Raw genomic sequence first — 72,089 nt, 5'->3', positions numbered from 1 at the left:
CACATATTTTTTTCAGAACATCAGGATTCATAAGAGACAATGCGATTTTCAAAAAGAAGGACCTCTCAGGGGTGATATCATTCTGGTTCCAGCTTGCAATGGTGCTGCCTGCCCTTTTCTTACATCGTGTCTTTTTTTTTTTTTTTTTTTTTTTTTCTTGAAATGGAGTCTCCCTCTGTTGCTGAGCTTGCCCAGGCTGGTCTCCAACTCCAGAGAACCCACCTCGGCCTCCCAAAGTGCTAGCGAGAGGTGACAACGTGCTAGCAACCCTAGCTCACTCTCGGCGCCTCCTCGGTCTCGGCGTCCGCTCTGGCCCCCCTCTAGGAGCCCTTCAGCCCGCCGCTTCGCTGTGGGGGCCCCTCTCAGGGCCTGGCCGAGGCCAGAGCCGGCTCCCTCTGCTCACGGGGAGGTGTGGAGGGAGCCGCGCGGGCGGGAGCCCGGGCTGCGCGCGGCTCTCGCGGCCCAGCGCGGGTTCCCGGTGGGCGCCGGCTCCGCAAGACCCACACTCAGTGCGGCCAGCCAGCACCTGCTGGACTTGATCGAAGGCTGAATCCCATGCGTGGACCGCCGTTCCCTCTTTGCGGGATCCTTGGCCATGATACATACCAGGTCTCCCTCTCTTCCGCGGTTCCCTTGTTTTCCTCTTGATTGTCTGGGATGAGCTCCCTCTGGGCTGCTGGGGCTAGGTACTGCAAAGTCCCCAAGCAAGTGCCAGTGAGACGTGAAGCCGGCTGGGCTTCTCGGACAGGTGGGGACTTGGAGAACTTTTGTGACTTGCTAAAGGATTGTAAACACACCAATCAGAGCTCTGTGTGTAGCTAATCGGATGAGGGACTTGGAGAATTTTGTGTCTAGCTAAAGGATTGTAAACGCACCAATCAGCACTCTGTGTCTAGCTAAAGGTTTGTAAACACACCAATCAGCACTCTGTCAAAATGGACCAATCAGCTCTCTGCAAAATGGATCAATCAGTAGGATGTGGGTGGGGCCAGATAAAGGACTAAAAGCAGGTCTCCCAAGCCAGCTGTGGCAACCTGAGGAGGTACTCTTCTAAGCAGTGGTGGCTTTGTTCTTTTGCTCTTCACAGTAAATCTTGCTGTTGCTGACTCTGGGTCTGTGCCCCCTTTGAGAACTGTAACACTCACTGTGAAGATCTGCAGGTTCACTCCTGAAGCCAGCAAGACAAGGAACCCATCAGCAGGAAGGAACAACTCCAGACGGGAGGAACAAATAACTCCCGAAGCGCAACCTTTATGAACTGTAACACTCACGGTGAAGGTCTGCGGTTTCACTCCTGAAGTCAGTGAGACCACGAACCCACTAGAAGGAAGAAACTCTGGACACGTCTGAACATCTGAAAGAACAAACTCCGGACACACTATCTTTAAGAACTGTAACACTCATCTCGAGGGTCCTCGGCTTCATTCTTTAAGTCAGCGAGACTAAGAACCCACGAACTGTGGACACACTAGGATTCCAGACATGAGCCACTATACCTGTCCTGAGACCTCAGTGTTTTTTTTTTTTTAATACTTTAAGTTCTAGGGTACATGAGCACAATGTGCAGGTTTGTTACATATGTATACTTGTGCCATGTTGGTGTGCTGCACCCATCAACTCATCATTTACATTAGGTATATCTCCTAATGCTATCCCTCCCCTTACCCCCTCGCCACAATAGGTCCCAGTGTGTGATGGTCCCCTTCTTGTGTCCAAGTGATCTCATTGTTCAATTCTCACCTATGAGTGAGAACATGTGGTGTTTGGTTTTCTGTTCTTGACATAGTTTGCTGAGAATGATGGTTTCCAGCTGCATCCATGTCCCTACAAAGGACACGAACTCATCCTTTTTTATGGCTGCATAGTATTCCACGGTGTGTATGTGCCACATTTTCTTAATCTAGTCTGTCACTGATGGACATTTGGTTTGGTTCCAAGTCTTTGCTATTGTGAATAGTGCCACAATAAACATACGTGTGCATGTGTCTTTATAGCAGCATGATTTATAATCATTTGGGTATATACCCAGTAATGGGATGGCTGGGTCAAATGGTATTTCTAGTTCTAGATCCTTGAGGAATCGCCACACTGTTTTCCACAATTATTGAACTAGTTTACAGTCCCACCAACAGTGTAAAAGTGTTCCTATTTCTCCACATCCTCTGCAGCACCTGTTGTTTCCTGACTTTTTAATGATTGCCATTCTAACTGGTGTGAGATGGTATCTCATTGTGGTTTTGATTTGCATTCTCTGATGGCCAGTGATGATGAGCATTTTTTCATGTGTCTGTTGGCTGTATAAATCTTCTTTTGAGAAGTGTCTGTTCATATCCTTTGCCCACTTTTTGATGGGGTTGTTTTTTTCTTGTAAATTTGTTTGAGTTCTTTGTACATTCTGGATATTAGCCCTTTGTCAGATGAGTAGATTGCAAAAAATTTCTCCCATTCTGTAGGTTGGCTGTTCACTCTGATGGTAGTTCCTTTTGCAGTGCAGAAGCTCTTTAGTTTCATTAGATCCCATTTGTCAATTATGGCTTTTGTTGCCGTTGCTTTTGGTGTTTTAGACATGAAGTCCTTGTCCATGCCTATGTCCTGAATGGTATTACCTAGGTTTTCTTCTAGGGTTTTTATGGTTTTAGGTCTAACATTTAAGTCTCTAATACATCTTGAATTAATATTTGTATAAGGAGTAAGGAAAGAATCCAGTTTCAGCTTTCTACTTTCCCAGCACCATTTATTAAATAGGGAATCCTTTCCCCATTTCTTGTTTTTGTCAGGTTTGTCAAAGATGTAGATGTGTGGTATTATTTCGACCTCAGTATTTTTTAAGGAGCATATCTGAGTTCTTCCACACTGGCCACTTACACATGGCACAGGGTTAGAATCTGGGTTATAACATTCAATGCACTGAATAGCATTTAATCTGTAAATTTGGAGAAGTATGGCCATTTTAGCAATATTGATTTTTCCTATCTATGAGCATGGAATGTTCTCTTCATTTGATAGGGTGGAGGGTGGCAGAAGGGAGAGTAGCAGAAATCTCTTGCAATTGGGCATATGTTGCTATTTTTGGCTTTAGTGAGTGAGCTCCTGAGATCTTCCCATGGGAGGATCTGTTGACCCAGGGACCCAGAAGCAGTGCAACCCAAGACCAGTGGGTGAAGTCAAAGAAGTGTCCGCCTGATGGCATCTTATCTATCCTCAGCTTGTAGACTGTGGCCACCCCCTGCCCCCATTCTCTTTGTTCTCAGCCCCACCAACCAAAATGTACCTGTTCCAGAATCCTTTTTCTTGAGGTCCTGTTCTGTGCTAAGTGGAAGCTAGCTAACACGCTAATTCTTCAACCGTATATTTTTAAAAGGAACCACTGCAAGCGTGAGAACTTCAGAATGGTGGCAGGCTGTGGAGAAAATAAGACGGGGGAGTGTAAGTCTGTCACTTTGCAACTCCTAATTAGCCCATGTTCGCGGCTGATCCTGAAAAAGGTTTCTTTTGCTATTGATGATAGAATGTCTATCAAACAGAATTGATGTAATAGCAAAATATTATACATAGATTTTCAGTTGATGCACTCTCTCCTAAATAACTTGGTGTGTGTGTACATGTGAGTATGTGTGCAGGATGTTAGAGAAGATACACTAAGAAGTGCGATACTTAGGTACATGCATTCTTCTAGAACATCTCTTCTCTTTTTTTATGTTTTTATTTTTTAGAGATAGTGTCTTTATCACCCAGGCTGGAGTACAATGGCATGATCCTAGCTTTCTGTAACCTGAAACTCCTGGGCTCAAGCAAGCTTCCCAGATGGATGTGCACCACCATGCCTGGCTAATTTCCCCAGGCTGGACTCGATCTCCTGGGCTCAAGTGATCCTCGTTCCTTGGCCTCCCAAAGTATTGGAGTTACAGGCCACTGTGAGCCACTGTGCTTGGCCTTCTTAACTTTTCTTAAGTCACTGACTTTTTAAAATAATAGAGTGAAAACTACAACCCTGATCCGTAGAGAAGTGCATGTGATGGTTCTAATTTCAGCAGGCTTATGGATCCCATTGTGTTCATCCATGAGTTCTTTAGAGGTCCATGTAGCTCAGATTTAGAAATTCCAGAGTTGGGTAAAGATAACACTAATATGTTTGCAGGCAGTGTGAATATAGTGATGCAATTTTTTTTTTTTTTTTTTTTTTTTTTTTTTTTTTTGAGACAGGGTCTTACTCTGTCACCCAGGTTGGAAGGCAGTGGCACGATTTCGGCTTACTGCAATCTCCATCTCCCAGGTTCAAGCGATTCTTCTGCCTCAGCCTCCCTAGTAGCTGGGACTACAGACGTGCATCACCATTCCCAGCTAGTTTTTGTTTTTAGTAGAGATGGCTTTCACCATGTTGGCCAGGTTGGTCTTGAACTCCTGGACTCAAGCAATCTGTCTGCCTTGGTCTAGTGATGCTATTTCTTAAAGGAGATGCTTCTTGGAAATTTGTATGAAACTTTAGATGATTTTTAATGCATCACAGAACTCATTCTTGATGGCTTCTTTAAAAATGTAGCTAAGTGCCTCCTTATTAATCTGCTTAAATTTACATTTGGTTAAATAAGAATTTGTAATCCTGTAGCTCCCAGGCTTGAATGGAACATGGTGTGGGCACATGCAGATTTTTTTAAAGGGAATACCTTTCCCATTTCCATTTTTCGTTTTCTTCTTTAGCTTCGTAAGCCAAAACCACTTGAATACAATTGATAACCAGTTAACCAACTCATTGACCTTGCATTTTGCTGTTTTCAGTCTGAACCCTCTTTTGTCTAATTTTTTGCTATTTCTTTAGCTTTTTTTCCCCCTGCCTAAATATTCTTTGTTCTAGTCACCTGATTTTTTCTAAAATCTGAAGTTCCTACCTCTCTCTCTGAATTTTGCTCATCCTTCAGAAAGTTGAGATGAATGCTCATCTTTCTCTGTGAAGCCCTCCTTTTCATCCAACTGAACCAGCCCTGTGTGGAAAGAAATACAAGGCACCCCACAGCCTATGGGACCATCAAGAACAACACCTATGTAATAACTTCAGCAGGAGATGAAAGGGAAAGAGCAAATTTGTTGAACCCTCACTCTGTATCACGTGAAGGAAACAGGTGTAAAGTGGTTAAATGACCAGAAGGAGGGAAAGACAGAGCTTTCTGCACGGCTTCCAAGTGGCTGCTCCACCATGTCCCCTGCTGTCTCTGCAAGTGATGTGTGTGTGCACTTGAGATGTCCCATCAGGTCAAGCTAGGAGCACCATGGACGAAGTGTTCCTGTGGCTCTGGATCCTTACTCATTCCAATAGAAGAACAGGGACAGTTCCTAAGGTTAAAAGCCATAGTTGTGTTAGTTCAGAGGGAAAGATCAAAGCTCCCATGTGGATTTGGTGGATTTTCCTAGCCCTGGGACTCTTCCTTTCCCTCCCCTTCCTGCCCTCCTCATGCAGTGACCCTAAAGATAAGGTCCAGTAGGAAGAGAAGCAGTCCAGTTTTGTCCTCTTGCTGGATTAATTCCCTTTTGTTTGTTTTTGTTTTTGTTTTTGTTTTGAGACAGGGTCTTTCTTTGTTGCCCAGGCTGGTACAGTGGCACAATCTCAGCTCACTGCAGCCTTAACCTCCAGGTTCAAGTGATATTTCCACCTTAGACTCCTGAGTAGCTGGGACTACAGGCATGCACCACCATGCCAAGCTAATTTTTTGTAGAGGTGGTATTTTGCCCCATTGGCCAGGCTGTTCTGAAACTCCTGGGCTCAAGTAACCCACCCACTTCAGCTTCTTCCCAAAGTGCTGGGATTACAAGTGTGAGCCACTGCACCCAGCTAGATTAATTCTTAATTGTAAAAGGAGACAGAAACTAATGGCAAAACATGCTTTTTATGTGTGTGTGTAAGAGTGCAAGATAGAATGTGACTTGCTTACTGTCTACCACGTAATGCTAATAATCGAGGCTTACGTGTAGATATACATTCATACATATTATACATAATAAAGACATGTACTCACATAAAAGAGCCTAGATCACTCCTTTTATAACACTGAGCTTGTTTTTCTCCATTGATGGGTTGAAGTTTTTTTTCATATTCTCTTTCTCTCTCTTCCCAGTGTTTTGGAATTTCCTGGGCAATTTTCCTACTCTTCCTTTTCTTACGCTTCGCTGGGTGTCACTTCCTCCCCATGCCACTGAATGCCATTGAATGCCATTTCCTTTCCTCTCGGTGCTGCTTCTCCCTCCCAGCTCCCCAATTAAACCTCTTTATTCAAGTACAGCTTTGCTGGAGGGGTAGCGCATCAGAACTGGAGTCAATTTAGAAGCGGTGTTCCTGCAAGATTTCAGAGTTCATATATCCTCCTGAAGACGCTTTGGAAGTTAACACAAGATTCAGAAATTAATTTTTATATCCTCGGAGGAGAAGAAATCTATGCTTGTCAGTTTTTCAGGAGATTTGTTTGGTTATGCATACACACCTTTTATAGCTCAGGAGCATATATTTTTGCATGTTTGGCTTTATACTTTAAAATCTACCTTATTAATTGCTTATACTTTTTCCTCTAATTTTCATGTAATTGATTTTTCACATTGCTTCTGAAAGAGTAGGACCATTGTGTTGCAGTGAGTTAAGCCAGGGATTTTTTTTGTTTACTAAAGTGACTTAGGCTATAGAATCCTGAGGCGGCTCATACTAGGATAGAGTGAGCATGTGCTTTTGGGGCACAGGTTCTCAGTAAATACTTGTTGTTTATTAACTGAAAGCAGCATTACCTTTGTTATTTATAAAGCTAATAATATTTGGAGAACTTTGTTACTTATAAAGCTATTATTTGTTGGCCTTTTTGGGGTAGATGCTTAGATATTTTGATATTTTACGTTTACCTTGAGGAACATGTAGAACCTTCTAAATGAGAATTTCACTGTTTCATAAACTTTATGTTTAAACAACTTAGAACTACTGTAATTCACTCCTTTAATAGCTGCTTTGGGTGAAATCCCATAAAATCTGTGAAGCCAGTTATCATTAGTATACTTTTGGACTTCAAACTCTTATGGTAATATGTAATAAGTTCATTATCCACCTTGTGTTTTTGTCCAGAAAACAAACATAATTAATCACTGTAACTACAAATGACTTTTTTTTTTTTTTTTTTTTTTTGCATATAAAGTGCTTTCCAGAGGAAAAAAGCCTTGAATTCCCTAGCATACTGAATCAAGTCACTCAGTGGCAAATTCATAGTGACCAAGGGTGGTCATGCAAAGAAATGTCACCTGCTATACTTCAAAACACTGAGCCCTAATGGCAGGATGCTGGGTGGTAGTAATGGCACAGACAGACCAGCTTGGGTGCAGCTGATTGGGGTGCTTTTTGAGCAAAAGCATCTTGTGGCCCTTGAGGCAAAGACACAAAGCTGTAAGGAGTGGCAGACTCTGGGAGCAGCAGGCACCACACAAAAACATAAGGATGAGAGCTCTGCTTGGGTGCAGCCCACGGGAGGGTCAGGGGGTCACACTTTGGTCTTTAGAGTCATACGGTTACCAGCGACAGCCAGGTTCTCTTCAGCTCCAGAAGGGCAGCACTAGACCCTGCACCATGCTAACGCACACCCACGGCTGCCAGGAAGCCAGAAGCTGCTCTGAACACATGATGCTTTCCATCCACAGCACAGGCATGAAATCTGGAGTTATCCATCTTAAGCAATACTGATCTTAGCATAAAATCCTGTGTGGGGAAGCAGAAGTTGACTAGAAAGTGTTTGCTTGTGGCACCCACATTGAACGTGTTAGCTATCTAGAGTATCATGTGTTTCATTCTTGTCAATCCCCCAGCTCAATAGGCGTCTTCATTTGGATAAGATTGATTATTATACTCATCGCATTATTGCACAGGGTAAGGGACATATGTGTTGGATTGATTATCCTGATGCTGCCAATGAATTAAGTTTTCTGAACCAAAATATGGTTCCCAAAGCAGCAACATCAGCATCCCCTGAGAAGTTGCTGGAAATTCAGATTCTCAGGCTTTACCCCAAACTTACCAAATCAGAAACTCCGGGATACCCCTCCATCTGTGTTTCAGCAAGTCCTCTGGCGATTCTGATGTCTCTGTGGTTTGAGACCCACTGCCATAGAGCAGGGCTGTCTAATAGAACGTTCTGTGGTGATGGAAATGGTCAGTATCCCTGCCATGCAGTAGTGGAACCACTAGACACCACATGTGTCTGTTGAGCTCTTGAAATGTGGCTGCTGTGACCAAATAATAGCATTCATCGCTTAATTTAATTTTGATTAATCTGGGTTTAAATTCAAATAGCTGCATGTAGCTAGTGGCTGTCCATCAGATAGCCCAGCCCCAGAACACACCCTGTTAATTATTATTGTGTAACTCCTAAAATGCTTAAGCTATTGGTTGTGGAATTATTAATTTTAGATCATAGAACAGAATCTTCCTTACTCAATTCAACAGAATTGAAATGCAATTGTTATAAATTAAGTAGTTGATTTTGATTCTTCATGTGGAGGGGAGATAGTTTGTGGGCTGCTGGCCGGTTGAGGGAAACTGTTCTTGAGCTGATTGATTGTTGATTTTGTGAATGTGCATCAACTGCATTGCCGGGTGGCTCATGATTGTTGCAGATGTAACCAATGGCCATAGATACATGTCCTTTTAGGAGTAAAGCTGTTGCTCAGGGAGGGGCCGTGTCAGTCCAGAAATCAGATGGACTCTGGTTTCTCCAGCCTGTCCAGCAAAGTGGAGGTGCTTCCAGCCAAAAAGAAGTTAATGAGCCCTGCAGGCACTTTGGTCTGACTGCAGGCAAGCAGGTTGGTTTTCCAGCCTCCTGGGGCACCCCTGGAGGAAGCAGATGGGATGGGAAGTAAACCTGACTGATATGAGATATCACACTTTTTCTGGCTGGGCTCCAGGCCCCTGTTCATGTTTTTAGTTACCTGGATAGCCTTGGTATCGGAGTTTACATGAACCATGGCCAAGCTTATCGCCATACGAATGTTTGAAGAATGATTGAATAGCAAATGGGATAGATGAATTACAGCCTATGGAAAGTCCTTCTGCTGCCAATTTATAGTTTGTGCTTTATGAGATAAAGATGTCTTTGGCTTTTACATTTGTATTTTCAAGTATAAATATATATATATACACACACACACACACATACATACACACACTAAGGAAGGAGGAAACTTTCAGGTCCCCAGTGGTTGATTTTCACCTTTGATCTGCATACTAGTATTCATAGCATGCTGCTGAGTTGACTTTTTTATTTCTATATAATAATAGTATATCGATCTGTTGCTAATCTGATGTAACCTTTGTGTGTGTGTATGTGTATGTATGTATGTGTGTCTATATGTGTGTGTGGTGTTGATCAAGATACATTATTCCAGAGGCCAAAATCAGAAACTAGGGAGGTAGAATATTTCATTATTTAAAATTGAGCTAATATAATGCAATGTTAAGAGGACAGCTCTTCAGATACTGGGTTATTTAAACAGCTTCAATGTACGTCACCCAGGAAGGGATTTGGAGGTTGCTGTCTTTCTTCTGGTGGCAATGCAAGAAAACCAAAAGGAAAAAAACAATTGCACTTAAAAGATCCTATACGACAACTATAAGTATGTATGCTTCGTAATATTCAATTTTATAGGCTGCTATGGTACACAAATTCCCTTTTGTGCATTTTTGCTCTGTTTCCCTCTTCATTGTCCATCTGAAACAAACTATGCCAAGCACTTAGCTAATGATACACGAAAAAGCATTTCAGCGGCCACTCAGAAGTGAGCGATTGCTTATGAAAAACCCATAAAAAATAAGTAAGACTGATAGGTGAATTCAATGGTCCTTTTGGAGTTATATCTTTCTTTGCTTTGAAGAAAAGCAAAATGTGCTGCTGCCATCCCTTGCTAGGAGTTCTGTTCCCAGATTCACATTTATGTTTCCATGGTGGTACCACCAAACATAGCAGAACTGAAGAATTTGGAAGTGCTCAGCTTTTTAAATAACCAGATCAAGGAGCTGCCCACACAGATCAGCAGCCATCAAAAACTCAAACACCTGAACCTTGGGTGAGTATCAGTGGAGGGGAAAGGATGGAGAGGAAGAGAGTGGAAGGGGCGTGCTGGGTAAGGCCAGGGGAGGAATTCCATTTATATCATTGCACAGAAGTGGATTTCTAATTTCTTTTTGTGTTTTGGGCTTTAAAAAAAGTTTTATTGTTTTAATATATCCTTTCGGTGGCCTACATTAGTGAATATTTGAGAGCTAATTGAGAAGCTAATAGTTGGCATAATAAGGAAGTTACATTTTTACTGTATTTTGTGTCCAGTAAAATTTTATCTCAGTTCTCTTGACCAAGAAGGGACTTACTTGCCTAGCATGAACTGGCAGACAAGTTGTAATATGGTTGATTTTTTTTCTCTCTGTGTTAAATAGGAACGGTTTACAAAGCACCTTCATGCCATGGAGGGAAGAATGTATTCCCTAATGTTGCTTCATTCATTTTTGCAATTCTTCTCTGTAGTTGAGAGGTGACAATTCTCTGTCTTTCTTTATGCCAAGGTGAAGAGAGGAGTTTTGATTCAACTGAGGTTGCAGAACCAGGTAGCAGTAAATAATAATAATGATAACCTGTCTTCATGTATTGCTTTGCAGCACTTGATCCTCTCAACATTTGTGAGGTAGGGAGGGCAAGTTTTAGTGCTTTCATTTTATACAGAGGAAGCCAAGCCTTTTCAAAGGGGCTAAGGGACTGGGTTCTGGTCACCCCTGAGGTTAGTGGCCAAGCTGGGAAGAGAACCCCATAGGTTATGGGTCTAAAGGCTCCATCAGACACCATTGATATGGTTTGGATCTGTGTCCCCACCAAATCTCATGTGGAATTGTAATCTCCAGTGTTGGAGGTGGGGCCTGGTGAAGGGTGATTAGATCATAGGGGGGGAGCTCTCATGAATGGTTTAGCACCATCCCCTCTTGGTAGTGTCTTTATGATAGTGAGTGAGTTATTGCAAGACCCCTCGTGCTATCCTTCTCCTGCCATGTAATACACAGGCTCCTTCATTGCCTTCCACCATGAGTAAAAGCTCCCTGAGGCTTCCCCACAAGCAGCGGCTGCCATGCTTCTTATACAGCTGGTAGAACCATGAGTCAGTTAAACCTCTTTTCTTGTAAGTTACCCAGCCTCAGGCATTCCTTTATAGCAATGGGAGAACAGACCAACACATCCATAGACCCAAATCGGAACTGCGGCATCAGAATTCCATCTTCATTGGCACAGCTGTTAGATGAAACTGCCCACTCATGTTTCTGTCTCTGTGCAAAGTCGTATATTCATTAAATTTTAGCCACTAAATGCTCTGGTTAAGTTAGTGATTGATGTGGAGTGGCAATAGATGCTGGCCAGATATTTGCCTTTTTTAAAATTTATTTATGTATTTTATGAGATGGAGTCTTGCTTTGTCGCCAGGCTGGAGTGCAGTAATGTGATCTCGGCTCCCTGCAACCTCTGCCTCCCAGGTTCAAGCAATTGTCCTGCCTCAGCCTCTCGTGTAGCTGGGACTACAGGCTCACACCACCATGCCCAGCTAATTTTTGTGTTTTTAGTATAGACGGGTTTTACCATGTTGGCCAGGATGGTCTCGATTGATCTCTTGACCTCGTGATCCACCCACGTGACATCCCAAAGTGCTGGGATTACAGACGTGAGCTACCACGCCCAGTCGCAAATGACATATTTAAACGCTCACAGCACTGCCTGCCTGGGGCCTAGGAATTGTTGTTTTTTTGGCACTGTTGAGTATAATGTGTGAGGCAGGCAGCTGTAAGGTCAGAGGTCAGACTAGACAGGGAATCCTGGATATCTGCTGTTCAGTGAATGAGGATTTACTAAGTTCCCAGTGTGTACCAGGCGTGGTTCTAGCTACTGGCCATCCAGCCCTGATGGAGCTTCCATTGCAGTTGAGGAAACCAATCATAAACAAATAAATGTTTATAATAATGACAGGGAGTCAAAAGTGCTAATGAAAGGCCTCTGTGCTAAATAAACAAGCTCCTCCAGGGCATGGTGGCTCACGCCTGTAGTCCCAGTGCTTTGGGAGGCTGAGGCTGGTGGGTCAGCTGAGGCCAGGAGTTCAAGAACAGCCTCCTCAAGATGGTGAAACCTCATCTCTACTAAAAATACAAAAATTAACTAAGTGTGGTGGCGTGCACCTATGATCCCAGCTATTCTATCCAGGAGGTTGAGGCAGGAGAATCGTTTGAACCTAGGAGGCAGAGGCTTCAGTGAGCTGAGATCGTACTCCAGCCTACGTGACAGAGTGATACTACATCTCAAAAATAAATACATAAATAAATAAATAAACGAGCTCCAATTTTATCGTGCTGACAATTGAGAAATTTGCATAGCCGAGTAGTGGATATGAGATATGGTCAGATTTTCCTACAAAAGATCAGTGTGGAGAAGAGGGTGGAGGGAGGGAAACTAGAGGTTAGGAGACCAGTAAGAACATGAGCTTCATGTCCCATGTGAACTAGGACAGTGACAGTGGAGGCAGGGAAGGATTTTATATGAAAACTATACAGTTGGTAACATTGACAGCAGTAACTGATGGGATAGAATGATACCTATGTTTCTGTGTTGGACAGCTGAAAAATAGAGCAGATGGAGACAGGTTTGTGAAGAAACTAATAAGCTCAGGTTTTGTTCTGTTTGGTTTGAGGCACCGTAGGACAGAGCTGTAAACTTTTCTTTTTATTTTCCGTTTTTCTTGTTTTGTTTTGTTTTGTTGTGTGTGTGTTTGTTTGTTTGTTTGTTTTTAATTTTGGGGACAGAGTTTTGCTCTTCTTGCCCAGGCTCCAGTGCAATGGTATGATCTCAGCTCACTGCAACCTCTACCTCCTGGGTTCAAGCGATTCTCCTGCCTCAGCCTCCCGAGTAGCTGGGATTACAGGCATGCACCACCACATCCAGCTACTTTTGTATTTTTAGTAGAGATGCCATTTTACCATCTTGGTCAGGCTGGTCTCGAACTCCTGACCTCAGGTGATCCACTCGCCTTGGCCTCCCAAAGTGCTGGGATTATAGGCATAAGCCACTGTACCCAGCCCTAAACTTTTCTTTTTCATGAATGCATCTTAGTTGCCTTCTTGTTCTCTTTGGAGTTGTTTACACTTTGGCTGTCGTTGTTTTATTGATTGTGTAAAGCTTTTTGTATTTAATTGTGTAGCTGCATAGATGGAGTTGTCAAAGTTTGAAGAAAACCTCCAGTTCTTAGGGAAAGGAGCTAAGATGGGTTTCACTAAAGGATGCCTCTGTCCTCAAATGGCATGAAGAATTATGTTCACACAGTAAGGCAAGTTACAGGGAGGACGCCTTATTCTAAGGAGCCAGGGTGAAAGAAAGCATACACACAGGAGATCACAAAATGGAGCAGGCAAGCCACTTGTATGCGTGATCCAAAAGGCATCCTCAATAAGAATTTGCTTTCAAAGTTTTATATAGTATTTGCAGTTTATTCTGTTGCTTGTAAGACATGAGATAATTTTAGGCCACCTGAATAAATAAAAGAAAGTTTATTTCTATTCTTAATTGCTTAAATACAGTTTATTTCCTAGAGTTATTTTCCAAAAAATGTGAAACCACACATGTTCCCATGCTGATGATTATTTCTAGGATAACTTCACAGCAGGACCACTGTGCCCAACTATTCAGAAATAACGTTTGACCTTGTTTGTTGCTAGAGCTTGTCTCATGAACACATAGAAGTTTTTATTAAGTACCATGTGGGGTACTTATGGATTTGGATTATTTATTTATTTATTTATTTATTTATTTATTTATTTATTGAGACAGGGTCTCGCTCTGTCTCCCAGGCTGGAGTGCAGTGGCGTGATCTCCGCTCACTGCTACCTATGCCTCCTGGGCTCAAGTGATCCTCCCACCTCAGCCTCCTGAGTAGCTGGGACCACAGGTAGGTGCCACCACACCTGGCTAATTTTTGTAGTCTTTTTTGTAGAGACGGGGTTTTGCCATGTTGCCCAGGCTGGTCTTGAGCTCCTGAGCTCAAGCAATCTGCCTGTGTTGGCCTCCCAAAGTGCTAGAATTACAGATATGAGCCACCGGGCTCAGCCTAGATTTTTTTACTATTTATTTTTGATAACTGTGAGTAGGTCACTGTGGAGTTGAGAAAATTAGTGCCTTTAGCCAAGAAGGTTTTATTGAAGCTGGAGGTGCTCAAGACAACCTGCAGAGAAGAAACTGCTCTGAAAAGGAGTCTGTACAGACCTTTCTGGGGCTTTAGAAGAAAAGGAAAACAGATGCTGAATAGCCTTAGACATCCCGGTTTTATATGCAGACATTTGCCCACTTCCAACATGCATTTGAAAAATCTTCCCATGCAAACAAAGAATTGATACCAATTGGCATAGCTGAGCCCTATGAAGCTTTATGTTTCAACACCTGAAGTCACCTGAGATTAAGCAAGTGTGGCACAAATGGTAAAACCACACTTGATATTCAGACCATCCCAAGTGGCTTGTCATGAGGTGAGCTTGCTCGCTTAGGGCTGATTCAAAATTTTCTCTCAAATCTTTTGAAAAATAATTCTAGCAACTGCTCTCCTTTCCTGAGAAGCCACGTGTGAATCATGGATCGGGTGTTGGGTGCTTCACATATTTTCTCTCTCACCCTCCCAGTGATCCTGCCCTGAAGATGTTATCAGCCTTATTTTATACTTGAGGAAATTCAGTCTCAGAGAAGCTGAGTAACTTGGTCAAGGTCACGCAGCTGGCAAGTGCTGGAGCCAGACTCCTCACCTAGCTGTCTCCTACCTTAAAGCTCCATTCTTTTCCTACTCCCCCTGTAACCTCTCATGGAAACCTTGATTGCTAGCAGTGTCAGAGTGGGGCCCTGAACGTGGAATTCCCACATGTGGAAATGTGGATGGATGGAGATGGATGTTAGCACCTGCTGAGGGGAAGGGGGACAGCCAGTGTGTTCCAGCCTTCATTCTGCAGAAAGATGCCAACAGGTCACAGTGCACATGGTCTGGCCTCCGAAGAGGTGGCCAGAAGTCTCTGCAGTTCCTTGCCCGCTTTGTAGCTGGGGCTGTTGCTAGCAGCTCTTCTGAAGTTTCAGCATTTGTTTAAGGACTTCCTTTCTGCCCCCCAGGGTGGCGTGCCTACTACTGTTACATACTGCTGTCAGCTGCACGTGGGACTCTGCTGTGTTCCTTACACGTTGTAGGTATTGTTTTGTCACTCAAAGGAAAAAGGAACCTTTGGTTAAGTAGATTCTTGCCACCAAGAGGTGGAGGGGCTCCAGGCTTGCTCTGGGCTGGAGATTGAATGGGAGCTCTCTCTCAAGTGAGATGCCTCTTCCCTCTAAGCCTGTTTAACTGTGGATTTCCTGTACCTAATATTGCAAAAGCGTATTTCTTTATTTGCAGAGAAAAATGTTAAGGAATCAGCAGTTTTCAAAAACGGATAACTTAAAGCAGTGTTTAAAGACAGAAGCACCTAGTGTATGCTTCCCTACCTCCCTTCCTGTCTCTGACTTGCACTTCTTCTCAGAATCCTTGCATAGGAGCCCACGGGTCTGGAGTGGCTTTGGCCTCCGTGAGGTACAGGGTGCTTCCAGACACATGTCACCCACTTCTGAAGTCTTTGCTCCTTACTCTCTCTCAGGCTGTTTTTTCATCTCAAGATGGCATTAATTACAAGCTCCATCTTGCCTGTATTACAAGGTAGTTTTAGTGAACAAGCGAAGTACTTGCCATAATGTGCTTCACAAATTGTGACTTCATGGAGAATGTTCATTGTTGCTGTCATGGCAGTAGATAGTCGTGAAGCTAGTTTTGCTGGGTGTAGTCTGTCTGGGACATTTTCTTACTGAGATGGGGAACCCACGTTTCCATTTTGGTTTCCCCCTCTGCTGTCAGCTGTTTCTGGTGAGGCCCGCTTGGTAGGACGGGACTGAGCTTGATCTGTTATGAGAAGCATCGATGACTGGAATGATTTTTATTGTCACAGTCCCTTCCACCTTTCAATACCTATCAACTTTTATTAAAGTTTTTTTTTCTAATTGGCTTTTAAGCATGCTCAAAGGGAACTGCATTGAGAAAAATAAGGGGCTTAAAGAAAAGGATAAAAGATAGTGTAGAAAAAAAATCCCTTAACGTCACACACTGGGGCCTGTTGGGGAGTGGGGGGATAGGGGAGGGATAGCATTAGGAGAAATACCTAATGTAAATGATGAGTTGATGGGTGCCGCCAACCAACATGGCACATATATACCTAGGTAACAAACCTGCATGTTGTGCACATGTACCCTAGGACTTAAAGTATGATTTTAAAAAAGAAAAAAATTTCCTTAGATTTCACTGGAAACATGCAGACACAAACACGTACACACACCCTCACACACACCACACACACATACTGCATAAACACACATACCACTACACCCCTACACACACCCCATACACATACCACACCATACCACATCCATACCCCACACACACACACCACACACATACCACACACACCACCACACCCTCCACACACACACCACACCACACACACACACCACACCGCACACACACCCCACACCCACCCACACACACCACACACACACCACATCCCCTGCACACACCACACACACAGCACACCCTCCACACACCACACATAACACCCCCGTACACACACACATAACACTACACACAACACCACATACACCCACACACACTACACACACCCCCACACACACCCACACACAATTGACCCTTGAACAACACGTGGCTTGAGGAAGCAACACACTGACCCCCCATGCAGTCAAAAATCCACGCATAACTTTTGATCCTGAACAAACTTAATTACTAATAGCCTACAGTTGACAGGAAGCCTTACCAAAACATAAATGTCAATTAACACATATTTTGCGTGTTATATGTATTCTATTATTCTATTCTGCATTTTTTTTTTTTTTTTTGAGACAGAGTCTCGCTCTGTTGCCGAGGCTGGACTACAGTGGCACGATCTCAGCTCACTGCAAGCTCTGCCTCCCGGGTTCACACCATTCTCCTGCCTCAGCCTCCCGAGTAGCCAGGACTACAGGTGCCCGACACCACACCCAGCTAATTTTTTATATTTTTGGTAGAGACGGGGTTTCACCGTGTTAGCCAGGATGGTCTCGATCTCCTGACCTTGGGATCCATCCTCCTTGGCCTCCCAAAGTGCTGGGATTACAGGTGTGAGCCACCACGCCCAGCCGCCTCTATTCTGCATTCTTACAATAAAGTAAGCTAGAGAAAAGAAAATGTTATTAGGAAAGCCATAAGGAAAACAAAGTGCATTTACTGTTCTTTAAGTGGAAGTGGATCATCTTAAAGGTCTTCATCCTCTTCTTCATGTTGAGTGGGCTGAGAAGGAAGAGGAGGATTGGTCTTGCTGTCTCAGGAGAGTAGCAGAGGCAGAAGAAAAATATCCATGTGTCATTAGACCCAGGCAGTTCAAACCCATGCTGCTCAAGGGTCAATTGTATGATTTAAAAAATGTTTAAGTTATGATAAAATACACATAAAATATACTGTCTGGCCGGATGCAGTGGCTCACGCCTGTAATCCCAGTACTTTGGGAGGCCAAGGCAGGTAGATCACGAGGTCAAGAGATCAAGACCATCCTGGCCAACATGGTGAAACCCTTCACTACTAAAAATGCAAAAATTAGCTGGGCTTGGTGGCACACGCCTGTAGTCCCAGCTATTCAGGAGGCTGAGGTGGGAGAATCGCTTGAACTGGGGAGGCAGAGGTTGCAGTGAGTTGAGATCTCACCACTGCACTCCAGCCTGGGCAACAGAGTGAGACTCCATCTCAAAAAATAAAAAACAAACAAACAAAAGTACTGTCTTTGTAGTATACAGTTCAATGGTGTTAAGCGTATTCACATTGTTGTTCAGCCAATCTCCAGAATGTTCTCATCTTGCAAACCTGAATCCTACATCCATTAAAAAACATCTCTCCATTGCCCCTCCCTCCAGCCCCTGGCCATCACCATTCTAATTGAAGATAACTTTGAGTGTTAGCAGTTGTAGGAAAAAAAAAAAAAATGATTATCCCTTCTAAAAGGAATAAAAGAAATGAAATAAAGCAAAAGTCTGAAAACTACAAAGCTTCAATGTGTATAGTTTGAGATATTATCACTACATTCATAAGGAAATTTTTCTTTACAAGGACAGATATTTTGTGATGGTTTGAGTTTTTCTGTAAAACAGTGATTAAATTTCACCATTGGAGAAAAATGACAACCAAGAAATTTTCAAATGTTTCAGGAATATATAAGCTCTCTGACTAAAATTATTAGTCTAAATAGGACAACATACCACATCCTCTCATTTATATGTGGAATGTAAAAAAGTAAACCTCATTGAAACAGGGAATAAAATAGTTACCAGAGGCTGGAGGGAGAGGGGAATTGCAGAAATGTTAACCAAAGGACACGAAATTTTAGTTAGACAGGAGAAGTACATTCAAGAGATGGATTGTACGTCATGGTGACTGCAGTCAATAACAATATGTGGTATACTTGAAAATTGCTAAGAGAGTGAATTTTAAGTATTCTCACCACAAACAAAAAAAATGACAAGCATATGATACAAGGCAATGTGTATATTAAATAGTGTGATTTAAGCCATTCCACAATGGATTATACATATATCAGAAGTATCATGTTGTACACCATAGGTATGTACAATCTTCACTTGTCAATGTAAATTTTAAATAAATTCTTTTTTTAATTAAAAAAAAATAGGATGGACTTGGTGGCTCATGCCTATACTCCCAGCATTCTGGGAGGCCGAGGTGGGAGAATGGCTCGAGCTCAGGAGTTTGAGACCAGCCTGGGCAACCTGGCAAAAACCCATCTCTGCAAAAAATATCAACATTAGTGGGGTGTGATGGTGTGTGCCTATGGTCCCAGCTACTTGGGAAGCTGAAGTGAAAGGAGCCTGGGGAGGTCAAGGGTGCAGTGAGCCGAGATCGTGCCACTGCACTCCAGCCTGGGCAACAGAGCAAGGCCCTATCTCAAAAAAATAAAAAATAAAAATACAGTATAAAGTGACTCTAGGATCATGGCACTGTCTTACACTTTCAGCCTGTGAAACAGAGGTGCCTTTGATAATCTGTATAAATGTGTCTTTGGTGTCCTAACAGATTTTTGTCCCCCTGCAACAGCATGAACAGGCTGAACACTTTGCCACGAGGCTTCAGCTCCCTGCCAGCTCTTGAGGTTCTGGACTTGACTTACAACAACTTGAACGAAAATTGTCTTCCTGGAAACTTCTTCTACCTGAGTAAGAAACTTTCAGTTCTATAAATCTCCTGAACACTATACTTTGCGTTCTAAGAGTGAAATGTATTTGCCAGGACCTAAATAAACTCCAAGAGAAATTACTGGACAGAGATATTTTTTACTTTAGAGACTCCTTTTGAATATTCCTTTGTAGCTCAGCAGTATGTACATTTGATATATCATTATGTGACACCATTGGGCTGAAGTGGACTTAGTAATGTCATATTAACATTCTGAGAGAGATTATGTACCGAAATGAGATCAAGCCTCATATTTAGCTAAGAGACTTGACTTTCTTTTTAAATAGCATGCCAAAAAAAGGTACCCTCCCATGTTGGTATTAATTCTTTGTGCGATATTTGCCCAGGATGTCACAATCAATTATTTATAAAAATATTTATTAATAAATCACTAACCAAATTTTTTAAATTTCCAGCTGGGATTCTTATCTTCAGCCTTTTAAAAAGTACTCTTATTGACCTATTTATCCAGTACACAGGCATTAAGAAATTACTGGCCACATTTTATTCTTTTATATGCCAACAAATTTCTTGCTGAAGATGCTTTTGAAAATTAAAAAAGTGATTTCTTCTGGGAACTCATGCACTATTTCAGACAAGGTTTGCTTCTTTTAAATGAGTGTTCTATTTCTTCAATTAGTAACTTATATGGCATTCAGAAAATCTGAATTTTCTGAGCTGGTCTCTAAACTTTCACTTTTTACCTTATGTACATTCTCTCTCTATGACTTTCTCAAGCACATGAAACCAACTGTAAAATATTTTCTTGGGTGGTGGAGCACCTGTTTTTATTATGTTATATTAACGTACAGTTCTGGAGTCTGAGCTCCAAAGATCACTTGAGGCTGGGAGTGTAGGACCAGCCTAGGCAACATAGAGAGACCCTGTCTCTAGAAATAAAAATTTAAAAATTAACCATGTAAATTAAATTAGTAGCATGTGCCTGTAATCTTAGGTAATTGGGAGGCCAAGGTAGGAAGATGGCTTGAGGCCAGGAATTTGAGGCTGCAGTGACCCACTGCACTCCAGTCTAGGTGACAGAGCAAGATTCTTATCTATAAGAAATAAATAAACACTGATAAACAAAACATACACCTAATTATAATGAGTTTTTTTGGTTGAGGATAAACAGATGCTTTAGAATTTTAGCCTTCAGTAGTTTGGAATCATATTATCATTGTGTAATAATTGTGAACAAATTTCTGACTACTGATATTCTGCTTAAGTTAGGATTTACTCTGTTAACTTCATGCCATTATTTTAGCCCCTTTGTCTTCATTTACTTTTGTCCTTAAGGCTGTAGAAACAAGCAGTAATAATTAGTCAGATTATGGAACTGATGAGCTATGGTTATAGCCTCCGTCACCAGAAAGCCTTTCATTAATTTTTAACACAGTGCTATTTACATAGGAAAAGGTCTATTTTAACATAGTTGTATTCACTTGAAAGAACCTTTTTGCCCTAGGTAACCATAAAAGTGGCACAGTAGTTTTCTTTGTTTTACTTTGGATGCAAATGGAGATATAAATGTGAATCAAAAGTAATCGATGAGAAAAATAGCAATCTGTTTTCAAAATGCGTTAAAACTCTGTGCCCCAAAATGCTAGTGCCCACATTGTTAATTGCATCAGTCCTCTTGGATATAGATGTTTTCCTGGACACACTGGATGCACGATAAGCCAGTAAATCTTGGTTTGACCTGCTTGCTATCATTGGGAGCCCCAGGTATGTCAAAGGCTTTTCACCAAGCCAGCATTATTAATCAAAGCTGACTCCCTTGTATTGATCAGACCTCAAATGGTTAGGTTCCCTGCCACCCTGTTTATATATTGCTGTTTAATTTGCAGCCACCCTGTGTGCACTCTATCTGAGTGACAACAATTTTGAAATCCTGCCACCAGATATTGGGAAGCTCACAAAGATGCAGACAGTAAGTTATCTAAATTCTTAGAAAATCAATTCACTGCTGCAGCCTTTTAGGGGTAGAATCAAGTCAATTTGAGCAGGAGTAAGGTTTGTTTTGCAGGAATAAACCACTACTCCTGATAGTGTTTCTTGATTATCTACCGGCACTTGTAAACAAATGGAAAAGACTGAGTTTTAGTAGAAGAGAGGACATGGAGGAGGATGAGAGTTTCTGTGGAGCACGTTTTAAAGTGAAAATGTGTTGACAACTCCTTGTTTTCTTCTGTTTAGCTCAACAATAGGGATAACAACCTGATCTCACTGCCTAAGGAAATCGGGGAGCTTACCCAGCTTAAAGAGGTCCACATTCAGGGGAACTGCCTCGCCATTCTGCCCCCAGAGCTAGGTAAGGTTGCTGATGAATGAACTTAGTTCTGGGTTTCATGAATAACAATTATCCTAATGTAGCAATTCCGAACAACCTCTCTCCTCTTCTTGGCAACTACTCCCCACCTAGACACCCAGTTCTGATCATTTGAGAACCATGTGTCATTGACCAGAGTTCAGCTGTTATAAGTTTGACCTTCTCCTATGCTGTGTTCTGCAGCTGTAGTGTCCCATGTCTTAGATACTGCTGATGAAAGATGACCCTGCTCAACTCCCCGCATGATGTAGTGGAAAAAGCATGGGGTTAGTAGTAAGAGCCTTATCCGTGGTTCCTCATTGACTAGCTGGGTAAGCTTTCTGGGTCTTGGTTGTTATTGATAACTTTATCTAAGTATCACTCTTACTTTTTAACCCCTTAATTTTTTATTGACCTGGAAAAACTTTTACCAAAAAATTAAAGTAGTTGTTACGGCTACTTGAAGATGTTGATACCTCTGCTGGTCATGAATTTGCCTCTCTCCTGATCCCATTTCTAGTAGGAATTGTTAAATTTGTTGTTGCTGGGAACGGGTCCTACTTCTGGCCACTGAATCCTAATCCTCTGCCAGGCCATTCCTGTTTCCAGAGTGGGTTTATATACCCCGTCAGAAATAACCTCCAAGCCAGTCATTCTGTTACTGCTTCATTCCACTCCAAAAGGTTCACGAGTTCCCATATCTTTTCTCGTGCAGACCCTCTATAACCTCTAATTTCTTTAATCCTTTGAACCACATTGTTTTCTCAAACTGCGATTATTTGCTTTTCTGCCTCCAAAATACCATCATTTTTAAGAAACACATTGAGGAAGCAGTTCTTTAAACAAGTCTGGCAGTTTCAGGAGGCCATTTTTTAGAAATTAGAATGCAAGCACCAGGAGGGCAGGGGCATTTTTGCATTTGTTCCCTGGGGTGCAGTACATGCTCAGAAAACATTGACTGAATGAATGAAAGAAGCAAGGACCTTGGATGGCAGGAAGTTAGGAAGGTTATGAGCAGACTGATGTGGCTAATGGTTATGCATAGGAAGAGTGAGACACAGAGCACACCCATCAGCACTAAGAGTTCTGTTGGCAGCCTTATCAGTATAAAGGGAAGGCAGTCATATGATTTCCTGGAACAGATGGAAAGTCCTGCCTCCTCCCTTCCCATTTCCCTTAACTCTCTTGTTAGTGTTAAAAGACCAGAGGGTTATTTCATGATTTTTAAGGGCTGAGAAGCAACTCAACATTTCTCTTTATTGAGTTGCAAACAGTCAAGTTTTGTTTTGGGAGCAGGGTTACAGAATCAAGAAACGTTTTTTGCACACAATTTCAAGGCAAAAAAACTTCTTTTCAAAGGAGAGATCTTGGGCTGGACGCGGTTTCTCACACTTGTAATTTCAGCACTTTGAGAGGCCCAAGCGGGTGGATCGCTTGAGCCCAGGAGTTTGAGACGAGCCTGGGCAATGTGGTGAAACCCTGTCTCTACAAAAGTACAAAAAATTAGCTGGGCATTGTGGTGCATGCCTGTAGTCCCAGCTACTCAGGAGGCTGAGGTGAGAGGATCACCTAAGCCTGGGAGGTCCAAGCTGCAGTGAGCTGTGATTGTGCCTGGGTGACAGAACAAGACCCTGTCGAAAGGGAAAAGAAAAAGAGAGAGATCTTGCACAGTGGTTAATAACCACAGATGTTACTTGCTTCTTCCCCAGCCTACTAAATTAGGATCTCCATGAGTGAGGTGAATTCTTGTGTAACTTGATGTAAAGCTCATTTAATGCCTCTGACATGTGTCCTTGGTTAGCGTGGTTAATAGAAACAGAAAAATAAATGTATATTTTGATGTCATTTGATCTTATTTCATTTTTTAAGCAGTGAGGCAATGTAGGATATTAAATTAAACAATTGTTTTATCAGACAGTAATTTGCCACAAAAATGTCTAGTTGAACCTACACATGCCTATGTATATATTTTAAAATCTTACTCGTTTTGCTTATCTTACTTAAATACTATATGAGGTCATCTTTGTTCAACATTTCTGTTAAACTTTCCATTAACAAATCATGTATATTTTTATTCAGGTGTAGAATTGAGGGGGAAGGCTTTAAATGACTTGATTTTTGCCAGCCAAATGTAGAAAAGCTTAATCTTAACATTTGCCTGGTAGCAGTTTTTCCTGATTATCGGCAAACACTTAGTTGTAAGTAAATGATAAACCTTTAGAAGTCACTGCCATGAGCTAAACTCAAGATGAAGACAAATGTACTATTTATTTTTGAATGGTGATTTTTTTAAAAAGTCAACATTAATATATATAATATTAATATATTAACAGCTATTATAATAATAGGTAGTATGTATTAAGGCCTGGAATTGCAAGGCACTGTAAGTATTTTTCCTGCAATATCACCTACAATTATCATAAGAATTATAAGCAGACTTTTTAGAGGTGAGGACATTGAAGTGTAGAGAGGGTTGGTTGGTGACATGTCTGTCGGGGACACAGCTAGTGAGTCACAGAGGTGAGATTTGAACCTGGCAGTCCCTCCTCTGGGTCCAGCCTCCTGATCACAGTGAGGTCCTCTTTCCCAACCATATGCTGGTAAAAGGATTCCTAGAAATGCAGTTTTCAAGTGTGAACAAAACACAACGCTGGCACACCCTCCTGAAACAGCAGGCGCAGAGATGTTGCTGGATGGTGAGTTGGCATGGGTTTGGCTGGTGTGTGAGCAAGGCTAGCATAACACTTTGCAAAATGCAGCTGAGATGGCCTCTGGAAGGCAAATTGCTGTCCCATTCCAAGTCAGTTGCATTGTCCCCTTGTCTCTTTCCCCTTAACAAACATGACTCCCAACAGGAACGTCTTTTGTTTCTTTGTGTCCCCAACACCTGAGGTGACCCTTTGGGTGCTGCTGTGGGCTGGCTGATGGGCAGTGTCAGGCACTGATGATGCACATGAAGCTTATGCTGCAGGTTTGCTTCTGGGGGTGTTTTCAAGCGTGGATGATGAACTCTCCCTGTATATTTTTTACATATCTGAATATACAAGATAAATGCTTTTGAGATTTCTGTGAAATTTACTTTCATAATAAATCCAGAGTTTATTAACTTGTAACATTTTTGGTACTGGTATTTCAGCCAAGCAAGAAAATCTGGATAAGTTCTGATTTGTCATGCTGAGAACATGCAGGGACACAGCAAAATAAAGTCAGGGACTTGGCTGGAGTTTTAATATGTGATTGTATTACTTTCCCTTTATTGTATGTCCTTGAATAAGCTACTTAAACCATTATGTCTGATTTCTAAGTAGAAAGCACTTGCTTTCATATTAGTCTATATACCTATAAAAAATGAGATGCAAGTTGAGTCTCTCATGTACCCATTCATTCATTCATTCATTCATTCATTTATTATTTATTAAGTTTCTATTTTAGGGCAGATCTTTGAGTCCAAGGAACTTGCTCTTCCAGTAAAGTAAGATTCACTTATTCAACAACTATTGAGCCCCTGGTATTTGCTAAGGATTATGACAACAGACAGAACACCCATTATTGATGATGTTCTACTGGGAGAGGACAGAAGAAAGAAAGAGAGAAAGAGAGAATATGAATGACAGACATATGATATTAAGAGCTCTGGGAAAAAATTGAGCATGGAAGGGAGTGTCCAGCTGGGGAAGGGGTAATCATAGAAACCCTCACTCATAGGGTGGTGGCCTTTATGCAGAGACTTAAAGGAAGGAGGGAGATCTGCTGACAGAGAAAATAGTAAATGCAAAGGTCCTGGGTGGGCTTGTGTTGAGGAAGAGCAAGGCCAGTGTAGCTGGAACTGAGTGAGTGAAGGGTAGAGAGTTGTAACCAATGAGCTTATACAGGAAGTGGAGTCTGCTTCACATGGGAAATAGTAGGACATTGTCAGAACTCGGACTTTTACTCTGTGTGAAATGGACACTCCCATAGATGCTCCCATCCTAATCACCAGAATATGAGAATCTGTATTGGTGGAACCTGCCCCCCATATTTCAATGTAGGTTCTTTCTATTTTCCATAAGTGTTGGCCAACTGAGAAATAAAGAGAGACAGTATAAAGAGGAATTTTACAGCTGGGCCACTGGGGGTGATATCACATATTGGTGGGACCATGATGCCCACCTGAGTCTCAGACCAGCAAGTTTTTATTAAGGGTTTCAAAAGGGGAGGGAGTTCAAGAAAAGGGAGTAGGTACAAAGATCACATGCTTCAAAGGGCAAAAAGAAGAACTACTACTAAGGGTCTAACAGAGATCACATGCTTTTGAGGGAACAGGACAAAAGGCAAAAGCAGAACCACTGATAAGGGTCTATCTTCAGTGGTGCACGTATTGTCTTGATAAACATCCTAAACAACAGAAAACAGGGTTCGAGTGGAGTTTTTCACCACCCTAGTAAGCCTGAGGGTACTGCAGGAGACCAGGGCATAGCTCAATCCTTATCTCAACCGCATGAGACAGACATTCCCAGAGCAACCATTTATAGACCTCCCACCAGGAATGCATTCCTTTCCCAGGGTATTAATATTAATATTTCTTGCTAGGAAGAGAATGTAGTAATATCTTCCCTAATTGCATGGCTATTTGTAGGCTCTCTGCAAAAAGAAAAATATGGCTCTTTTTGCCCGACCCCGCAGGCACTCAGACCTTATGGTTGTCTTCCCTTGTTCCCTAAAAATCACTGTTATTCTGTTCTTTTTCAAGGTGCACTGATTTCATATTGTTCAAACACACATGTTTTACAATCAATTTTTACAGTTAACACAATTATCACAGTGGTCCTGAGGTGACGTACATCCTCAGCATACAAAGATAACGGGATTTAGAGATTAAAGTAAAGCCAGGCATAAGAAATTATAAAAGTATTATTTGGGAACTGATAAATGTCCATATTAAAATGAAATCTTCACAATTTATGTTCCTCTGCCGTGGCTCCAGCCAGTCCCTCCGTTCGGGGTCCCTGACTTCCCGCAACAGAAGAGTTTTAGGATGTCTTCCATGACACTTATAACTAAGTGTTTTTACAAAAAACAATGAAAGTTTAAGGAACTGTTTAGATTTTTTTCAAGAATATTTCATAGACAATGTTATGTTTTTCCTACCCAAACATTATTTCTAGTTGTCTTTCTTTTTGTGATATTAGCAGCTGTTTTGAATTCTTTTGTCAACTTGGCAGCAACCACTACACTTTTCTAGAACTAAGAACTCTATATTCGAGAACTCTCTTTCCTAAATGAATCCTCATAAAATTTGCAAATAGAGAAAATTCACACACAATTCCAAAGATAAAAGTAAAGCTGAAGTCACTGTCAGCAATTTTTGGCAGCCAGGCATGTAGACTTTCAGAGCTTTTAACAAGGTTCTTCTCAGCAATTCTAGCATCCAGATATAGCCCCATCATAGACCTCCCATGAGTGTGTACTTCATAATCCTGCTGAATACAGAAGTTTCCTGGACTCTTTCACGAGCTGCTGCTTTCCCTCCTATACAGTGTTTTCAGCTGATGCCATTTGTGATTATGTTTCTGACTTTCTGGAGGCAACCTGCCAAACTTTCATATTGTTTTACTTAGATGCACAAGAATGTAGGCACTAATTCTTATATTAAGCTGTTTATTTCTATAATACTTAATTGGCTGTTTTCCTGGCTAATCCAAACCAAGAGCAGCAGAGATGATAACTTACAAAACTGATTAAATTAGAGGTCAAGAAATGGAGCCATTTTAATTCTATTATTATTCTTTCATATATTAAACACAAAACTTTTGTAGATAGTTTTTCTTCATTATCTCTTTGGTTACCCTGACGTACTGCTTGTAGAGAAAAGGTAGAATAAATACAGGATTCTTAATTTATCAGTTACTCTTTTATTTACCAGTTTTCTAAGTAGTAATCTAGTTTCCTAAAATCCTAGAAAGCACTTGAAGAAATTAAAAATGGGTTGATTTTTTTCTTCTTCTTTTTTTTTTTTTTTTTTTTTTTTTGAGAGAGAGAGAGTCTCGCTCTGTCGCCCAAGCTGGAGTGCAGTGGCGCGATCTCGGCTCACTGCAAGCTCCACCTCCTGGGTTCATGCCATTATCCTGCCTCGGCCTCCTGAGTAGCTGGGACTACAGGCGCCCACCACCATGGTTGGCTTTTTTGTATTTTTAGTAGAGACAGGGTTTCATCGTGTTAGGCAGGATGGTCTCGATCTCCTGGCCTCATGATCTGCCTGCCTTGGCCTCCCAAAGTGCTGGGATTATAGCTGTGAGCCACTGTGCCTGGCCAAAAATGGGTTGATTTTTTAAAAACTAATTTTGGGAACTATTCTCCTGCCTCTTCTCAGTCTAATGAAATTTTTCTGTAAGATATTGTATTTTTAAGTACTAGAATTTTTATTTGTTTAAGTTTTTATCTCTGCTAAGATTTCACATGTGTTTACTCAATATTATTATTTCAGTCCTTGAGCACATTTATATTTATAATATAATAGTATCCCCTTATTTGTGGCTTTACTTTCCTCACTTTCAGTCACCCACAGTCAAAAATATTAAATATAAAACTCCAGAAGTAAACAGTTTATAAGTTTTAAGTCATGTGCTATTCTGAGGAATGTGATGCAACCTCCCACCATTCTGCTATATCTGGTTCAGGATGTGACATATTCCTTTGCTTGGCAGATCCATGCTTCCTGCTTCCTGCTCATTAGACATTTGCAGCCATCTAAGTTATCAGATGGACCTAGCTTAGTATTGCAGTGCCCGTGTTCAAGTAACCCTTATTTTACTTAGTAATCGTCCCAAAATGCAAGAGTAGTGATGTTGGCAATTCAGATATGCAAAAGAAAAACCTGAAAATGCTTTCAGTAACTGAAAAGAAGAAAATTTCCCACTTAATGAGGAAAATAATATGCTGAGGTTGCTAACATCTAGGGTAAGAATTAATCTTCTATCTGTAAAATTGTGGAAAAGGAAAAATACATTCTTGCTAGTTTTGCTTTTATACCTCAAACTGCAAAAGTTACAGCCACAGTGTGTGGTAAGTGCTAATGTAGGGTTCGGTATTATCCATGGTTTAAGAGATCCACTGGAGGTCTTCCAAAGTATGCCACACAGATAAAGGGGGAATACTGTAGTCTTTTTATGCTAATTCGAACATCTGGATGATGTATTTATTCTATTGACCGCATGCGTTAATATCATTATAAGCCTGACAATTTAAACATATCAGGTGTGCACCTGCTCATTGCAGTCATCACCATCATCATCAACATCATCATCATGATCATCATTATTTTTGTTTGTTTGGGGTTTTTTGAGATGGATCTTGCTTTATGGCCCAGGCTGGAGTGCAGTGGCATAATTACAGCTCACTGCAGCCTCAGACTCCTGGGCTTAGGTGACCCTACCACCTCAGCCTCTCAAGTAGCTGGGACTATGGGCACATGCTACAATGCCTGCCTAATTTTTTTGTTTTCTATTTTTGGCAGACAGAGGGTTTTATCATGTTGCCCAGGCTTGTCTTGAACACCTGGGCTACAGGAATCAATCTACCTTAGTTTCCCAAAGTGTTGGGCTTACAGGTGTGAACCACCGTGCCTGGCTTGTAGTCATCATTATTACTGATGCTTATATTCGTTCGTGTTTGGATAGTGGGACCTCCTTCAAGTTGCCTCTTGGAGCCTATGGACATGACCCTGGGGGGTATAAAAGTGCCCTTGCTTTCCAGTATGACAAGATGATCTAGACTGATTTTGCACATTTCCTGCCTGCAGTCAGAAAGCAGCCATTTCTCCAAGAAGCTTTGGTTCCTTGTAGTGAGTGATGATATGGAGAACCCAAAGTTATGGCACCAAGGTGCTTTCTGCTTCTGTTTTGTTTAATGCTTCTAGGACTTTTCAGCAGATTAGTCTAAAAGATAAGTATTTTTTAATGAAAATGTATCATTTGTAAGTAAACCTTTCTGTTAACAGTCTTGATTAGAGGATTTTAATTATGCTCAGAGATCATACATCTGTATCTTCTATTTCATTTGAAAAGTACCAGTTTTCAATGTCACACCCATAATGAGGCAGAGTCTAGCTCTGTCGCCCAGGCTGGAGTGCAGTGGCACGATCTCGGCTCACTGCAACCTCCAACTCCCAGGTTCAAGCAATTCCCTACCTCAGCCTCCAGAGTAGCTGGGATTACAGGCACACGCCACCACACCTGGTTATTTTTTGTATTTTTAGTAGAGATGGGGTTTCACCATCTTGGCCAGGCTGGTCTTGAACTCCTGACCTTGTGATCCACCCGCCTTGGTCTCCCAAAGTGCTGGGATTACAGGCATGAGCCAGTGTGCCCGGCCTTTTTTTTTTTTTTTTTTTTTTTTTTGAGACAGAGTCTCACTCTGTAGCCCAGGCTGGAGGGTAGTCGCCCAATCTTGGCTCACTGCAACCTCCGCCTCAAGTGATCCTCCCACCTCCGTCTCCTAAAGTACTAGGATTATAGGCATGAGCCACAACACCCAGTCAATATAACTTTATAATTCACAAAGAAACAAAACAATTTGTGTGACTCACTTTATAGCAAAATTTACTTTATTGTGGTGGTCTGGAACCAAATCCACAATATCTTTGAGGTATGGCTACACTTTCTAAGCATTTCCTGAGTCAGCCTACTTTTTCTCCATTTTTATTGTCATTATTCTATCCATTTTTTTGTTTTCTTGTTGTTGTTGTTTGGAAACAGGAAAGCGCTGTGTCACCCACGCTGGAGTGCAGTAGCACGATCATAGCTCACTGCAGCCTCCATCTCCTGTTTTCAAACTATCCTCCTGCCTCAGGCTCCTGAGTAGCTGAGACTACAGATGCACGCTACCACACCTGACTCTTTTTTTTTTTTTTTTTTTTTTTGAGACGGAGTCTGGCTCTGTCGCCCAGGCTGGAGTGCAGTGGCGCGATCTCGGCTCACTACAAGCTCCGCCTCCCGGGTTCACGCCATTCTCCTGCCTCAGCCTCCCTAGTAGCTGGGACTACAGGCGCCCCGCCACCATGCCTGGTTAATTTCTTGTATTTTTAGTAGAGACGGGGTTTCACCGTGTTAACCAGGATGGTCTCAATCTCCTGACCTCGTAATCCGCCCGCCTCTGCCTCCCAAAGTGCTGGGATTGCAGGCGTGAGCCACCGCGCCCGGCCTGGCTCATTTTTAAAAAGATGTTTGTAGAGATGGGGTCTCATCATGTTGCCCAAGCTGATCTGGAATTCCTGGCCTCAAACAATCCTCCTGCCTCTGATTCCTGAGTAGCTAGGATCAATCCATTGCTGAAGAGTACGTGGATGCTACTTTGCAGACTGTCAACCTGAATTTGTGTTTGCTTGACATTGTCTAATTATTGGTTTCAGTTTCAGTTTACCCACTTTTTGTCAGCAACATGCAGAAGAGACTGTGCCCTTTTTAGTGTATCCTATCAGGAAGCATCTCACATTGGTTTGTGCCATTACTGGTGCCGTGACTTTAAGCCACTTGGTTAAGGTGGAGTTGGCCATATTTCTCTGCTGCAAAATTACTGATTTTCCTCTTGTAATTAATAAGTGTGTGTGAGAAGATTCTTTGAGATGAGGTATATATGTCATTCTTCATCAAACTATAAGGTTTTTTTTTAAGTGAAAGAAAATGTATTAAGAAACTAAAGAAATAAAAGAATGGCTACTCCATAGGCAGAGCAGCTTCACTTTAAGTGTTTGACATTAACTGATTTTTGTCCAAATCAATAAGTACTGCGATGATTGAAAAATGATTATTACTAAATTTGTTTTCATTGTCTCAAGTTCTGCTGAACTCTGGATCCAGGCTGTGTCAATAGCGTAGTGTGGTGCCTCCTGTACCTGTCTCGACCTCCTACAGTCCTTTTTATTTATTTTATTTTTTATAATAGAGACAGGGTCTTACTATGCTGCCCAGACTGGTTTCAAACTCCTGGGCTCAAGCAAATCTTCCTGCCTCAGCCTCCCAAAGTGCTGAGATTACAATCGTGAGCCACCACACCCAGCTAAGTTCTTTACCATCTTCAGAAAGTTTAGCTTGCACTTTCAGCAGGATGGATTCCCAGAAAGACTCTGAGAGAGAGTTGGGGACTAAGTTGATAATATCAAATACACTGAACTTGACCGTGTTCACCATGCTCTGACTCTAGAGAAATGAGAGTGCTAGTGAGGTTGCTGTCATTTTGTGTATCTTCTGTACCTTGAAGTCCCTCAGAAATCTTGCCACTGGGCTTCTTGTTCTAAGGACACAACAGGTTCTCTTTTTCTGTGGAGATGAAATCTAGATCTTCGATTTTGGAACCAAATTTGGACTCTTGACTCTGAAGCACCAATTTCTTCAGCAAGTTGTTCTCTGGAATCAATCCCAGGGTATGGGTTTTCATAAATGCGTTGAAAAGAGTGTGTAATTGAGAGGTGCTATAGATGGTATGACACCGTCTGGCTTCTCTACGTTGAAACTCCACACCAGGTTGATCTTGCCCATGGCTCTGGCTTGAATCTAAAGTCAGGTTCTGGTCTTTTCTGGAATCTGTGCCTAGCTCTTCAATTCTGGGCGACAGAGCGAGACTCCGTCTCAAATAAAAGAAAGAAAGAAAGAAAGAAAAGGCTGGGCACGGTGGCTCATGCCTGTAATCCCAGCACTTTGGGAGACCAAGGTGGGTGGATCACAAGGTCAGGAGTTCAAGACCAGCCTGGCCAAGATGGTGAAACCCCATCTCTACTAAAAATACAAAAAAATAACCAGGTGTGGTGGTATGTGCCTGTAATCCCAGCTACTCTGGAGGCTGAGGTAGGGAATTGCTTGAACCTGGGAGTTGGAGGTTGCAGTGAGCCGAGATCGTGCCACTGCACTCCAGCCTGGGCGACAGAGCTAGACTCTGCCTCATTATGGGTGTTACATTGAAAACTGGTACTTTTCAAATGAAGTAGAAGAAGATACAGATGTATGATCTCTGAGCATAATTAAAATCCTCTAATCAAGACTGTTAACAGAAAGGTTTACTTACAAATGATAAATTTTTATTAAAAATTTTAAAAGACACTTACCTTTTAGACTAACCCACTGAAAAGTCCTAGAAGCATTAAACATGCATTCTGGACTCTTCTGTATTGATTTCTAAAGCAAGCTTTTGTTTGGTAGCATAACCTGGGTAAGGTTTCTGATTGAAGGTATTGATGAGGATTTTCAATTGATCTTCTGTGAATTTGGTGTGATTGCACCTATAATTTGTTGCTACCATCTTGTGTGAAAAGGTGTCTTTGGTCATGCTGGAAGAGATTCCTGGAGGCTGATCTGCTGTCTGGGAGACCACTGACAGCTCATTTTTAAAAAGAAAGATCGCATATAATACAACATAATTCACAAATCTAAAGCTTATGGTTTTCTGGATTTTGACAAATGAAAACACCTGTGCAACTTCAACCCTTACCAGGATATGGATGAGGGTTTCTACCCAAAAGCACCAGTATTTTAACAAACAGCTTTGCATTTTTTGAATTGTTCTGTGTCTGTGAGGGTTCCTTACTCCAAGTTTATGACAAATATATTCAGAAGGCATAATTTACAATTATCGTTTGGGTAAGTAGTTTCACCAATTATCTGATTATTTGCTGTGAATTTGAAGTATGTTGATTTTTATGCAGTTGTCTTCTGAGAAACACTGTGCCATTTTCCACGTGGAAATCACTTGCAGAATAAACAGAGATTATGAACGCACAGAGGTGGTTGTGATGGGCATGTCTACCTGTGGCTGCCATTTAAGTGGAAGGTGGAATCTGACTCTGGAGCATTGGCAGCCTGAGCTGGTGCTGGGCTCACGCTGACCCTAGGAGTGCTCTATGCATGCTTCACCTTATGAGGGGTGCGGCAGGAACAAAAATAGAAAAGTGTGCTCTACTTTCACATTACCAAAGGACAGAGGATACCACCAAGGAATTAGAAAACTGTTAAGTGAGAGTTTATTCTTCTTAATAGCCTTTCAAATAAGGAATTTGAAAACAAGATTCTACTCATCCCACACCAAAATGTAAACAGATATATTATTTTTTATATTCCCAGGATAATTTCAGTATTACTTAAGCATCACTATTGTCCTGAAATATCAAGTCAAGTGGAAAAATAAATGTGAATAATCCCACCACTAGCCTCCAGACTTGATGTTTATGTTATTTCCTTTTTACAATGACCTTTAAAAAGTTATAAATTAGAAATGTGGAAAGTAGAATGGTTTCATGCAAGAAATACTGAAATAAGATCCCTGTCTGGCCCCAAAATCTTAGACAAGTCATTCAGCCTTTCTAAGCATCAGTTCTCCCATCTGGAAAACATGGGCATTTATCTCTATGGAAGCTTCAAGCTCTAACTGTCAGTGAGTTTCTGAAACTTGCCCAGGAAGGAGCAGCCCTAGTCTGAGTGCATGCCACCCCTGTGCTTGCCTTTTGCTGCTTCTTATCCTTGAGGTAGCCTGTAGGCTCCTCCTCATTCATCTCCTGAGCCAGTGCTATCTGACAGCAGGGAATATGTTTCCAATTCTGGTCACATCTGAAAGAAATTTTTCCTAGAAGAAAGATTACATCCATGACCTGCAAAGCATTATGCTTCTCTCTGTATTCCAGATCTTTTTTGTTTTTTTTGTTTCTTTGTTTGTTTGTTTTTTGGAAACAGTTTCACTCTTGTCACCCAGCTAGAGTGCAATGGCACGATCTCAGCTCACTGTAAGCTCTGCCTCCTGGGTCCAAGTGATTCTCCTGCCTCAGCCTCCCTAGTAGCTGGGATTACAGGCGCCTGTCACCACACCCAGCTATTTTTTTGTATTTTTAGTAGATACGATGTTTCAACATTTTGGCCGGCCTGGTCTCAAACTGCTGACCTCAGGTGATCCACCCGCCTCAGCCTCCCAAAGTGCTGGGGTTACAAGCATGAGCCACCACACCTGGCACGATTATGTCTTTTTACATGAGAAAAATTTCTTGAGATCATAAGGAAAAAAATCCCTGAGCCAAAATAAATCAACCAAGAAGAAAAAGAAAGTGAAAAGTAAGAAAAATATGTATTTTAAAGAAAGTAAAGTGGACATAGTAATCACATTGACATCCGGGTATAGAACAAACTTCATCTCTAAAATTTATATTTAGCCAACCACTATTCTAAACAAGGTTGTGGTAGGAATACCTACCAACTATTCTGGGCCACATGTCACTTAAACGGGCAAAAAGTAAAGCAAAGTCATAATTGTGGTTTGATATTTTGGATATTCAATCTCATTTCAGTATTTGCATAGTCTCACATTTTGGAAAACAAAATTGTGGTGATTTCACTTGTCTCTTCATATCACGATTGTACTCAAAACTGAGAAACAAATGTAGACTAAAGAAGTAAACACTAAGCGGTGAGATCATGCAGGTTAAACAGATAGGCTTTCTCAGGGAAAAGTCACTTACCCATCATGTGCTGATATATTTTTGTGAGCTTATATGGTTCTAGTGTATTTACAACTTGACTAAATATAAGTGATTCACCATGTACTGTGGAATATAATTAAATTGACATTTCCTGGTACAGAATAAATTTGCATATGAGTGAAACAAATGGTGAAAATAAATAAAGTCTGAAGCTATATAATTCCACTGGTTACCAATTTATGTCTTCAGCTCTACACCAAAGCAAATATTACAACTCTGAACAAGCAAGCAGGAGAAGAATAGATTTGCTGTAACCTCAGATGTCAAAGAATGCATTTATCTCTGAAAACATTTGTATTTTTTTGTCACACCGTACTTTATTTAAAGGTGGCCACAGCATTAAAGTGTCAGTTAATTTTGTACAACCAGAAATGGAAAATGAGTCAGTCAAGGTGAAGCAGAAGTTTCTAACAAAGTCTAAGGCACAGTTCTATATAACTAATAATAAGGACACAATATTTGGCTTACTTAATTCCCAAACTGAGGTCACTAAAATTTAAGAATATCTACCAAAACTTAAGCGAAATCTCAAAGAGAAACTTTAAAAATAAAATTTTATTTTTGATCATTCAAAATGTTTCAATCAATATTCTGAGCCTAAATGTGTAGGTGAGTGCTTTCTCCATCTTTGCACATGTGAAGTGCACCTAAACCATAGTCCCATATTTCTCAAACACCATCACACCCATAGAACAGAAAGGAAAGGGCAGTTTCACCAGCTAGCCCCCACAAGCCACTCCCTGGGTCCTCCCCAGCACCTGCTAAATTTGGGAGGCCTGATTTCTGAGGGCTGGATAATGAACTGGCAAAATAAACGCAGCAGAATCGTAATCACAGACAAAGACCAACTCAGGTTCCAGTGCAGATAGACAGCTCATACCAGTGCTTTTGATGTTAGCTGCGGTTAAGGGGGCAGGAAAGGCTCCCGCTCTATGGTTGGTGGCCATGATCAGCTCAGCGCTGCCACCTCAGCAGGCTCCATCTCACCATGACCCTCCCAATCAGGCTGATGGTATCTCCTTATGCCAAGTGGAAGGAACTGCAATCAAATTCTGACATGACTTGCAAATCCTCCCGGGCCCTGGACTACTGGTTAGGCCACTAGTAGGGCTGTGGATCAACCAGTTAAACCCATTAATAACTGGCAACACAGCACGGCCTCCTTCTCAACAAATTACGATGCTAATTCCCGGATTCAGCCATCCATGCCCACAGTCTTTTGTCCTTACCTTTCAAAACACCTCCCCTGCTCCATGCTTTCTAGTCTTGAGGACTTGGCTTAAGCGTGCTTCTGAATTGCCGCTCCTTCTGGTTGACAATTCTTTTTTCTTCTTCTTTTTTTTTTTTTTTTTTGAGATGGAGTCTCACTCTTGTTGCCCAGGCTGGATTGTGGTGGCACCATCTCGGCTCACTACAACCTCCGCCTCCCGGATTCAAGCAATTCTCCTGCCTCAGCCTCCTGAGTAGCTGGGATTACAGGCGCCCACCACCACGCCTGGCTAATTTTTGTAGTTTTAGTAGAGATGGGGTTTCACCATGTTGACCAGGTTGGTGTCGACCTCCTGACCTCAACTGATCCACTGGCCTCAGCCACCCAAAGTGCTGGGATTACAGGCGTGAGCCACCGCGCCCGGCCGAAAATTTTTTTTTTTTATAATACCAAAATAATTAGCAATTATTTTATTTTATTTTTTATTTATTTATTTATTTATTTTTATTATTATTATACTTTAAGTTCTAGGGTACATGTGCATAACGTGCAGGTTTGTTACATATGTATACTTGTGCCATGTTGCTGTGCTGCACCCATCAACTCATCAGCACCCATCAACTCGTCATTTACATCAGGTATAATTCTACACTATTATCCAGTTGGGGCGGAGCGGGAGACACCATGGAGCCCACCTCTGCAGGAGGTAGGGCTTGGCAGAAGGCAGAGACCCCAACCAGGGTGAAGGTGCACTTTGGGTACCGAACTTTAGGGAAAGCGCTCCGGGTCAGGCGTCTCCTCCAGAGTGGTCAGTTGAAAATTAAAAAGGCCACCTTCAAAATAGTTTTTAAATCTATACATTTACCCGGACATAGACATTTTTCGAGACAGGGTCTTGCTCTGTCGCCCAGGCTGGTGTGCAGTGGTGCGGTCGCAAGCCATCTTCCTGCTTCAGCCTCCACAGGCCCACGCCACCACGCCCGGCTAATTTGGTTTTCTGTTTGTTTTATTTTCGTTTGTTTGTTTTGTAGGGATGGAGTCTGACTGTGTTGCCCAGGCTAGTCTTGAACCTCTTGGCTCAAAGGATACTCCCTCCTCGGCCTCGCCAGGTGCTGGGGATTCAGGCTTAGGCCTCCACGCCGGGCCCTATTAATTATTCTTAATTAAAACATTTAAAGGACTCAGTGTTTGGGGCCAGCGCGGCGTTTGCAGCGGCTGCTCCAGCCTCGGGGCCGCAGGTCACTGCACGGGCCCCGTGCCTACTGGCCAGGCAGTCCTGCGGGTCAGCTCAGGGGAATGCTCTGGAGAACCCTGAGCCCACCTCCTGCACTCCGCCCAACCTCGGGTGCCCAGGTCCAGCCTCCAATACACAGCTCCCAGCGCGGCCGCACCACACCTCCAGGCTGCTCCGGGCAAAGGCGCCGCCGGCGTGTCCAGCGCGGCCTCCTCCTCCAGGCTGCGCTTGTGAGTCAATGGATAAGAGCTTGGCTGACTGAGCAGCAGCCTAGGATATCGCTGAAGCCTCCTGCGGGGACTTCCACGGCTTGTCCCAGGAGCTTCCACAACAGCCTGGCATTGAGAGTAAAGTTATAATATTTTCCGCCAGTTTTTCCCAGCCCCGCCCCCAAGCGTCTGATCTTAAAGTCCCCGCATCACACTCCGGGGGGCGTCCCTGCAAGGGTGCCACGTTCCCGACACACGCCAGGGAATAAATCTCCGTCCCAGGAGAAGGGCGTGGCGAGGGGGGAAGCAACAACCACAGGACCCGTGACAGTGGCCAAGCCTTAGAGACCTCGCGTGCCTGCCAGGCGCCTGAGCCCACGCCGTCCACGCTTCCCCGCCCCGGCGGGAACCAGCTGTTCCCCCTGCATTTGCGAGGGCCCTGGGGTGACCCCCGCCGACGCCAGGCGTGGGCTCCAGAACCCCCTCCCAACCGCCCAGTCCCGGCAGCGCTGGGAGCCTGGCCCTGGCCTGACAATAAAGAAATCATCACGGACAGAAGGAAAGGGGCGCGAGGCTGGGAAGGCAGTGGCTTTAATCCGGGGTCCGCCCCCTTCAATTCTCCTGCGCAGCGGCCCCGAAAGTGGGGTGGGGACCGGGATTGAGGCTGAGCTCGCTTCTTCCTTGTTTTCCGGGTCTCGCGCCTCTGAAGCGAACTGGGCCTGGAGGGATGGTGGGGATCGAGAGAGCTGGGTTGGGGGCCTGACTGAGGGAAAGGTGGGGCCGGCCCCTGGGACCGGGTCGGAGAAGGATTACGAGGCGGAGCCGCTGCCTGTCCGCGCATCACCCGCTTGGTCCACCCAACCGCTCCGCGCTAGACTCGCGGCTGCGGAAGCGGCGGGCCGGGTGGTGATTACAACCCGGGGCGCTATCCCTTTCAAACCTGACCCCCTAACTCTGCTCAGTAACCGGATTTCCGGAAGCCACGACCTCGAAGCCCCCAGCGTTTCTCGATCGATGGTGGGGCGGGGGATCCTGGAAGCCTCGGAGCCGCAGCTCCTGCCTGCAGCACACGCCTCGGCCCCCAGGGAGCAGCGCAGCGAGGCGGAATACCCTCCCGCATCCGAAGCGTAGCGGGCAGGCCCCAGGCTGAGGACCTGCGACTCCGTGGGACTCCGTGAGACTCCGGTGCCCGCCCCTCTGCCCCTCCGCCGAGGCCCTGGAAGTCGGTTGAGTGCGGAGACCGCGACCGGAGGGGCGCAGAACGCTCCTCCGGGCGTCCTGGGCTCCAAGGACATAATTTTAAAACCACCGCGAAATCCGAGTCTCGCCGCCCGCCGGGGGTGGAGCGTGGCCGCCTAGCTGAGCCCCGTCTCAGGCTTTTGCGAAGCGAGGCCGCCTGGTGAGTTCCAGGGCTCTGTGGTACCCCAGCCGCCGATGCTCTCCGGTGTCTCTTGGCAGCGGCGGGAACGGAGCTGGGCGCCCAGACGGCGCCGGGGTAGTTTCTCTGTCCCCGCCCCGTGGCCGGAGCCGCAACCCTGCCCCTTCCTCACTGGGGCTGCGCCTTCCTTCCTCGCTGCCGGACTGCGCCGGGGCCCCCGGCCCCAGGCAACCCGGGCCGCAGCTGTCATGGAGAAGCCCGGCGCGCAAGTGGGGTGCCTGGCAACAGGCCCGGCCTCCTGGCGTCCTTCTTCTCGCCCACGACTGTGGCCAGCGCTGGCCTCTGCTTCCCGGACCCACGAACAAAGCTGGAGATTGCTGCTGCGGAGTCGGTCCTGGGACTTGCTCGCAGCCGTCGGGGCACAGAACGGCTGCCCGGGGTGTTCCCTCCTCCGGAGCGGTGGCTAGGGCTGGTGGGGCGTGTGCGACGCGGGACCCCGAGCCCGCCGCCAAGCATGGCAAGGACCAGCGCGAGCCTCTCCCCACTGCGGCCGGGGACGGCAGGCATGGGGTGGGAGCCGGCCCAGGACATCCAGGTGGGATCGGCCACCGCTCAGGCGCTGTCCCAGGTGAACGCGGCCAGGGGCAGGCTCAGCACTGCTCAGGCCGCTGGCTCAGTGAGCGCAGAGAGGGACCCCCGGTTTATGCCAAAAGCATGTTTCTCCAACCTCCTCCTTAAGCCCCTGTCTCATATGCGGGTTCCTGTCTCTCTCCAATAGTTCCTGGGTGCCTGGGAGCAGAGACTTGGCCCGTTCTCCCCAAGCTCAGCTGCAGGCTTCAGTGACCTGGGCAAAGTCTGGTTAACCCTGCCCACCTTTTGGGGAGGAAGACCAGTTGCTCCCCTAGCTTCCACTGTGGCACTAGGAGGCAAGGGTAGCCAAGCTGATCGCTGGTTTCATCTGCACCGCCCTCCCCCCCCACCCTCCGCACCTGCCACAGGTGATGAGATGGGCAGTGACAGGTGAATTGGCAGCCAGGCTGGAGTGGCATGGCTGGCTGCTCTGGGCACCATATTCCCTGCCTGTCACCACTCCTGGCTGCCCAAGTAGCAAAGCAAAGTTACAATGACAAAATCCAGAGAGGGGAGGCTCCAGTTGGAGATGGTGCTGCTGTCACAGGCCACCAGAGCAACAATGTGACAGCTTTTCATGGGGGCGGGCACTGTCCCCAGTCCCTACCCTGCCCTGGCTTGATCCTTGTCAGTGTCTATTTCTTTGCCTTGCTCTTATCTCAGCCTGGCTTCCTTTCCAGGATGTCAGCTCTGAGTGTCTCTTGGTCCACGTTTCTCTCCATCTCTTCTTTCTCTTCCCCACTCCCTAAACTCAGGACCCAGTCACTCCTGCTCCTTACACACACACACACACACACACTGACATACATGCACTCTCACACTCACTCTCATAGCCCCCCCCCCAGCACACACACACACTCCCACCCTGCCTTAGACAGGAAACAAGTTTCCCTCCCAGAACCTTTATTAAGACCTGTGGGGAATGACCGGAATCTGGGCCCCAGTAGGTCTGTGAGCGAGCCTGTGTGTGTGCAAAGGTGTGAGCCTGTGAGCACCCACATGGCTGTGGAATTTAGAAAGCATGTGTGTACACATGTGAGTGTGACAGTGAAAGTGTCGAGAGTTCGAATAGTGTGCATTTGGATTCAGTGTGGCCTTGGTTGTGTGGGCACACAGGTGAGCTCCGGCTAGGATAGAGGGATGTGAGTGACTCGCAGTATGAAAGCTGAGCCCGGGGCAGATGGACAAATACATCCTTTGAGTTCCTGTGGAGGCTGCCACCCCATACCTTGCTCACCTACTCCATCTTTGTCATCCGAGGTTCTGTCAAATCAGGATGGGGTGCAGGAAATGGGAGTGAAGCTGCTGACCTCTGGGAAGGGGCCTGCATGCTCCCTGGGCCTGTCAGCCACTAATCTGTTCCATGTTCCTATAAATACTTAAAAATCCCAGCTGCTGAGGAGCAAGACATTCTCCACCAGCCAGCTGGGGCTTCTGGCATGGAAGCTGGTGGGGAGGGAGCTAGGGAGCGAGACACATGGGGGAGTGGAGGGGGAATCGCATCAGCGAGGCTGGCAGTAGGGACTCCTGAGTTCAGCTCCCAGTTTTGCCAAAGATTAGCCTGGGTGTCCCAGTATGTCTTCATCAGGAACTGCAGAGCCAGAAATACCATCTACGCCTCTGTCCCAGGAAGCAGCCCTACCTCTGCCTGAAGAGAGAGACTCCCCCATTGACAGCCAGCTTTCTGCCTTCTAGTCACATCTCTCAAGTAGGAGTAATGAGAGGGATCTTCTTGCTTTTTTTGTAGTGGGGAGCATCTCACTGTATTGCCTGTAGCTCCCAAAGTACAACAATTACAGGTGTGAGCTGCCACACCCAGCAGCTTCTTACTCTTTAAACGCCACACAAAATTCTTCTGGAGTTCCTGGAGGGAATTGTCTCTTTGAACTCAAAACTTTTCCCAGGACACCTTGATTAATCCATCAGGCTCTTTCTGGATTGGAAGCAGAAGAAGCTGCAGCTCGATGACCCCCTTTGCAAGAGCCCCCTCTGCAGCCCTTGAGGGGAGCAAAAGCATTTTCATCTGGCCTCTCCGCAATCTGCAGCCAGCTCTTTCACTTCTGGAGCTGGGCTGGATATGATAACCTGGAGGAGGGGGAATTAGTTGGGATGACTCACTTGCCAGAGCCCATCAACACTGACCTAGACTTGTGGCCAGATGCCTGGTTAGCCCAATACAGCTTCCTTTCTCATGAAGAGAAAGATTATTGATCCTCTACACCCACTGCCCAGGACAGTGTCAGGCACACCACAGGCCCTTGGGCATTTGTGTGGCATCATCAGCCTTATGCCTGGATCACCAAGTCAAACTTTCCCAATAGTAGTTGGTGGTAAACTCCAACTCCTAGTGTGAGAAGGCATCACAAAGCCCAGATGTCCTGGGCCTCCTATCAGGGGAAACCCCACCCCTGATATTTGATGGGGGTTCTTTTCTATTTCCCTAAGTGTCGGCTGGTCTGAGAAATAAGAGAGAGAGAAATTTTAAAGCTGTGTGTCCAGGGGAGACATCACATGTCAGCAGGTTCTGTGATACTCCCTGAGCCGTAAAACCAGCAAGTTTTTATTAGTGATTTTTAAAAGGGGAGAGAGTGTACAAATAGGGTGTGGGTCACAGAGATCACAGGCTTCACAAGGTAATAAAATATCACAAAGCAGATGGAGGCAGGACGAGATCACAGGACTGCAGGATGGGGTGAAATTAAAATTGCTAATGAAGTTTCAGGCATGCCTTGTCATTGATAACATCTTATCAGGAGACAGGGTTTGAGAGCAAACAACCTGTCTGACCAAAGTTTATTGGGTGGGAATTTCCTCGTCCTAATAAGCCTGAGAATGCTACAGGAGACTGGGGTTTATTTCATCCCTTCAGCTTCAACTGTAAAAGACAGTCACCTCCAAAGGGGCCATTTAGAGGCCTACCCTCAGGGGCCCATTATCTTTCTCAGGGATGTTCCTTGCTGAGAAAAAGAATTCAGCAATATTTCTCCTATTTGCTTTTGAAAGGAGAAATATGGCTCTGTTCCGCCTGGCTCACCAGCAGTCAGAGTTTAAGGTTATCTCTCTTGTTCCCTGAACATTGCTGTTATCCTGTTCTTTTTTCAAGGTGCCCATATTTCATATTGTTCAAATGCACATGCTCTACAAACAATTTGTGCAGTTAATGCAATCATCACAGGGTCCTGAGGTGACATACATCCTCCTCAGCTGACAAAGATGACTGGATTAAGAGACTAAAGTAAAGATAGGCATAGGAAATCACAAGGGTATTGATTGCAGAAGTGATAAGTGTCCATGAAATCTTCACAATTTATGTTCAGAGATTGCAGTAAAGACAGGTGTAAGAAATTATAAAAGTATTAATTTGGGGAACTAATAAATGTCCATGAAATCTTCACAATTTATGTTCTTGTGCCATGGCTTCAGCTGGTCCCTCCTTTCAGGGTCCCTGACTTCCCACATCTTTCCCTTTCTTTTCATATAAATGTGCCATGGCAATGAAGGCTTGTTCATTCTCTCAATTTTGACGCAGGATTCTTTGACTGGTCCGGTACACTAAAAACAAGCCGATTAAACAGAGAGACATAATTCCAAAATTTACTACAGTGGAGCTCCCAATAGACTTAATCCAAGTCGTGTGGTTTAATCCATAAAGATTTTTTGCCACCTGATCTAACGCCTCAGCTCCAGGCACAATGGATAAGTGAGCTTGAGAGGCTTCAAAAATTGGTTTCTTTAATTTAGTTATGTCCAATGATAAATTATCTTCCCTATTCAGAAGGTGTCATTGACCATTTCCCATGAGGATCAGTCTCATTAGAGGAATATGGGGTGATATAGAAATCAGAGGTATTGCCGGGAGCGGTGGCTCAAGCCTGTAATCCCAGCACTTTGGGAGGCCGAGACGGGTGGATCACGAGGTCAGGAGATCGAGACCATCCTGGCTAACACGGTGAAACCCCGTCTCTACTAAAAAAAATACAAAAAACTAGCCGGGCGAGGTGGCGGGCACCTGTAGTCCCAGCTACTCCTGAGGCTGAGGCAGGAGAATGGCGTAAACCCGGGAGGCAGAGCTTGCAGTGAGCTGAGATCCCGCCACTGCACTCCAGCCTGGGTGACAGAGCGAGACTCCGTCTCAAAAAAAAAAAAAAGCAAAAGAAATCACAGGTATTCCAGTCACACTGCATTTGCATGTGATGTTCAAGACTCACTACCTGATCTCCAACCCAAATAACAGACTGTCTTAAATCATTAATTTGATTAGCCAATTTTTGGTCAATATCTTGCTGAGAATTCCACATTTGGATGGAACTGGCTTGCCAAACATTAACAAAATGAGCCGTTTGAATAGATTGACGTAACGCCATTCTGGCAGTGGTGGCCAGTGCAGTGACTGTAATTAGGCCCATGATCATAGGGATTAAAGTGAAAACAAACCTCTTAGATCTTTTTAGAATTCGCCGTAACACTTCATTAATTAACTGTATTGAGGGGGAGGATTCTCAAGGTCTGGGCAAAGTTACCAGAATCCAGATTCCTTCTCGAGCTCGAACCAACATTACACTTTTCCTGGAGTCAAAATGAGAGTTTATACAAGTGTATAAATGACAGGTAATGCATTGGACAGTTTGATTGTTCATCCAAATTTTGATATTTCCCACTAACAGCATGTAAGGAGGCTTAACACAACTCTGTATGGGAACAGTCAGGTTGGAGGTAAGTATAGCAGAATGTCTGGATCTATATTGATACTGACAGATGGGGTTGGTAGTGGGGACAACAGACAGAATAGTTTCCCTTCCCATACTCGCAGTTCAGACATAGCAATAGCCAATTTCCAAAGTTCTGGGTGTTCTGGGCTCAGAATGGGGAGTATCTCATGAGGCCTCAGGCGGGTAATGCCTTTATCTTCCCATTTTAAGGGAAAGAATGAGCTGAACCTCCTATGCAAAGTAGAATGATGATTCTCATTTTCCTGAAAAGAAATAAAATAAGTAGCCTCCAGGCACTCCTTTCTGCCAGAGGAGCAATTGCTTTTTAAATAGCGCTTTGGTGCCCAGTCTATTACTAAACCATATGAGTCATTTTTTAATATTACTGCATGTGAATTAACACAATCTTCCCAAATTAAAGTTTTAGATGGGCCCTCAAAATGTTTAGGGCATGGTTTTCCTGCAGGTTTATATTGAAAGGATGGGGTATCTCCCATTACTCCCCCTTTCATTTGTTTTAAAGGAGAAAGGGAGAGGCCAGAGACCAAATGTCCCAGTTCCTCTGCAGCTGATCTTTTCGGAAGATAAGCAGCCCAGATTTGAGTTTCTAGATGGATACAACCAGGTGCATGTCTGAGACACAGAGCAGGGTATTTATAACCCATGGTAACATTAAATGCAGTGCCGCCTTCTCCTGGTTGAGCAGAGAAACAGCCATCTGTAGCTCCAGGCATCCACACACCATTGTTAGTGTAGATTTCCACAGGAGCATCCATCCAAGTGAGAGGTCGAATAAGTGGAGGAAAAGGCACATAAGCCCAAGAAGAATAATTTTGTGTAGCAGGTAAATCAGTGTGAGAGAAAACTGGTGAGACAGAAGGTATAAGGAGGAGAATCATTAAATAAAGCCCATTGTAAGCGAGATTGAGTGCTGAAGGGGGAAGAGAAGAACAGAGGGATGGTATTTTCAGGCTAATAGAAACGGTGAGATTTTTAGGTTTGTAAGGAGAAAAAGAAAGGTAATTAGAAGTGGGATTAGTTAGATATGTCTCCATTATCATCAGAGAGGATTGAATCAGACCCATTGTGATTTGGTGTGCCAGCTTTTAAGGAGTTGGCATAGATCTCACCACGTCTGAGGGCAGTCTCTGATACAGATGTCTTTTCTCTGTGGTTTTTTTTTTTTTTTTTTTTTTTTTTTTTTTTTTTTTTGATGATCTCCTGGTGAAACACAAGCATATCCTCTTTCCCACGTTAAGTAGAATCAGAAACAATATTTAAAGGTTTGGGGAAATCCTGTAAGGCCATAATTACAGCAATTAATTCTGCCTTTTGCGCAGAGGTATAAGGGGTAGAAATAAGCTTGTCGGTAGGACCTATATAACCAGCATTGCCATTACTGAAATCATCAGTGAACACTGTAATGGCCTCAGGAATGGGCTGATGTTTCGTTAATCGAGGGACCACCCAAGAAGTCATTTTTATAAAATCAAACAATTTGTTTTTTGGCTAATGACTATCAATAATGCCAATAAAATCAGCCAAGTGAATTTGCCACAGTACTGAATGTTGAAAGGCAACCTGAACTTTGAGCCAATTTAAAGGAACTATAATTAAATTCAGATGAAACCTGGAAATTTTAAGTATTGTACACCATGCCTGTCTAATTAGAGTGGCTATTTGATCTAGGTAAACAGACAAAGTTTTTGGCACAGAATGAGGAAGAAAGCACCACTCCATTAAATCATTATGTTGAACTATTATTCCACTAGGAGAGTGTAATGAAGTGAAAACCAGAAGCTGAAATACTCTAGATAACTGAGCAGTCTGGATTCTTTCCTCTATGAATTCCAGTTCTAGTAAAGCCTCTGGAGTCAAAGTCCTGGGACTGCGGAGATTGGAATCTCCCTGCAGCATAGAAAGCAAGTTAGACAGCGCAAAGATTGGAATACCTAAAGTAGGTCTTAAATAATTAATGTTACCCAAAAGCTTTTGGAAGTCATTTAAAGTTTTCAAGGAATCTCTCCTAATTTGAACTTTTTGAGGTTGAATATGTTGTTTTTCGACGACCATTCCTAAATATTGAACAGGAGTAGTCTGTTGAATTTTATACTGAGTGATGTGTAATGCAGCCTCTGTAACACAGTGGCTCAAAACTTGATAACAGTCAATTAGTTTTTTATCAGAGGGGGCAGCAATTAAAATATCATCAATATAATGAAGAATATAGGCCTGAGGAAATTGGGCTTGAACTGGTGAAAGCACTTGTCCAACATAAAGCTGGCACTTCGTAGAGCTATTCGGCATTGCCTGAGGAAGTACTTTCCATTGATAACGAGCTACAGGCTCCTGATTATTGACAGATGGTACAGTAAAAGCAAATTTTTCACAATCTGATTTATGTAAAGCAATATAAAAAAAATCTTTAAGATCAATAACTATGAGAGGCCAATTATTAGGTATTAAAGCAGGGGCAGGCATGCCGGGTTGGGTGGCTCCCATAGGTTTAATTACAGCATTAATGGCCCTTAAATAGGTTACCATCCACTACTAGCCTGATTTTTTTTTTTTTACTAGAAACATAGGAGAATTCCAAAGGGAAAGAGAGAGTTCCATATTTCCAAGTTGTAACTGTTCAGAAACCAATTGAGTTAAAGCCTACAGTTTTTCTTTAGAAAGCAGCCACTGCTGAATCCAAACGGGTGTGTCAGATTTCCATTGTAAAGGGATAGGATCAGGGGGCATGGCAGTGGCCGCCACTAAAAAGGATAACGTAAACCAGCCCTGTTTTCTTTTATAGTAACTGGGAGGGGTTTAGTAATCCCTCCATGCTTGGACCAAGACGGAGCCCAGGAACAAACCCCATGTTTTCCATCATATGCTGACTGGGGGCACTATAAGAGTTATGTGAAATATTAATTTCAGCCCCCCATTGTGCCACTAAATCTCTACCCCAAAGATTAATGGGAATTGGCATGATATAGGGCTGAATTATACCATTTTGACCATCAGGGCCAGTGCAAGGCAAGATAAATGTACTCTCATAAAAGCTCTCAGCTTTTCCAACACCTACTAGTCCCATGTTAGAGGGATGTTTAAGCCAGGAGGAAGGCCATAAACTAGAGGAAATAACAGAAACATTAGCACCAGTATCTACCAGGCCTTCAAACTTTTTTCCTTGAATGTGTATGGTGCAGGTGGGCCATTGTTTATAAATTAAATTAATTACATTAATCCAGTAAGTGGCCTTTTGACCGCCGAAGCCCATCCCAGCGCTATGTGTCTTACCTGCTTTGTTTAAAACGATATTAGGTAGTAAAAGCGATTGAGCTTGTTTAACAGTAGTAAAAGAAACAGGACCTTTACCTGGGGCGCGAAACTTATCCCAAGCTCTCATACACACCTTTGTTACTTGTTTTATGGTAAGAGTATCAAAGCCTAATTGGGCATAAGTGTCAGAGAAACTATCAGAACCTGTGAGCTGAACCTGAGTAATTAGAGTGCCATTAGTCTGATATAGCTGAGCCTGCAGATAGGCCTTTTCGGAACACCAAGCACAAAATTGTAAATGCTGAGATGGGGTCAGAACAGCTTTTGCCAAAAGGTGCCAGTCTAAAGGAAGTAAAGTGACCTCCATACAAAAAGTCTGCAATGCCATTTTAACATAAGGAGAAGTAGGGCGATACTGAGTACAAGCATCCTTAAATTATTTTTAAAAAGTAAGATTCCAACATCATCCTGATACCAAAGCCTGGCAGAGACACAACAAAAAAAGAGAATTTTAGACCAATATCCCTGATGAACATCGATACAAAAATCCTCAATAAAATACTGGCAAACCAAATCCCACAGCACATCAAAAAGCTTATCCACCATGATCAAGTGGGCTTCATCCCTGGGATGCAAGGCTGGTTCAACATATGCAAATCAATAAACGTAATCCAGCATATAAACAGAACCAAAGACAAAAACCACATGATTATCTCAATAGATGCAGGAAAGGCCTTTGACAAAATTCAACAGCCCTTCATGCTAAAAACACTCAATAAATTCAGGATTGATGGAACGTATCTCAAAATAATAAGAGCTATTTATGACAAACCCACAGCCAATATCATACTGAATAGGCAAAAACTGGAAGCATTCCCTTTGAAAACTGGCACAAGACAGGGATGCCCTCTCTCACCGCTCCTATTCAACATAGTGTTGGAAGTTCTGCCTAGGGCAATCAGGCAAGAGAAAGAAATAAAGGGTATTCAGTTAGGAAAAGAAGAAGCCAAATTGTCCCTGTTTGCAGATGACATGATTGTATATTTAGAAAACCCCATCATCTCAGTCAAAAATCTCCTTAAGCTGATAAGCAACTTCAGCAAAGTCTCAGGATACAAAATCAATGTGCAAAACTCACAAACATTCTTATACACCAATAACAGACAAACAGAGAGCCAAATCATGAATGAACTCCCATTCACAATAGCTTCAAAGAGAATAAAATATCTAGGAATCCAACTTAGAAGGGATATGAAGGACTTCTTCAAGGAGAACTACAAACCACTGCTCAGTGAAATAAAGGAGGACACAAACAAATGGAAGAACATACCATGCTCATGGATAGGAAGAATCAATATCGTGAAAATGGCCATACTGCCCAAGGTAATTTATTAAATTTATTAGCTTATTAATCAATGCCATCCCCATTAAGCTATCAATGACTTTCTTCACAGAATTGGAAAAAACTGCTTTAAAGTTCATACAGAACCAAAAAAGACCCCGCATTGCCAAGACAATCCTAAGCCAAAAGAACAAAGCTAGAGGCATCACGCTACCTGACTTCAAACTATACTACAAGGCTACAGTAATCAAAATAGCATGGTACTGGTACCAAAATAGAGATATAGACCAATGGAATGGAACAGAGTCCTCAGAAATAATACCACACATCTACAGCCATCTGATCTTTGACAAAACTGACAAAAGCAAGAAATGGGAAAAGGATTCCCTATTTAATAAATGGTGTTGGGAAAATTGGCTAGCCATAAGTAGAAAGGTGAAACTGGATCTTTTCCTTACTCCTCATACAAAAATTAATTCAAGATGGATTAGAGACTTAAATGTTAGACCTAATACCATAAAAACCCTAGAAGAAAACCTAGGTAATACCATTCAGGACATAGGCATGGGCAAGGACTTCATGTCTAAAACACCAAAAACAATGGCAACAAAAGCCAACATTGACAAATGGGATCTAATTAAACTAAAGAGCTTCTGCACCACAAAAGAAACTACCATCAGAGTGAACAGGCAACCTACAGAATGGGAGAAAATCTTTGCAATCTACTCATCTGACAAAGGGCTAATATCCAGAACCTACAAAGAACTCAAACAAATTTACAAGAAAAAAACAATGCCATCAAAAAGTGGGCAAAGGATATGAACAGACACTTCTCAAAAGAAGACATTCATACAGCCAACAGACACATGAAAAAATGCTCATCATCACTGGCCATCAGAGAAATGCAAATCAAAACCACAATGAGATACCATCTCACACCAGTTAGAATGGCAATCATTCAAAAGTCAAGAAACAACAGGTGCTGGAGAGGATGTGGAGAAATAGGAACACTTTTACACTGTTGGTGGGACTGTAAACTAGTTCAACCATTATGGGAAACAGTATGGCGATTCCTCAAGGATCTAGAACTAGAAGTACCATATGACCCAGCCATCCCATTACTGGGTATATACCCAAAGGATTATAAATCATGGTGCTATAAAGACACATGCACACGTATGTTTATTGCAGCACTATTCACAATAGCAAAGACTTGGAATCAACCCAAATGTCCATCAATGACAGACTGTATATGTGGCACATATACACCATGGAATACTATGCAGCCATAAAAAAGGATAAGTTTGTGTCCTTTGTAGGGACATGGATGCAGCTGGAAACCATCATTCTCAGCAAACTATCGCAAGAACAGAAAACCAAATACCGCATGTTCTCACTCATAGGTGGGAATTGAACAATGAGATCACTTGGACTCAGGAAGGGGAACATCACACACAGGGGCCTATTGTGGGGAGTGGGAAGGGGGGAGAAATAGCATTAGGAGATATACCTAATGTAAATGACGTGTTAATGGGTGCAGCACGCCAACATGGCACATGTATACATATATAATAAACCTGCACGTTGTGCACATGTACCCTAGAAGTTAAAGTATAATTTAAAAAAAAAAAAAAAAGTAAGACTGAGCGGCGACGCAGACCAGTTGAGGAACTGAAACAACAGGAGGGTGAGGGGCTGAAGTGAATGGGGGAAGGCCTGAAGAATTACAGGTAAATTGTAGTTTGGTCCCAGAGCCTTTAGGTGATGCCCAGAGGCAAATGCTGCAAAGGTTTGAAGAGGGAAATGTTTGTGGTCCTGGGCTGTGTGAGTCATGGCTGAGGGAGCTTCAAGTACTGGCTCTTTGTGAAAAGAGGTAAGATCATCAGGAGGTAACGTTAAGCCAAAGTCACCAGAGTTAGATATTGAATTTTCAGCATCCTTAGGTGGGGGAGGAGTAGTCAAAGGGAGAGGCTGATCAGATAATGAAGGCCATGCGGGAGAGGAAAGTTGAGGAGGTATTAGGATGGCTTGCACCAAGGCCCAATCACCCCAAACAGTGACGGGAACAGAATTCCCTGTCAAGACCAGCTCCTGGAATTCTGCAACAAGATCCCATACTTTTACATATACGGTTCCTTTTTCTGGGAACCAAGGACAGTATTTTTCCACCATCCTGAATAGAGTGACCATATTTTCTGTGGTTACTCGGACCCTTCCCTGTTTTAACAGGTCTACATCTAAGGTTCCTTTTTCCAGAGACCAAGGACAGAATTTTACCACTGCCCTGAATAGAGTGACCATATTTTCCATGGGCACTTGAACCATTTCCTGTTTTAACCAGAGTTTAATATAGAAGAGATAAGTATAATTTTTATACTCCATGTGTTAACCCAGACCATACACAGACTACTCACCATTCGTCAGGGAGTCGAACATGCGTATCTGTGGACCAAACCAATGCCCTTTCTCCACACCTACCAAAGGGAATCAGGTTCCCACGTGCACTTAGGAAGAAAGAAAAAACCACGTTTGTGCAATAGATATCAGGTGAAACCCCACCCCTGATATTAAACGTGGGTTCTTTTCTATTTCCCTAAGTGTCGGCTGGTCTGAGAAATAAAGGGAAAGAGTACAAGAGAGAGAAATTTTACAGCTGGATGTCTGGGGGTGACATCACGTGTCAGCAAGTTCCGTGATGCTCCCTGAGCCATAAAACCAGCAAGTTTTATTAGCTATTTTCAAAAGGGGAGGGAGTGTATGAATAGGGTGTGGGTCACAGAGATCACATGCTTCAAAAGGTAATAAAATATCACAAAGCAAATGGAGGCAGGGTGAGATCACAGGACCACAGGATGGAGCGAAATTAAAATTGCTAATGAAGTTTCCGGCATACTTTGTCATTGATAACATCTTATCAGGAGACAGGGTTTGAGACCAGACAACTTGTCTGACCAAAATTTATTAGGCAGGAATTTCCTCGTCCTAATAAGCCTGAGAGCGCTACAGGAGACCAGGGCTTATTTCATCCCTTCGGCTTCAACTGTAAAAGACAGTCGCCCCCAAAGGGGCTCTTTAGGCCTACCCTCAGATGTGCATTATCTTTCTCAGGGATGTTCCTTGCTGAGAAAAAGAATTCAGCAATATTTCTCCTGTTTGCTTTTGAAAGAGGAGAAATATGACTCTGTTCCACTTGGCTCACTGACAGTTGAGTTTAAGGTTATCTCTTGTTCCCTGAACATTGCTGCTATCCTGTTCTTTTTTCAAGGTGCCCATATTTCATTTTGTTCAAGCACACATGCTCTACAAACAATTTGTGCAGCTAACACAATCACCACAGGGTCCTGAGGTGACATACACCCTCCTCAGCTTATGAAGATGATGGGATTAAGAGATTAAAGTAAAGACAGGTATAGGAAATCACAAGGGTATTAATTCGGGAGGTGATAAGTGTCCATGAAATCTTCACAATTTATGTTCAGAGATTGCAGTAAAGACAGGTGTAAGAAATTATAAAAGTATTAATTTGGGGAACTAATAAATGTCCATGAAATCTTCACAATTTATGTTCTGCCATGGCTTCAGCCAGTCCCTCTGTTCAGGGTCCCTGACTTCCTGCAACACCTCCCAGCTCAGGCAAGTCCAGCATGGACACAGAAACCCTTGACACTGAGTCAAGATCTCTTTCCCCTGTATGGCTTGAATTTCAGATATACTGATGTTGAGCCCCCCTTGCCCACAGTGGGACTCTCCTTGGCCTTACACAGGTAATGCCTATATCCTGGCCTAGGCTTTTCCAAGAAACCAGACTCTGGGAAGGACCTGGAATGGAGGAAAACCCAGGCAGAGGGAACCCCATGAGGGGCTCTGGCTATGGAAACTTGCCCCTAATGGGGCATCAAAGCCAGGAGGGCAGGAGCTCCTGCTCTGCCACAGGTTGTAAGTCAGGACTACAGCTTCCCATCTTACTCTTGGGATGCAGATCAGCTGTTTTCGGATGAGAGAGTCTGAGGTTCCAATTTTATAAGATGAGAAGAAGGGCTGAGATGAGACCCATTCTGCCACTTGGTGAGTCCAGAGCTGTGATGAAGAGGGAGAAGTTACAGGGCAGGACAAAGAAGGGGGCTGGCAGGGACCCGGGAGTTTTCCTTATCAGAAGTCAACTTGCCCCACCCCTGAGAAAACTCTGACCTTCTCAGCTGCAGGGAGGAAAGCAGGGACTGGGGAGGAGCGGACAGGGAAGAGGAACAGTCTGGTGCTCTGTGCCCTGGGGGAGAAGTCTGATGACAGCAGTGACTCAGGAAGGGTTCAGAATATTCCTAAAACAGCCAAGCCACAGCCTAAGCCAGTCCATGAATGCCTCTTCCAGAGAGCAGATCTGTAGCAGGAAAAGTCAGCCTGATCTTTGCCCCACTGTCTGCTGCCTGGCCCTGGCTACTAATTAAACCTCCCACCCTGTTGCCTTCACCAACTCCTGTCCTAATGGGGATGGGGTATGAGTAGTCAGAGGAGCCAAATCTACCCAATCAACAGGGAACTCCAGATGGGACAAGGAACACTGGTCCAGTGCCTCCCCTCCTCCATCCACACTCCTGGTCTGAGTCAGGTGGGGGACGTAGGGGGACAGACAGGCAAAGTGAAGGCCTTGTACATGAGATGGAGGCTGCCAGGAGAGAGCAACCAAATTCTCCCACCCACACATATGCATCGCCAGCCATGATCAGGTGGGACCTCCAAGATCATCATCAACTACTACCTTCTAGCTCTGTGTTCCCCTTTACTTAGGGCATCTTGGAGTGAGATGGGCAGGGAAGGGTTGAGGGAGCCTCTTCATGAACAAACCATATCTTTGTTTCAGGGGCAGGACTAGGTACATAATTTGCAGGACCAGGTGTGAACTGAAAATGGAGTCTGTTGTTCAAAAATTGTTAATAATTTGAAGGCAGTGACAACATAGCATTAAATCAAGTTCAGGTCCCCTCTGAGTGTGGGGCTTTTGCCATTGCACAGGTGGCACCTCTATGAAGCCAGCCTGGTGCAGGGGTTTGGTTGAATGAACATTTACTAAGCGCCCACTTCTCAGCTCTTCTGGCTCTGTAATATGGTCTGGCTCTATGTCTGCACTCAAATGTAATTTTGAATTGTAATCCCCACGTTTTGGGGGAGGGACCTCGTGGGAGGTGATGACATCATGGGAGTTGTTCCCACAGGCTGTTCTCGTGAAACTGAATGAGTTCTCACAAGATCTGATGGTTTTATAAGTGGCCTTTCCCCTCTTCGTTTTGCACTTCTCTCTCCTGCTGCCATGTGAAGAAGGAGGTGTTTGCTTCCCCTTCCACCATGATTGTAAGTTTCCTGAGGCCTCCCCAGCCATGTGGAACTGTGAATCAATTAAACTTCTTTCCTTTATAAATCACGCAGTCTTGGGCATTTCTTCATAGCAGTGTGAAAATGAACTAATACACTCTGTGACCTCAGAGACTCCCTCTCAGTGACCCTGTTCTCAAATGTATGAAGATGGGTTCTCAAAGATCTCTCTCTAAACATGGAACGGGGGCTATCTGAAGACATAAGTGATTAACTTTTAATCTATAACTAATGTCTGAGTCCTGAAGACCTTCCTCTGGAGCCTCAGTAAATTGAGTTAATCTAGATGGGTTCAGGTGCTGCAGGTGATTATCCTTATCTTGTCTCCTGCAAAATCATGGGGGTTTGGAGAGTTCTTTTAGACTCCCTCTTGTATGGAGGTTTGTTTTCTTCTTTTTTCTTTCCTGCAAGGACAAAGTGAATTCTATGATGGTTTGTGTAGCGTTTTTTAGTTTATTGCCAAAAATTGAGGCTCAAGTTTGTAGACTACATTTTTAAATGAAACTTTCTAGACAAAGAAATGCAGCTGAAACTGTTCCTTTGACACAATTTTCCAAATTTACACAGAGTTGATAGCAAGTTTTTCTCTTTTTCTTTCCCTGAATTGTATATATTCATATAAATGCTCTTAAATTATTAGTGCAACAGGGTAGATTGTCATTACAGAGAACGTCCTTAGTATAGAGCACAAATCTTCCCACTGCCAAATGGGTTCTGGTCACAAAGCACCCAGAGGTGGCCTTCAACTTCCACTTCTTGGTTCTTTTGCTTACCATTTCTATTTCTAGAATGGCTTTGTCTTCTCACTTGTCTGTCTGGTAATATCCTACTCCTGTAAGAATCAATGAGTTCTTGGTACATATTGGCCTAAATTTGCCTCCTGTTTGAACCTTTTTCCAGTTTTCCAGGCAAGGTTGATTTATCTGTCTTCTGTGTTTCCATAACAATCTTTCCAAGCATAATACAGTAAAAATAGAGCTGATTCATCATGTCCTGTCCGTTTCCCTCTGGAGACTTGGGAGCTGATGTGAGAATACTGGTGTGCCCCTGTATAAGCTCTTTGGTGGCCTTTGTCAGTTGAGCACAGTCTCAGTATATAATTGTCCTCAGGTACCATTAAACTATACCTGAATAATTGAAGGATTGAAAATGTTCAGGAAGTCACCCAGGATGCTTCAATAATTCGTCCTAATTAGGGTTATGGGGAAACTTTGCATGAGAAAGGTTTTTTTTTGAAACTTTGAGGATAAATTAAAATTCAGTAGGCAGAATGATAATATATGTTGATAATTTTTTATTTTAAAATATTCATTTTTTACCATTTTGATATAATAATTTATTTTTTAAGAAAAAGGCAGAAACCGCTGCTTATTAGAAGGCAGATTTTATCAACTTTTATACCCCTAAACTTGTTGCATACCAAACCTATATAAAAAATCTACAAATCAAACCATAAATTGTGCCTAGTATAATAATTCTATATATGGATGTAATGTTTAATTGTTTAGGAGCTTTAATAACTTGAAGGCGCTTTGATTGCCTTAAAATTAATTCTAATTGTATTCATTTATATTGTATTATTAAGCAAAAGTACAGAGTAAGCAATTAGTGTGATTAATTCCTCTTCTATAATACAGTAAAGCACTACCTCCCTAGACCAACTCTCTGGGATCCCTGGAAGACATCTGGCATCCAGCAAGTCTTCACCCCCTCTTTTGAAAGCTCTGGAGAAACTGGAGGCAATTCTGTGAATTATTCACCCTCTAGAGGCAATTCCATTAATTACCTTCTGTCACTTATCCATGACACAATTTCTTCAGTTACATGTGGAATGCTGTAATGTGTCTCCTGGCCAGACCCTTTATTTCACAAATGTGGAAATTGAGGCCATGAAGGATGAGATAATTGTTCAGAGTCCACATGACTAGTTACTGCCCAGAGCCTGGCCTGGACTTCTCTCTTGTTCTGGGGTCTTGAGTTCTCTCCCTCTTCTTTAGTATATATGACCAGATGTAACATAATCTGTGTACCAGATGGTTATTTTCCATCTTTTGTTTCTTTGCATTATAATAGCTATTTTAATGGGTATGGCGTTGTACCTCACTGTAGACTTGCTTTCCATTTCCCGTATGACTTGTGATATTGTCTGCACATATTTTAAGGTTTATACACTAACAAAGCTGATTACTAGGGGTGTGGGTGTAAGGGGAACTGTTTGGCTGCTGAGTGGCTTCCCTGTGGGACAATCAGCCAGAACCCACTATTGTATTAGGGCAATCCCCAGATGTCACCGTCTATGAGTCTTTTCCAGTTTTTATGGGTACATAGTAGGCATATATATTTATGGGGTACATGGGATATTTTGATACAAACATATAATGCATAATAATCACATCAGGGTAAATGGGATATTCATCATCTCAACCATTTGTCATTTATTTGTATTATAAACAATTCAGTTTTAAGCAGTTATTTTAAAATGTACAAAAAAACTATTGCTGACTGTAGTTACCCTGTTGTGCTATCAAATAGTAGATATTATTCATTGTAACTGTATTTTGTACCTATTAACTATCCCCACTTCCCCCCACCGACTGCACTTCCCAGTCTCAAGTAACAACCATTCTACTCTATCTCCATGAGTTTAATTGTTTTAATGTTTAGCTCCCCAAAATGAGCGTGAATGTGCAGTTTATCTTTCTATGGCTGATTTATTTCACTTAAAATAATGTTATCCAGCACCATTCCATGTTGTCACTAATGACAGAATCTCATTCTTTGTTATGGCTGAATAGTACTCCATTGTATATATGCACATTTTCTTTATCCATTAATCTGTTGATAGACACTTAGGTTTCTTCCACATCTTGGATATGGTGAATAGTAATGCAATAAACATAGAAGTGCAGCTATCTCTTCAATATATTTATTTTCTTTTTTGTGTATATATCTAGCAATGAGATGGCTGGGTCATATGGTAGCTCCATTTTTAGTTTTTTGAGGAACCTCCAAATTGTTTTCCATAGTGGTTGCACTAATTTACATTCCCACCCGCTTTTTTCCGTATCCTCACCAGCATTTGTTATCACCTGTCTTTTGAATAAAACCCATTTTAACCAGAGTGAGATGATATCTCCCCATAGTTTTGATTTGCATTTCTCTGACAATCAGTGATGTTGATCACCTTTTCCTGAGTCTATTAGCCTTCTGTATTTCTTCTTTTAAGAAATGTCTATTAAGATCTTTTGCCCATTTTAAAATCAGATTATTAGATTTTTCTCTATACAGTTATTTGAGCTTTTTATATATTCTGGTTATTAATCCCTTGTCAAATGGATAGTTTGCAAATATGTTTCCCCATTTTGTGGATTTTCTCTTTGTTGATTGTCTCTTTTGCTGTGCAGAAGCTTTTTACTTAATGAGATCCCATTTGTTCACTTTTGCTTTGGTTGCCTCTGTTTATGGGATATTGCTTAAGAAATCTTTCCCCAGTCTAATGTCCTGGAGAATTTCCCCAATGTTTTCTTGTAGTAGTTCAACCTACCAAGATTGAACCATGAAGAAATTCAAAACCTGAACCGACCAATAACAAGTAATGAGATCAAAGCCTTAATAAAAAAAAAAGTACCAACAAAGAAAATCCTGGAAGCAATAGCTTCACTGCTTTATTTTATCAAATATTTACAGAAGAACTAATAACAATCCTACTCAAACTATTCCAAAAAAAATAGAGGAGGGAGGAATATTTCAATGCCTGATACTTAAACCAAAGACCCATTAAAAAAGAAAACTACAGGCCAATATCCCTAAGGAAAATTGATGCAAAAATCCTCAAGAAAATTTACAGGCAAAACAAACTCCACAACATATTGAAAATTATTCATAATGACCAAGTGGAATTTATGCCAGGAATGGAAGGATGGTGCATCCTAATGCAAATCAATGTGATCATCATATCAATGAATGAAGGACAGAATTTATAATAATGTGAATTGATGCTGTAAAGCATTTGATAAAATTCAACATTTTATTGTAAAAACTTTTTTTTTTTTTTTTGAGACGGAGTCTCGCTCTGTCACCCAGGCTGGAGTGCAGTGGCCAGATCTCAGCTCATTGCAAGCTCCGCCTCCTGGGTTCACGCCATTCTCCTGCCTCAGCCTCCCGACTAGCTGGGACTACAGGCGCCCGCCACCTCGCCCGGTTAGTTTTTTGTATTTTTTAGTAGAGACGGGGTTTCACCGGGTTAGCCAGGATGGTCTCGATCTCCTGACCTCGTGATCCGCCCGTCTCGGCCTCCCAAAGTGCTGGGATTACAGGCTTCAGCCACAGTGTCCGGCCGCTATTGTAAAAACTCTTAACAAAACAGGGTATAGAAGAAACATACCTCAATACAATAAAAGCCATGTGACGCACACCCACAAGTAGTATCTTACTGAATGGGAAAAAAACTGAAAGCCTTTCCTCTAAGATCTGGAAGAAGAGATGCCCACTTTCACCACTCTGCCTCCTGAGTTCAAGCGATTCTCCTGCCTCAACCCCTCCCAAGTAGCTGGGACTACAGGCGCATGCCACCACATCTGGCTAATGTGTGTGTGTGTGTGTGTGTGTGTGTGTGTGTGTGTGTGTGTGTGTGTGTGTGTGTATTTCTAGTAGAGGTAGGGTTTCATCGTGTTAGCCAGAATGGTCTCAATCTCCTGACCTTGTGATCCGCCTGCCTCAGCCTCCCAAAGTGCTGGGATTGCAGGCATGAGCCAGGGCGCCCAGCCCTTCCTGTCTTCTTCAAAGCTGTCCAAACTGTTCCAACCTCTGCCCATTACCCACTTCCGAAGCTGCTCCCACATTTTCAGTTATCTTTATAGCAATGCTCTACTTCCCAGTACCAATTTTCTGTATTAGTCTGTTCTTGCATGGCTATGAAGAACTACCTGAGACCGGGTAATTTAAAAAGAAAAGAGGTTTAGTTGGCTCACAATTCTGGAGGTTACACAGGAAGCATGGCTGAGGAAGCCTCAGGAAACTTAGAATCATGGCAGAAGGTTAAGAAGGAGGTGGTACGTCTTACATGGCTGGAGCAGGAGGAAGAAAGAGCAAAAGGGGAGGTGCTACATACTTTTAAACAATCAGATCTGGTGAGAACTCACTATCACAAGAATGGCAAGGGAGAAATCCTCCACCATGATCCAATCACCTCCCCCCAGGCCCCTCCTCCTACACTGGGGATTACAATTAAACATGAGATTTGAGTGAGGACACAAATCTACACCATTTTCATAAGGTTAATATTCAAAGTTATTTGCTTTCCCATATACTAGCAATGAAAAAATAATTGGAATTTGAAATTTCAAATGCAATGCTATTTACATGAGCATCTCCAAAATCAAATATGTAGGCATAAAGTAAAAAAAATATGTACAGGATCTATATGAGGAAAATTTCAAAACTTTAATGAAAGAAATCAAAGAAAACCTAAATAAATTGATAGATATTTCATGTGCAAGGATAGCAAGACTCAGTATTGTTAAGATGTTAATACTCCCTTTCTTGATCCACAGATTCAACACAATTCCAATCAAAATTCTAGCAGGTTATTTTGTGGATATCAACACATTTATTCTAAAGCCTATATGAAGAGGCAAAAGACTCAGAATAGTCAAAATGCTGAAGAATGACAACTCAGAGGACAGACACTACCCAAATTTGAGACTTACTATCCAGCTAAATAATTGAGATAGCATGGCATTAGTGAAAGAACAGGACAGGCAGATTGATCAATGGTTCTGAAGAGTGAGCCCAGAAATTGACCTACGCAAATATAGTCAGCTGAGCTTTGGCAAAGAAGCAAAGGCAATTAAATGAAGGAATATGGTCTCTTCAACAAGTGGTGCTTAAAAACTGGACATTCATGTACAAAAAGAAAGAATCTAAGTTCAGACTTTATACCCTTCTCAAAAATTAAAACTCAAAATGGATCAAAGATCTAAATGTAGAATACAGAATCACAAAGGACAGAAAACGAAACACCGCATGTTCTCACTCATAGGTGGGGATTGAACAATGAGAACACTTGGACACAGGGGCGCGGGAACATCACACACCGGGGCCTGTCATGGGGTAGCGGGATGGGGAAGGGATAGCATTAGGAGAGATACCTAATGTAAATGACGAGTTAATGGATGCAGCAAACCAACATGGCACATGTATACATATGTAAAAAACCTGCACATTGTGCACATGTACTCTAGAACGTAAAGTATAATAATAATAATAATAATAATAATAATAATAAAACTTCTAGAAGATCAAAGGAGAAAATCCACGTGGCCTTGGGTTTGGTGATGTGTTTTTAGATACAGCTAAGGGCAGGTGCAGTGGCTTACACCTGTAATCCCAGCATTTTGGGAAGCCGAGGCAGGCAGAAAGCTAGAACTCAGGAGTTTGAGGCCAGCCTGGGCAACATGGTGAAACTTCATCTCTACCAAAAATACAAAAAAATAGCAGGTGTGGTAGTATGCATCTGTGGTGCCAGCTACTCGGGAAGCTAATGGAGGAGGATTGCTTGAGCCTGGGAGGCAGAGGTTGCAGTGAGCTGAGATTGTGCCACTGCACTCCAGCCTGGGTGACAGAGTGAGACTCCATCTCTAAATAGATAAATAAGATACAACCAAAAGCAAAATGATGAAAGAAAAAACACTGGTGAGTTGGACTTTATTAAAGTTAAAAATTGTTATGAGGATGAAGATGGGAGCAAGAGATGGGGAAAATACTTCCAAAATACATATTTAATAAAGGACTTGTATCCAAAATATACAAAAGTCTTTTAAAACTCAACAATAAGAAAATGAGCAACATGATTAAAAAATACCAAAAGAGACCAGGTGCGATGGCTCATGCCTGTAATCCCAGCACTTTGGGAGACTGAGGCAGGCGTATCACAATGTCAGGAGTTTGAGACCAGCCTGGCCAATATGGTGACACCCCATCTCTACTAAAAACACAAAAATTAGCCGGGCGTGGTGGGGCGTGCCTGTCATCCCAGCCACTCAGGAGACTGAGGCAGAAGAATTGCTTGAACCCAGGAGGCAGAAGTTGTAGACTGCACCACTGCAGTCCAGCCTGGTCCACAGAGAAAGAAAGAAAGAAAGAAAGAAAGAAAGAAAGAAAGAAAGAAAGAAAGAAAGAAAGAAAGAAAGAAAGAAAGAAAGAAAGAAAGAAAGAAAGAAAGAAAGAAAGAAAGAAAGAAAGAGAGAAAGAGAGAGAGAGAGGGAGGGAGGGAGGAAGGAAGAGAGAGAGAGAAAGAAAGAGAAAGAAAGAGAAAGAAAAAGAAAAGAAAGAAAGAGAAAGAAAAGAAAAAGAGAAAGAAAGAAAGAAAGAAAGAAAAGAAAGACAGAAAGAAAGAAAGAAAGAGAGAGAGAAAGAAAGAAAGAAAAGAAAGAAAGAAAGAAAGAAAGAAAGAAAGAAAGAAAGAAAGAAAGAAAGAAAGAAAGAAAGAAAGAAAGAAAGGAGGGAGGGAGGAGGGGGAGGGGAGTGGAGTGGAGGGGAGGGGAGGAGGGCAGAGGAGAGGAGAGGAGAGGAGAGGAGAGGAGAAGAGAGGAGAGGAGGAGAGGAGAGAAGAGCTACTTAGGCTGAACTGGGAGGGTCGCTTGAGCCTGGGAGTTTGACACTGCAAGGGAGCGGTGATTGCACCACTAGGTAATAGAGCGAGACCTTGTCTCAAAAAAAAAAAAAAAAGAGAGAGAGAGAGAGAGAAATGAGCTATCAAACAATGAAAAGACATAGAGGATACTCAAATGCATATTGATAGGGGAAAGAAGTCAGTCTGAAAATGTTATATATAGTATGGATCCAACTATATAACATTCCAGAAAAGGCAAAACTATAGAGATGGTAAAAACATCAGGGGTTGCCAGAAATTTTGGGGGAGGGGTATAGATGAGTGAAACACAGGGGATTTTTAGGGTGGCAAGATTATTCTATATGAAATCAAAACCCAGAGAATTGTACAACAGAGTGAACCTTAATGTAAAGTATAGACGATAGTTGTTTATACTGTGTCAGTAACGGTTTATTCATTTTAACAAAAGTACCACCACAGTCCAAGACGTTAACAGTAGAGGAAACAGTCAGGGAAGTGGGGTGGGCAGACGGAATTCTATACCACCTACTGGATTGGTCTGTAAATCTAAAACTGGACTAAAATATGAAGCGTATTGATTGCTTAAAATACTCAGGTGATTAGCTCAACAATACAATGGAGGTAACCAGAAAAGAACTGATAAACTTGAAGATAGAGCAATATGAACAATGGAGAGAAAATAGGGTGTAAAAACGAACTTCAGGGACCTGTGGGATCCACATGGAATACCCTATATTCCCGCCATTGCAGTCACAGAAGGATAGTAGAAAGGTGGTTCTCCAAACGTATTTGAAGAGATCATGACCAAAAACTCACCAACTCTGACAAAGGACAAAGCTACAGACTCAAGAAGCTTAGCTTAGCGACCACCAAACAGGATGAACACAAAGACACTCCAAGGGACATCATAGTTGAACTTCTGTAAACTTAAAGGCAAATAAAAAGTCTTAAAAGCTGTGAGAAAGAAATGACACCTCATCTGTAAGGGGAAAACATCACAAGTGACAATAGATTTCTCATATGGAACTCTGAAGGCCAGAAGGAAGTGGCACATTTTTCCCCTTATGGAAAGAAAAAAAGGGTCAAACAAAAAAAAGTGCCCTGCAAGAATGGACAAATAGGCATTCTCAGATGAAGGAAAACTAAGAGAATTTGTTGCTAACAAATGCGCTCTGAAGAGTGGCTAAGTGGCTGGGTGGTGGCTCACGCCGGTAATCCCAGCACTTTGGGAGGCCAAGGAGGGAGGATTGCTGGAGCCCAGGAGTTCAAGACCTGCCTGGGTAGTGTGGCAAGACCCCATCTCTACTGTTAAGAAAAAAGAAAATCAGCTGGGTGGTGGTGGAGTGTACCTGTGGTGCGAACTACTCAGGAGGCTGAAATGGGAGAATCACTTGAGCCCAGGAGTTTGAAGCTGCAGTGAGCGGAGATCTCATTACTGCACTCCAGTCTGGGCAGCAGAGCAAGATCCTATCTCAAAGGAAAAAAAAGAAAACAACAACAAACAAGAATGACTGAGCACAGTTGGCCAGGACCAGAGAATCTGGCTTCCAAAACCAAGAAGGCGGGCCAGCCCAGGACCGGCGGTGGGGAAGAGGCGCTGCCCAGGCAGACGTCTCCCAGCAGGGCCGCCTGTGGGCGTCCATCCTTTGCGCCGCCCTTTGCCGGCCAATCGCGTGCTGTGGGGACCGCAGAAGTCCCTCTCTGCTTGTGTGCATGAACTCTACCAGCAACTGGTCTCTGTCCTCTAAAGCTGAGATGAGAGCCTCACAGCAAAAGCAGCAGCATTAGCCCACATATTTATTTAATGGAAGAATTATTTATAACAATGTGCCAAAAATGAGCAGGTTGGTACTTTTTTTCTTTTTTTTGAGACGAAGTCTCATTCTGTCCCCAGGCTGGAGTGCAGTGGCGCGATCTCAGCTCACTGCAACCTTCACCTCCCAGGTTCAAGAGATTCTCCTGCCTCAGCCTCCCAAGTAGGTGGGACTACAGGCACCCACCACCGTGCCCAGCTAATTTTTTGTATTTTCAGTAGAGATGCGGTTTCACCATGTTGGCCAAGATGGTCTCGATCTCTTGACCTCATGATCTACCCGCCTCTGCCTCCCAAAGTGCTGGGATTACAGGAAGCTGCAGGTCCAAGGCCAAGGCACTGGCCAGCCCTACACCCCTGAGCTTCAGTCCTTGTTGGTCCTCTCCCACCTCAGGGAAGTCGCTTCCTGGTCAGGAGGACCTGCTGACAGGTCTGCGCCCAGCTGCAGGTTGGTCCTTTCTGCTTGCTGATGTTGCTGGGGTCTCACCCAGAGTTGCCTCTCCTCACCCGACAGAGCCATCTTAGACAAGATGCATGGCCATCTTAGACAAGCACCTCCATCTTAAAGTTCCCCTTAATCAAAAACTGCCTAAACCCAAAGGTCATCAGCCTAATGGCTATGGTCAGCATGACCATAAACCACAAATGGCATCTCTGACCAGAAACATTCCAACCCTAAGATAAACCCCTCTCTGACCAGAGACATACCAGCCCTGAGATAACTTCCCCTTCCACGGGAGACATTCCAACCCCGCCATAAACTTCTCCCCCACACAGAAACACTTCAAACCTGTGATAATCTCCCTCACCCTAAAATCAATATATACTCTTAGTCTGTAAGATAGAATGCTCCTGACGGAAATAGGCTAGAAGTCCCTCAGGTTTATTCTCCAAAATAAACCTGTCTTTGACTGTTGAGCCACTTTTCATGTTTCTTTCCTCTTCCTTTAACTCTTACAGTCCCCTCGACCTAAGAACACAGTGTGGGCTGTCGGCAGGTCCTCCTGTGTCCGAAATTGGTGGGTTCTTGGTCTCGCTGACTTCAAGAACAAAGCCCTGTGGACCCTCACGGTGAGTGTTATAGTTCTTAAAGATGGTGTGTCCAGCAGTTTGTTCCTTCAGATGTTCAGATGTGTCTGGAGTTTCTTGCTTCTGGTGGGTTTGTGGTCTCGCTGGCCTCAGGAATGAAGCTGTAGACCTTTGCAGTGAGTGTTATAGTTCATAACGGCTGTGCGGACCCAAAGAGTGAGCAGCATCAAGATTTATTGCAAAGAGTGAAAAAACAAAATCTTCCACAGTGTGGAAGGGAACCCAAGTGGGTTGCCACTGCTGGCTCAAGTAACCCGCTTTTATTCCCTTATCTGACCCCACCCACATCCTGCCTAATTGGTCCATTTTACAGAGAACTGATTGGTCTGTTTTGACAGAGTGCTGATTGGTGCATTTACAAACCTTTAGCTAGACACAGAGTGCTATGTTTACAATCCTTTAGCTAGATACAAAAGTTCTCCAAGTCCCCACTAGATTAGCTAGACATAGAGTGCTGATCGGTGCATTTACAAACCTTTAGCTAGACACAGAGTGCTGATTGGTGTGTTTACAATCCTTTAGTTAGACACAGAAGTTCTCCAAGTCCCCACTAGATTAGCTAAACACAGAGCGCCGATTGGTGGGTTTACAAACCTTGAGCTAGACACAGAGTGCTGACTGGTGCATTTACAATCCTTTAGCTAGACACAGTGTGCTGATTAGTACATTTACAATCCTCTAGCTAGACATAAAAGTTCTCCAAGTCCCCACCAGATTAGCTAGATACAGAGTGCTGATTGGTGCATCCACAAACCCCGAGCTAGACACAGAATGCTGATTGATGCATTTACAATCCTCTAGCTAGACATAAAAGTTCTCCAAGTCGTCACCAGATTAGCTAGATACAGAGTGCTGATTGGTGCATCCACAAACCCTGAGCTAGACAAAGAGTGTTGATTGATGCATACACAATCCTCCAGCTAGACATAAAAGTTCTCCAAGTCCCCACCTGACTCAGGAGCCCAGCTGGCTTTGCCTAGTGGATCACGCGCCAGGGCCACAGGTGGAGCTGCCTGCCAGTTCTGCGCTGCACGCCCACACTCCTCAGCCCTTGGGCAGTCGATGGGACTGGGTACCACGGAGCAGGGGGTGGCGCCCATCAGTGAGGCTGGGGTCATGTGGGAGCCCACAACAGGGGGGGGCCTTGGGCATGGCGGGCTGCAGGTCCTGAGTCCTGCCCCTGGGGAGGTGGCTGAGGCCTGGCAAGAATTCAAGAACAGCATGGGTGGGCTGGTCATGCTGGGGGACATGGCACACCTTCCACAGCTGCTGGCCTGGGTGCTAAGCCCCTCATTGCCTGTGGCCAGCAGCGCCATCTGGCTACTCCAAGTGCAGGGCATGCCAAATCCATGCCCACCCAGAACTCGCGCTGGCCCATGAGTGCTGCACAGCCCCGGTTCCCACCATTGCCTCTCCCTCCACACCTCCCCACAAGCAGAGGGAGCCAGCTCCGGCCTCAGCCAGCCCAGAGAGGGGCTCCTACAGTGCAGTGGCAGGTTGAAGGGCTCCTCAAGTGCAACCAGAGTGGATGCCAAGGCTGAGGAGGCGCCGAGAGTGAGCAAGGGCTGCTAGCACGTTGTCACCTCTGAATCCCCCTTCTAAACAGGACACCCCAACTGCTGTTGGGAATTTGGCCAATGAACACTCTAGCTACTTCCTGCTGGATAGGGACAAAGAAGGGGCCTTGCAGTTGTAGTGTCTTCCAGAGGGGAACTCTTTAGGCCAGTGAAAGTGCCAGCAGTGGTCCAGGGGTCCTCGGTAGAAGTTGTTAGTTGAACTCATTTGGGGTTCCATTTGTAAGACCATCTGTAGCTTGATGGCCTCAATTCTAGAGGAAACAAATTTGACAAAAAGGTTAAAAACACAGGGTCAAAAGGTGAGTAACAGCAAGATGGCTGCCATGGGATCTAGAAAGGGGAGAAGCCATGTTGCCCAACTCCAGAGGTTGGTATAAGAATTTGAAAGGCGTTGCCTGATTTCAGAAGCCTTTTCCTGTAAATTTTGGGTGACATATAATACTATCCCTGACTGGTTAGAGCAAAAATAACACTCTTCTCCTAAGAAGGTGCAGAGTCCTCCTTTCTCAGCAGTGAGGAGGTCTAGGCCTCAGCGGTTTTGGAGAGTCACTGCTGCCAAAGAGTCTATTTGGGATTGTAGAGTAAGGATAGATTTTGTTATCTCTTGCAAACTGTCTGAGAAAGTCTTTGACAGTGCGTGATAGTATGATAATGAAGTAGATAAACTGGCTATTCCGGTTCCTGTAACAGTAGACTTTGCTAACCCTGTAAGTAGGTGTATTGTATGGTTCTGCACTGACGGACTTGAGCTTTGAGGGGTACTGATAGGGTCTGATTTCCTGGGGTAATGTTAATGTTGGGACCTCGAAAGACTAAGGTACAGGTGCCGGTCCAGTTAGTGAGGAGGCAGATATAGGTCAACATTCCACATAAGAAGAATATACCTTGGCTAGGTAGACAGAACTTTACCCTGGCTTTTAAAGGAATAGCGTACACTGTTTTATCTTTACTATTTCTATCTCCTTCTTTCTCTCTCTTCGACTTCTTCTTTGTCTCTCTCTCTCTCTGACTTTCTGCTTCTGACTCCCTCTTTGTCTCTCTCTTCCTCTCTCTGTCTCTCTGTCTCCTTCTCTCTCTGCTGGTCTTTCCCTGCCTCTGCCAGCCACTTATGCTGCTATTCTCCCTTCTCCTTCCCCTCTTTGATGGCTTTGGCAGTGTAAGACTGCCACCTCCTTGGCTTTTTGCACTGAGTGCAATAACTCCATGGTTTCCCTGTGGTATTTAGTGGGAGTTCCCCCAGAAGTTAGGAACTCCCTTTCTTTCTATATTGCAGCATGGGCATATAGGATTAGTAAAGCATACTTGCTATCTGTATACACATTTATTCTTTTTCCCTTTCCCAGTTCTAAGTCTTGAGTAAGTGTCAGTAGTGTCACTAGTTCTGCTAACTGGGCCCTGGTCCCTGGCGGAAAAGACTTACTTTCAAGTATGGTTACATCACTAACTATGGCATAACCTGCCCTTCATATCCCATTCTCCACAAATGAACTTCCATCAGTATATAGGTTAAGGTCAGGCTTAGTTAAGGGGACTTCTAAGAGATCATCTTGGGTGGCATAAGTCTGGACTATAATTTGTTGGCAGTCATGCTCGATTGGTTCCCCATCCTCTGGGAGAAAAGTGGCTGGGTTGAGGGCCACACACGTACGTATTTGAAACACCAGTCCCTCAAGGAGTAGTACCTGGTACCTAAGTAGGTGGTTGTCTGATAGCCATAAACTTCCTTTGGCACCTAGTATGCCATTTACATCATGAGTAATCCTGACAGTGAGATCCTTTCCTTGTATTATTTTGATAGCCTCTGACACTGAGACAGCCACCGCCGCAACTACCCGTAAACAGTGAGGCCAGCCTTTTGCTACTATGTCAGTTTCCTTACTTAGGTATGCCACTGGTTATGGGGTGGTCCCACGAGTCTGAGTAAGGACTCCAAGAGCTATCCCTGCTCTCTCTGTGATGTATAAAAAGGAGTTTTGTCCTGTTGGAAGGCTTAAAGCTTGACCTTGTACTAGGGCCTGCTTTAAGATTTTGAAGGCCGTTTCTGCCTGTGGTTCCCATTCTACTAGATAAGTATTTGCCCTCTGGGTTTCCTTGATTAGAATATAGAGGGGCCTGGCTATCTCACTGTATCCAGGGATCCATAGTCAGCCAAAGCCAGTGATTCCAAGGAACCCCAGCAACTGTTTTAATGTCTTGGGGGAGGATAAGCCAGTATAAGCTGTATTTGTTCCTTGCTGAGGGCCCTGGTCCCTCTGGCTAAGATTAGGCCTAGATATTTGACCTGCTGTAGGCAAAGCTGGACCTTCGACCTAGACACCTTCTACCCTTGATTAGCTAGAAAGTTCAAGAGACCTAGACTAACCTGCTGGCACGAGGCTTCTGAACTGGTAGCCAAAAGTAAATCATCCACATACTGAAGAACCAGAGTGCCTGGACTTGAGAAGTGGCCTAGATCTTGGGCCAGTGCCTGACCAAACAGGTGAGGGCTATCCCTAAACCCTTGGGGCAAGATCGTCCATGTAAGTTGGGATGTGTGGTGTGTGGGATCTTCAAGGCCAAAGAGAAACTGGAAGTCAGAGTGCAGGGGAATACAGAAGAAGGCATCCTTGAGGTCCAGAACCATGACTTATTCTGCTTGCTCTGGTATTTGAGAGAGCAGGCTATGGGGATTGGGTGCAACTGGATATAAAGGAATTACTGCCTCATTGATGAGTCTAAGATCTTACACTAATCTCCACTGACCATTTGGTTTTTGTACTCCTAGAATTGGGGTGTTGCAGGGACTGCTGCATTTCCTTACTAAGCCTTGAGCTTTTAAATGTTTAACAATATCCTGTAAACCTTTATGAGCTTCAGACCTTAAGGGATATGGCCTTTGATAAGGAGAAGTGGTGGGGTCTTTTAGCCTGATTTGGACTGGGCAGGCATTTTTTGCCCTTCCAAATTGTCCTTCCAATGCCTAGATGTCAGGATTGATTCCCTCCTCATGTAGGGGACAACAAATGGGTAACTTGTTCCCCATATTAATGTACATAATAGCTTCAGTTTTGGCTAACATATCCCTCCCTAATAAGGGTGTGGGACTTTCAGGCATAACAAGAAAGGTATGTGAAAAGAGCAAAGTCTCCCAATTACAACTGAGGAAGTAGAAGAAATACCTGGTTACAGGCTGCCCCAGGATCCCTCGGATGGTAACAGTCATCCAGGACAGAAGATTAACACTGAGAAGGCTGTGCCAGTGTCCAGGAGGAAGTCAATTTCCTGGCCCTCAGTGGTTAAACTTACCTGGGGCTCAGTAAGGGTGATGACATGAGCTGGCACTTGCCTTGGGCACCCTCAGCCCCTGGTTGGGGGCTTCTGACCCGGAAAACCTTCATACTCTGGGGCAGTGCACCTTCCAGTGATTGCCTCAGCATAGTGGACATTGACGAGGGAGCAGCTTGTTTCTCATTGGACAATCTTTTTTAAAGTGTCCTAATAAACCACACTGATAACAAGCCCTACCGGGTGAATGGCCTGCTCCATTTTCTGTTCTCTCTGAACCACCAAGGTTTGTTTGTCTGAAGGCCACGTCTAAGGCTGCGACCTTTCTCTGATCTCGCTTTTTCTTTTGGGCCTATTCATCTTGGTCCCTATTATAGAACACCGAGGTTGCCAGGTTTAATAATGCCTCCAAATTTTGTTCAGGGCCCAGGGCTTGCTTTTGGAGCTTTCTCCTGATATCTGCGGCTGATTGGGTAATAAACTTATCTTTTAGAATCAATTGACCCTCGAGTGATTTGGGTGACAGGGGATTATATTTTCTTAAGGCCTCCCATAGCCACTCAAGGAAGGCAGAAGGATTTTCTTCCTTTCCCTGAGTTATGGTGGACATCATTGAATAATTCATGGGGTTTTTCCTAATTCTCCTTAGTCCTTCTAGAACACAGGTCAACAGATGTTTACAACTCCAGTCCCCATGACCTGAATCAAGGTCCCAGTGGGGATTGCTGCTAATATTGCTCCATATTAGGCTTGCTGACCAGTAGGGAATTTGTCCCTTCCTTCAGCTGTCATTCTATCATTTACTTGACTAAGATACCAGGCATCTCCAAACTCTCAGGCTGCAGCTAAAGCCGCATTCTTTTCATTAAAGGCCAGGGTTTGATCTAACAATAGCAAGACATCTCTCCAAGTGAGATTGAAGGTTTGCCCTAGACCCTGTAGGATATCTAGATACCTATCAGGAGCTTCTGAAAACTTCCCCAGGTCTGCCTTGATCTGCTTTAAATCACGGACAAGAGCACATATACGTGGGTTGGCCCAAACTCCCCTCCCCCTACAGCTTGAAGGGGACATAACCGATAGCCTAGGGGGTTTTGTGGTCCTTTGGAGATTTCTTTGCTTATTTCCTTGTGGGCAGGGGAGATTAGAGGAGGATTATCATTAATAGGAAGGAGAGCTATAGGGAGGCTAGGATATAGGAGTAAGGTGAGAGGTCCTCCTGTGGGATGTAAATTGCAAGCTTTGCATAGCTGTGTATTCTCCTTCAATGAAAAGAAGCTTGGACAAAAGGTATTTCACTCCATTTGCCTTCCCTCTTACAGAAAACGTCGAGCTGCTGGATAGTATTGTAATTTGTACTTCCCTCAGGTGGCCATTTTTCCTCATCAGAGAGAGAATATTGGGGCCAGGCCATAGTGCAGAAAAAAATGAGCCACCTCTTTTTCAGGGTTTGCGGGTCAAATAGGACCCAATGGCTTAGGATGCATTTCAAGGGTGAGCCTGTTGATGCCTGAGAGTTTCCCATCTGAAAGACAAAACTACCGGCGGTTTTGATTTGTTTGTTTCTACCCCTGCCCAAGAACCCACAATGGTCCCTGGACCATGCTGATCGGAATAGTTGTGCTCACCGACGCAGCAGCAGAAACACTAGTTTTCCTCCCAGACCACAAGGAGGACTGGGAAGGTTGGATTTAGTGGCCCTTACTGACACATTCTCAAAAATCTGCACCCTTGCCTGTCCTCCCAGACCACAAAGAGGACTGAGAAAAATCGGATTTAGTGGCCCTTACCGATGCATTCTCGAAAACCTGTTAGAGTCCTAAGCATTCTCCTGTTAGTATTGGGACCTTATCCATCTCCTATAAAGATGTTATGCCCCAAAAATGAAGGGGAGGGCCATACCATGAGGGCGGGAAGGGACCTCCAGGATTGGAAGAGTGACAACTTTTGTCCTCACTTGAATAGGAAGGACAGAATTTCTGAGGCTCCCCATATCCTAGCTTAAGTTAGACCTGCTTGTCTGAGGAGGGATCCTAAAATTCCAGATAGTCCCCTCTATGACAGGGCTTTGGGCAAAAATTATGTCTTTCTGATTGGTGAGCCCAGGTGCCTTAAGAAGGTAACAGAGTCCTGGAGTTTGTACTAGAAATAATTCTTATAGGATAAACTAGAAAAGCACCAGAGACAGGGAGTGGTTTT

At 43.5% G+C, this 72,089-nt stretch overlaps 1 protein-coding gene, 1 long non-coding RNA gene and 1 pseudogene across 2 annotated transcripts; 1 reads left to right on the top strand and 2 right to left on the bottom strand.

The window, feature by feature from the left end:
• Positions 1–8,640: 8,640 nt before the first annotated feature.
• On the top strand, positions 8,641–22,351 carry LOC102131720 (uncharacterized). The gene is made up of 5 exons (XM_045384648.2): positions 8,641–8,817; positions 9,920–10,077; positions 19,234–19,352; positions 21,219–21,301; positions 21,568–22,351. Exons 1-5 carry the CDS (start codon positions 8,641–8,643, stop codon positions 21,700–21,702), a joined length of 672 nt encoding a protein of 223 aa, XP_045240583.2. The 3' UTR covers positions 21,703–22,351.
• A 7,717-nt stretch (positions 22,352–30,068) lies between these two features.
• LOC102135501 (double homeobox protein A-like) lies at positions 30,069–36,213 on the bottom strand (annotated as a pseudogene).
• Positions 36,214–41,105: 4,892 nt separating this feature from the next.
• Positions 41,106–51,121, bottom strand: LOC135965070 (uncharacterized). The gene is made up of 2 exons (XR_010577905.2): positions 44,264–51,121; positions 41,106–43,381 (listed from the first exon to the last, which is right to left on the bottom strand). It is a non-coding gene; the product is annotated as an uncharacterized lncRNA (long non-coding RNA).
• Between the last annotated feature and the right edge of the window lie 20,968 nt (positions 51,122–72,089).

Source organism: Macaca fascicularis, chromosome 9 (genome assembly GCF_037993035.2).
Source record: "Macaca fascicularis isolate 582-1 chromosome 9, T2T-MFA8v1.1".
NCBI classification, from domain to species: Eukaryota; Metazoa; Chordata; class Mammalia; order Primates; family Cercopithecidae; genus Macaca; species Macaca fascicularis.
The sequence above is the reverse complement of the archived record's forward strand: the minus strand, read 5'-3'. Positions and strand labels throughout refer to the sequence as shown.

Bases quoted from the DNA above. Each gene is read 5' to 3' on its own strand.
- LOC102131720 (XM_045384648.2), top strand. From the start codon at position 8,641: ATGGCCATAGATACATGTCCTTTTAGGAGTAAAGCTGTTGCTCAGGGA. The intron at 8,818-9,919 runs GTTGGTTTTCCA...ATCCCTTGCTAG, and splicing joins GTCTGACTGCAGGCAAGCAG to GAGTTCTGTTCCCAGATTCA. The intron at 19,353-21,218 runs GTAAGAAACTTT...TTTAATTTGCAG, and splicing joins TGGAAACTTCTTCTACCTGA to CCACCCTGTGTGCACTCTAT.